The following is a 55048-nucleotide window of genomic DNA, read 5'->3' on the forward strand; positions in this document are numbered from 1 at the left end:
CTTTATCAATGGAAATCCCAAAAATTATTTGATCGCGTATCGTTGACGACTGGAGTGTGCTGAAGTTGCATGTCTGCACCTTCAATCGCAAGTCAATGAAGAAGCCATCAAATGCCTCTCCCGCGTTTTGGGTGCACGTCCAGAATATATAGCGCTCAAAGGTGTCATTTTTCTTTTCGGGGAGCAATGCCAATCAAATTAAGAACTTCATCAAAGCTTTTGCTGTAAGCCTCGTTTTCAAAAACAAAAGTGTTGAAAATTTCAATTGTTTGGGGACTTGCTACAAGTGTGCAACAACGCACTGTAAAACTCTCATTTTATTAACAAAATGAACACGTGGAAAGATAACTAACGAACTACAATACAAACTCTTGTAAAGCTGTGCCTGCAGAAATTACACTAAGTGTGGCCTTGGGGTGCATTACCCGCTGGGGCCTGAAATTGCAATAGAGTGCGGTAAAATAATGCCAGGAACTACCCTGCTAATCCTGCCCAGAACGGACTCGCGCCCATGGGCTCAGGTATCAAATGACAGTCTGCCACTGGGGATAAACTTGGTGCCGTTTTTAACAAACAAATGTCATCTTGCAGTCAACTTGAATCTTTCAGTGACCCTACTCAAATCCAAAAGAATTCCCCATTTACATTGTGAATGGTTTGAAAGATTTAACATGCAGAATACGGCTTTGAAATGCATTGTCCTTACTAATGCAAGGTTTCGTATAACTAGGGATACCTGCCGAAACAAAAGAAACCATGTCAAGGAATAATCTATTAAACCTCAAGATTAAGTTATCTGATTAAATATTCAACAATCAAACTGTTCCAACAAATAATTTTTCACAAAGTAGACCATACATCTTGTCAAATAATTCATCTGACACTAAACAGGGATTTGATTTTAGCAGAACAATATTCATCACAAGCCCCTTTTATGATAAGATTACCAAACATAGTCCTATGACTAGTTTGATAAAGGATGTTTGATTTTGTTAAATGAAATCGTAGTCCTTAAACAAAAGTCCCTCTGTGATAATGCTGGTAAGCTCAATCCCATGACTGCAACAACTACAAGAGTTTCACAAATTGATTTTATGCAACATTGTTTCTTTATAATAAACTATTCAAGAAGGATTACTATCAATGCAGACATCAAATATGCATTACTGAAAGCATCAGTGTTTGTGAGTTAGATCCTGCTATGGAGGTAGGTTGCATTAAGATCTGCACTGATTTTGATTGCTGTTCTTTTCTTTATACTAGCTGAGTGGTGTTATGTTCTGTGTTGTGGCCATGGCAAAGATGCACACAGAACATTTAGTTCTTTGACTAGTAAGGTAGTTTATTAACAAAATGAACACGTGGAAAGATAACTAACGAACTATAATACAAACGGTTACAAATACGTAAATTATCCTGTAGCTACTTCGAATGCGACTGTCCTCTAGTACGACTTACTACCAACTGCCGGTCTGTGGGGGTCACATGGTGGATTATTGTCCCCACCTGCTAGTCGGAGGTCGTACATTCACTGATATACATTGCCATGCATATGCATATCACCACATCCCCTTCCTTTGGAAATGTGAATGTTTAACAAGGTGAATTGTGCTTTATAAAACATGATATGCATAATAATTTCAAACATGTCATGTATACAAATCTAACTGTGCTTTACAAAACATGATATGCATAACAATTTCAAACGTGTCCCTTGTACACAATTCATTACACGGTCAGTCTTTCAGGTTAACAACATATTCTTGTTGGTCATGAATCTTGACCAAATACGTGATCTTGTTTTATCTTTCGAAAGACCGGTTTTCTGGCTGGTCTTTGATTCACCAACTCTTTCAGCCTTTTGAAGTGATGCTTCCTACTCTGTGTGTTTTCTTGTACATTGCCCGACGCTTGTGTCTTCACTGTCGCGGCTGCTACCCAGTCAATCAACTGTGTCCTCGACTATTCTCTTACCCTTCCTTCTCTGTTTTATAATCAGCTCTTGCCTTCTCCTTTTCTTCTTAGCTTTAGTGGCATCACCCAGTGAAGTTGGTGTGGTTCACACTCACATCTGCCTGCGCACCTAGAGCATCATTCTTGCTATTGATCGCGGCCAAGGGATTCGCTGCTTCTGGATCTTCTGCTGAAGTAACTGCTTTTGGACCATCTGCTGCAATAGCTGCTTCTGGATCTTCTGCTTGTAGTAGCTGTTTCTGGGCCTGCTGCCACAATAGCTGATTCTGGAGCCTTTGCTAGATTGAGGAGTTTTGGTTGATCTAATGGTGCTTGCGCTTGAACGCTGTGCTGCATGCCCACAAACTGGTGAGGCATCCAATGTCGGCATATTTTTGGACGCTTTCGAAGTTACAGCCAAGTTTGCGACTTCAGCCATTACTTCTTCACTTTGTGTTTTAGTCTCTATTAGTGGCTCATCCTCATCTGATATAACGATACAAGCTTTGTCTGTTGTTGTAGAACTGCACAAAAATGTATCCATCTGTTCTTGCTGCAAGTTTTTTGATGGACTGGCCTCGAGTACTTGGGAATCCACTGCAGGAACCATTCCGTGGGCAAAGGATAATTCATCGTACTTCTCTGGTGCCAATTTCTCCAAAATGGGGATTATTTCTTCAGTTATCAATTGGTTGTTTCCTGTTGATTTGCTCTCAGCTAATCAGTCTGCTGTTGCAATCTCACTTTCAGCCTCTGCACACTCCATCTTTGAACTTTCACACTCATTGTTGTCCCGCACAGATTGGATGCTACTTATTATCACCTTATCACTAATGCCAAATAAACTAAATAAACTTTCGTAGGCTTCCTCTTTTGGCTTGTTGCTAACTTTTGGTTGGCTCTTAAATCGTAATTTGCTCTGTTTGTTTAACCTTTGCTCTAGAGTCGCCAGGTATCTTTATGATACCGCCACGAGGTTCAAGGTCAAGTAATGATCAATATCTCAACACACCAATTAGTAAGATTCAAATCAAAACACATTTATTATACACAGTAAATCACTACTCATGCATAAACTCTACTTTCTAGACTATTCCTATCACTAACAGGCCTATACTTAGCTTCGGAACTGGCCCATCAGGTCAGGGGAACAAATGGCCTTTCGTTCAGGTCCTGAGTCTGCAGGATTCAAAAGCTGGTATGGACTGGTAGCTAGGAGCGTCTATCTCGTAGCGAGCGTTGACTGGAAACTTATTGGTTGATGCGGCAGCTTAGACAGGTCACTCTCACGGGTTGATTCAAGTTGCTGAGTGACCCTGCCAAAGAAGGACGATTTGAACTTGGGGGCTTTACTTTATAATCCCTTCAGGGCAGACCCCGTACCTGGTTCCAAATGATTGGACTGCGTTCCGATCATTTGGATCGATTTCTGCAATACTGGAGTTGTTCCCTGATCGCTGGGCGGTCCCTAAATGTCCGTTGGCTTTCCTTTGTCTTGGCTCCTGCTGGCACCGAGGATTCTGGCTAGGCTTTATTCACCTTAAGTGTTGCGATTGTGCCTTGGAATCGCTCATTACTATGCAGATGGCTGCTGGTTTCAGTGCTGTCTGGTTTTTGCAAGTTGCAATACACATGATTTCTGCACTTGCTCAATTTTGCCTGTGTTGGCTGAATTTCCCTTCAGTCTTTGCAGTTCTCCATTTTAAGTCGGGAAGTGGCCAACCCAGGTGGCTACATACCCTCCTTGTGATCCCTAACGCGAAGCGTGAAGGATCACATAACTGCATTGTCTTCATTCCCTGACCCAGCGAGCACTCTTCCATGGCCTCTACACTGACCATAACTATGCAATGAAAATTTTTAACTACCATTCTAAGTGGCACTATGTCAAAACAGGGACATGCATTACAACATATAAAAAAACGGTACCTCTAACTGTCCTCAATATACTACACTCACTAAACATTCAATCATACTAACTTCCTAACAATACAAAAATAAAAGCAGCATTCACATTTTTCTCAGGCTTGGCAGTCAAGCACAGAGGTGTACAATCTTTCCGTCATAAATGAAACACATTTTTTTTATTTATTTACAAAAGAACGCAAATGAATGTCCTTTATTATAGGTCGAGGGGTTCGGGGTCCTGGTGAAAACCGAAAATATGGGATCTCATTCTGCATACCGGGGTGCTAGCGCGGTAGGCTCTCCTTCACCATTTCCTCTTGCGGATAGTCTGCACGATGCTGCAGAGTATCACCAACATTAATAGGGATTCGACTAAGTAGGAAAGGGAGGACCATGTTATGAGCTTATCACACCATGATGGTGTGGTGTTGACTGTTACTGGGCTCTGGGTGCTATGGGGAAGTGAATCATTAACCGCCGGGGGGGTTGGGGTCAAGGGGTTCGCGTTCGGGCGCAACCGAATACAGATTATAATGGTGGTGATCAACACGGAGGATGTCCTCATTGTTCTTCTTTCTTGTCTCTTCTCTTCCTTTCCGTTTCGTCTCTTTTCCTGGAGCTTCTGGGGTTCTATGGATCAAGCATAGTTTCTGTTACTATCTTGGTTAATATCTCGTGCGTTAGTATGTCTGTCCTTTAGTGCCAATTCTCTCTTTACAATTTGTCACCATGTGTGACTCCCTCATGTTTTTTTTAATATTCAGGACAAGACACACTTAAAAATACTGAACCAGTGCGAGCCGTCTCGCAGGCATGTGCGATTTACCATCCAAATGTTTGAGGATGTAAATAGCATAGGGATGGTAACCTAAGGGTTGCCGGAAAACAAAACAAAACTTTTTGAACCAAAAGTGCCGAAATGAGGTGCGTATGGGCCGCGACGGGTAAGAATTGGATGGAATCCCCGGATAGGACAGCGAACGATGCCATGTGTGCTCTACCCGAGCGTAGCTGACCAGAGTGGGGGGGGGTCCTCAGGCAGGGCGGAGACCAATGCCGTTTCTCCACTGCCTGAGCAACCAGCAAGAACGGGCAAAAAATGGAGTCATCGTGGGGGTCGCCGTATTGGTTCCACCTTCGAACCAGACGAGCAGTTATGAACAGGGGCTGGCAAGCTCTCAGCGGTTTCTGCCGATGAGCGTGCTGGCAAGTTCTCATAGGTTTCTGCAGACAAATATGGCGTGGGGCCGTGAAAAACAAATTTGCGATCTTGCATACAACACATAACAATAACAGTAACAAACAACATTAAACAACATGCTGCAGGTTCCATCAGAAAGGACACCGTTTCTCCCAAGCAGTTCCTTTTTAAAACATCATCTGGACACCTCAGTTATCAGTTGCGAACAGGGTCGCAAAGGGGTTCTCGTTTTGGGAGTCAGACTCAAAGTCGTCATCTTCTCCCGGATGCCATACTTTCGAATGTATAAGGGCTGATAGGGCTGCATGGTGCGATTTGGGGTCCATCTCGTTCCGGACGAGCCTGAACGAATTATCGCGGTGCCAAAAGGTGGTGTCTAGTTCTGTGGGGACGGAATCGTCATCGTAGAGCGGTGGTGTTTGGTGGGGTTTGTTGAGGAATGTGATGAGGAAGGGATCACTCAAATTGTGTTCAGATTCGCTGGGTGTGGGTCCTGTTGCCTGGGGATAGTAGGGAGGCATGCTGTGGCTATTGCCTGAGTCACAGTCGCTGTCGCTGCTGCTGCTGTCTGTGGGCATTCCGGGGCGGAGTCTAGAGGTTGGGGGTGGAGTCGAGGGTGAGTCCGTGGATGTGGTGGGCGTGTTGGGGGAGGGTAGGGATACGTTGGCTGTGGGCGGGGTGTGGTCTGCTGCGTCGGGCATGACGTGATGTGCGTGGTTGGACTGTGGGCCATATGCCTTAAGCTGGTTAATATGGAACCACGCAGTCTTTCAGTTGGGGTACTTAATTTTATAGACGGTGGGGCTTACTTTGTCCGCAATGGAGTACGGACCCGAATACTTCGGCGACAGGAATGTGCTGGGGTTGTAAATTGAGAGCATGACCTGCTGTCCTACCTCAAACTCAGTCGTATGCACTGTCTTGTCAAAACAGGCCTTGCTCTGTTTCTTCCTTGCGCCTAATCTTACTGCGGCCGCTAGCTGAGCCGTTTTTACATTCTCCACAAACTGTTTGACTGCGTTCTCGTGTGTGAGGGCCGTCACTTCGGGGCTGGTCAAGTCCAATCCTAATAAAAATTCTGTGCCTTTCATGGGGCATCTGGTCATGAGAGTGTGTGGGGTGTAACCTGTGGAAGTTGAGACAGTATTTCTCAAAAACATCAGTGCAAAAGGGAGGACTGAATCCCAAGTGGTGTTGTTCTGTTGGACCATTTTTCTGAGGGTGGCTTTTAGGGTCCGATTCATTCGCTCCACGATACCACTTGACTGGGGGTGGTATGCGATGTGGAATTTTTGGGTAATGCCAAATAGCGTGAGGACGTTCTTCATGACACGTCCCGTAAAATGGGAACCTTGGTCGGATTCAATGCTGCGGGGGAGTCCCCATCTCGTAAAGATGTGGTGGGCTAAGATCTTGGCTGTGGTCTTTGCTGTGTTCGTTCTGGATGGGAATGCCTCTACCCATTTCATAAGTGTCCAAGACAACTAATACGTACTTGTAACCATTCCTGCAAGGGGGCAATGGTCCTATAAAATCGATCTGGAGGTTAGTCCAGGGGCCGTTAACGGGGCAGGTGTGGCTAAGTTGATCTTTCTTTGCGTATCTGTCCGGATTGTTCTGGGCACAGATAAGGCAATTCTCAACGTAGTGGGTTACATCTTCTTTTAAACTTGGCCACCAACAGATCTGCCTGAGGTGGGCTGTAGTGGGATCAATTCCCTGATGTCCATGCCTGTCATGGAACAAACAAATAAGTTGATTCCTGTCCTGTTCAGGACCCACATAAAGGGTGTCTTTTAACACCACACCGTCATGTGTGGTCAGTGCATTTTTAAACCTATCATAGGGTGTTGTAAATTGTCCTTTTAAAATCTCCCTGAGATTGTTATCCTGATTCTGGGCCTGCACTAAATCCTTGATATTAGTCTGCGAGATCTGAACTGCATTCACTGGGGCATTTCCCTGCGCGTCCTCGACATATATGCCGCATCTTGTAATGCGCTTCCCTTCTAATACTGTGGAAGGACCATCCACATAAATCTTTAAAGGTGCGCACGTGTCTGTGTGCTGGGGGCTCTGGGGTGAACTACCTATCTTTCTGGGGGGTGTTTTCGCAATACAGGGGCCTGTGTTGTGGTGCGGTGAGATGATTTCGCATTCATGGGGGGTGCCTGGGTACTGAAGGTTATCGGCTAAGAAAGTGTGGGTCTTGGTCCTTTTAACAGTAATGTCCCGTCCCTGCAAAAGAAGGGTCCATCTAGCTGCTCTAATTTGGCTAACTGTACCGTCCTTAAGTCGTCCGTCCAGTAAAAGTTGGGTGGGGGTGTGTTCTGTGAGGATTGTGATGGGGTTTAGTCCGGTAATGTAGGAAAAATACTGAACTGCCCAGAAAACTGCGAGCAGGTGCCTTTCACAGGCCAAAAATCCCTGCTCCACAGGTTCTAAAAGTCTGGATGCGTAAGCCACGGGTCTTAACTGGTCGTGCCGTTTCTGGAGGAGCACGGCCGAAAGGGTGCGGTCTGTGCTCGCTATCTCTATAGCATAGGGGGGAAAGCGGGTCTGGAACTTGTAGTGCGGGGGCTGCAATGAGGGCTCTTTTCAGAAGCCATTCCCAAGGGGCTCTTTTCTTTAGGAGTTCCGAGAGGGGTGCTGCCTTGCTGGCGAAACCGTCAATGTGGTTTCAGCAGTAGCCAACCAGTCCTAAATACGACCGGAGGGCTGAAACATTCTGGGGAAGGGGCAATTTGGCAATCGAGTCAATTCTTTTGTTCTCGATCTCGCGTTTACCGTGCGTGATAATCGTACCCAAATATATCACTTTGTTTTCCAAAATCTGGGCCTTTTTGGGGTTTACTTTGCAACCAATTTTTTGTAGGAGTTCCAGGTTTTCGGACAGAAGCTCGATGTGCTCTGCCTTGGTGTCTGTCTGCAGTAATAGGTCGTCCACATACTGGACCAGACATTCGGGGCCAGAAAATTTTGAGAATCCATTTGCCAGCTGTCGGTGGAAAATGGAGGGGGAGTTGTGGAATCCTTGTGGAAGGCATGTCCACGTGTACTGCTGATTTTTAAAAGTGAAGGCAAATTTGTATTGGCACGCTTTTGCCAGTGGAATGGACCAGAATCCATTACTGACGTCCAAAACTGTAAAGTATTGTGAGTTGAGTCCCTGTTTGAGCATGGTCTTGGAACTTGTGGCTACCGTGGGGGCTGCTGCGGGGTGACTTTGTTGAGTCCCCTGTAATCGATGGTCAGTCGCCATGATCCATCGGGCTTTCTCACTGGCCAAATCGGGGCATTATTAGTGGAGGCTACTGATCTGAGTACGCCCTGCTCTAATAAGCTGTCGATCACTTTTGCGATTTCTCCCTCTGCCTCTTGGGGAAATCCGTATTGCTTTTGGGGTCTAGGGTCAGGTCCTGTGATTTGAACGGAACCAGTCATCCAGCCACAGTCGTGTTTTTGGGTCGTGAATGCTGTCCTGTGCTTCTGCAGAACTGCCCTAACCTGCTTGTCTGTGCTAATCGTGGTCGGGTCAAACCAGAAATCGCCGACTGCGCTATTCCTGTTTGCGTATTCACCAATTATGAGCGTTGCGGGGGCTCTTGCGGATTTTGCCATTCTCCAAACACATTGGTTTACCGGCTCAAATGGAAGGTGGTGGGAGTTCATAAAGTCAATTCCCAAAATGTGTTCTGCTGTGTGGGGTTGATCGACTAAAACTATGGGGTGCTTTGGGTACAGGGGCTGTGGTGTCCCTGCTGTGAGTGGCCTGTGAAGCCGCTGAGGGTGATGGTGGCTGTAGTGGGCCACGTGTCTGTGGTGGTATGTATTAGGGGTAGTACGGTACCTGTGATGCCGAGAGGCTATTGGTAGACAGACACTGGGTCCTGGTTGGATCTGCCGCCTGCTGCCTCCACCCAGTAAGGCGGAGTATAAGAACCCGGGTTCTCCCAGCAGCCGCATTCTGTAACTGAGCTGCTGGGGAACAAGTCTTGCTTAATAAACCCTCGATTGACTTCATCACTTCTCGACTTGTGAGTAATTGATTGTGCTACAATTTATTAAGCAGACTTAAAAAGACTATGGAGCTCCGGATCGCCCCGGAGTGTCTGCGAATCAGCCCCCATGCAGCAAACTCGGCAGCCGTGTTTAAACACTGGCAAGCATGCTTCAAAGGTTACCTTCGAACGGCCCCCGGCCGGACCACGGAAGACCAGAAAATGCAGGTCCTGCATTCCAGGGTGAGCCCGGAGATCTACACGCTCATCGAAGACGCGGAGGATTTCCCGACGGCGCTCGCCATGCTGAAAGGGGTCTACATTCGGCCCATAAACCAAGTCTACGCACGCCACCAACTCGCGACGAGACGGCAAATCCCCGGAGAATCGCTGGACGAGTTCTACAGCGTGCTATTGAAGGAACTGCAACTGCCCGTCGGTGAGCGCAAACGAACATACGGGGCTCCTAATCAGGGATGCTTTTGTGGCAGGTATGACTTCTTCTCAAATTCGCCAGAGACTGCTAGAGAGAGACTCATTAGGACTCACAGAGGCACGGGCCCTTGCGGCCTCCCTCGACGTGGCCTCACAAAATGCCCGCGCCTATGGCCCCGACCGCGCAGCAGCCCCTTGGGCTCCGTGGACCCTTGTTGCGACCGACTCTCCGGCACCCCCCACCCCCCCGCAAGCCTGCGCGGCCAAAGCACCAGACCATCCAGATGGGCCCCGTTGGTATTTTTATGGGCAGGCGAAACACCCCCGGCAGCGCTGCCTGGCCCGCTCAGCCATCTGTAAAAGCTGCGGCACAAAGGGGCACTACTCAGCGGTGTGCCAGTCCCGGGGGGTCGCTGCTATCTCCGGGGGAGAACGGGGACAGCAGACTCAACCCCCCCCAACGATCCATGTGCGGCCAGCGGGCATCGCCATTTTGGGTCCCGGACACCACGCGGGGAGGATGGGCGCCGCCATCTTGTGACCCCCCGGCCACGTGCGATCCATGGACGCCGCCATCTTGGCTGATAGCCAAGGACCCCAGCATAGATGGCTCCACGGGGTCTGAAGAGAACGCCACGATGCAACAACCAAGACTGGCTTCGGTTACCCTGGACAGTCGAGGCCCCGGACGCTCCAAACAGTAACAACAACGGTGCTGGTCAACGGGTACGAGACGCCATGCCTGATCGACTCTGGGAGCATGGAAAGTTTTATCCACCTGGATACGGTAAGACGCTGTTTTCTTTCCGTTCGTCCGAGCACCCAAAACATTTTCCTGGCAGCGGTATCCCATTCCGTAGAGATCAAAGGGTTCTGCATCGCGAACCTAACGGTGCAAGGGAGGGAGTTTAAGAATTATCGGCTTTATGTCCTTCCCCAACTCTCCGCTCCCACTCTCTTAGGGTTAGATTTCCAATGTAACCTCCAGAGCCTAACGTTCCAATTCGGCGGCCCAATACCCCCACTCACTATCTGCAGCCTCGCGACCCTCAAGGTTGAACCGCCTTCCTTGTTTGCGAACCTCACCCCGGACTGCAAACCTGTCGCCACTAGGAGCAGACAATACATCGCCCAGGATCGAACGTTTATCCGGTCTGAAGTCCAGTGGCTGCTGAAGGAAGGCATAATCCAGGCCAGCAATAGTCCCTGGAGAGCCCAGTTGGTAGTTGTGAAGACCGGGGAGAAGCAGAGGATGGTCGTAGACTATAGTCAGACCATCAATAGGTACACGCAGCTCGATGCGTACCCTCTCCCCCGCATATCCGACATGGTCAATCGGATTGCACAGTACAAAGTCTTTTCCACCGTGGACCTCAAGTCTGCATACCACCAGCTCCCATCCGCCCGAGTGACCGCAAGTACACGGCCTTCGAGGCAGACGGGCGGCTCTACCATTTTTTAAGAGTCCCATTTGGCGTCACGAACGGAGTCTCGGTCTTTCAACGGGAGATGGACCGAATGGTTGACCAGCACGGCCTGCGAGCCACGTTCCCATACCTCGACAATGTAACCATCTGCGGCCATGACCAGCAGGACCACGACGCCAACCTCCGCAAATTCCTCCAGACCGCTAACGCCTTGAACCTCACCTATAACGAGGAAAAATGCATGTTTAGCACCAACCGTCTGGCCATCCTGGGATACGTAGTGCGTAATGGAGTGATAGGCCCCGACCCCGAACGCATGCACCCCCTTATGGAATTTCCCCTCCCCCACTGCTCCAAAGCCCTGAAACGCTGCCTGGGCTTCTTCTCATACTACGCCCAGTGGGTTCCCCAATACGCAGACAAGGCCCGCCCGTTAATCCAGTTCACTACCTTCCCCCTGCCGACAGAGGCCTTCAGCCACATCAAAGCGGATATCGCAAAGGCCACGATGCACGCAATCGACGAGTCCCTCCCCTTCCAAGTCAAGAGCGACGCATCCGATGTAGCTCTGGCAACCACTCTCAACCAAGCGGGCAGACCCGTGGCCTTTTTCTTCCAGACCCTCCACTCCTCAGAAATCCGCCTCTCCTCAGTGGAAAAGGAAGCCCAAGCCATAGTGGAAGCTGTGCGACATTGGAGGCATTACCTGGCCGGCAGGAGATTCACTCTCCTCACTGACCAACGGTCGGTAGCCTTTATGTTCGATAATGCACAGCGGGGCAAAATCAAGAATGACAAGATCTTGAGGTGGAAGATTGAGCTCTCCACCTATAACTATGAGATCTTGTATCGTCCCGGAAAGCTGAACGAGCCGTCCGATGCCCTGTCCCGCGGCACATGTGCCAACGCACAAGTAGACCGCCTCCAAGCCCTCCACGAGGACCTCTGCCACCCAGGGGTCACTCGATTCTACCATTTTGTGAAGTCTTGCAACCTCCCCTACTCTGTTGAGGAGGTCCGAACAGCCACCAGGAACTGCCAAATCTGCGCAGAGTGCAAACCGCATTTTTTCAGGCCAGATAGAGCGCACCTGATAAAGGCTTCCCGTCCCTGTGAACGCCTCAGTTTGAATTTCAAAGGCCCCCTCCTCTCCACCGACCGCAACGCGTACTTCTTAAACGTGGTGGACGAATACTCCCATTTCCCTTTCGCCATCCCCTGCCCTGACATGGCCACGGCCACAGTTATTAAAGCTCTCGGCACCATCTTTACACTGTTCGGTTTCCCCGCGTACATCCATAGCGACAGGGGGCCCTCCTTCATGAGCGACGAACTGCGTCAGTTCCTGCTCAGCAAGGTCATTGCCTCGAGCAGGACGACCAGTTACAACCCCCGGGGGAACGCTCAGGTAGAGAGGGAGAACGGTACGGTCTGGAAGACCGTCCTACTGGCCTTACGGTCCAGAAATCTCCCAGTTTCCCGTTGGCAGGAAGTCCTCCCGGATGCCCTCCACTCCATCCGGTCGCTGCTGTGTACCACCACTAATCAAACGCCTCACGAGCGCCTCCTTGTCTTCCCTAGGAAGTCCTCCTCCGGAACGTCGCTGCTGACCTGGCTGGCAGCCCCTGGACCCATCTTGTTCCGAAAGCATATGCGGACGCACAAATCGGACCCGTTGGTCGAGAGGGTTCACCTTCTCCACGCAAACCCTCAATACACCTAGGTGGCGTACCCCAACGGCCGACAGGACACAGTCTCCCTGCGGGATCTGGCGCCCGCCGGAACCACACAGACCCCCCCCAACACCAATCACCCCCTCTCTCCCACCGGTGCACCCCACGGCCGCTCCCTTCCTGGGTGGATCGGTCCTCCTCCCGTACCCGCCCAGGAGTAAGGAAACAAGGTCAAACAGCGCAATGCTCCCAGAGACGACAGTGCCCGAGCCAGCACCACCACCGGGGCTGAAACGATCGACGAGGACGACCAGGGCACCCGCTCGACTTGTGGAATCCGCGTGACAAAACAAAAATCTGCAAATAATTCTGACAAAACCTGTAAATAGTTAACTGTTGAGATCAATGCATAGCCACTGTACGAAAATAATTCCAGGACCAGCTTTGTAAACCCCTACCACCATGCGACCCACCACCCCGCCGGGTTCCTTTTTAACAAGGGGTGAATGTGGTGGTATGTATTAGGGGTAGTACGGTACCTGTGATGCCGAGAGGCTATTGGTAGACAGACACTGGGTCCTGGTTGGATCTGCCGCCTGCTGGTTCCACCCAGTAAGGCGGAGTATAAGAGCCCGGGTTCTCCCAGCAGCTGCATTCTGTAACTGAGCTGCTGGGGAACAAGTCTTGCTTAATAAAGCCTCGATTGACTTCATCACTTCTCAACGCATGAGTAATTGATTGTGCTACAGTGTCTTTCTGGAATATGGTGGAGGAATTGAGTGTGGTGCGGGACCCTCCTGCGTCCCAGAGAAATTCGATGGGCTGTCCCCGTATCTTTGCTGCAACTACTGGTCAGCCGGACCTATCCCAAAGGGTGTGGCAGACCCAACTGGGGGAGCCCGAACACCATCAGTCCGTTCCGTTCAGGTCCGTCTGGTCTGAACGGGTGCTCACACTATGTATGGGCTTTGTCCTATTCTTATTCAGAGTGCCTGCCTGCTTGGATCTCTGTGGCTTTCGTGGGACATTGCATTCTCGTGCAAAGTGTCCTAACTGTCCACAGTTGTAACACTCCTGTGGCTTTTGTGGGGGGCTGTTCCTGCCTTCGTTCACCCATGCGAGGTTCTTGTGCGTTTTCACCGCTTGGATGTCTGCTTCTGCCTGCTGTTCCTCGGGTTTCCTAACTGCGGGTTTGTTTTGGACAGACTGCTCACAGGCACGGGACAATCTTTTTAAAACCCATTTCTCATTGTGGCCCTCCTCTGAGGGGTCATAATTCGTACAGGCTTTTTGTCCTGCCTCTGTGGCATGGGAGATAAGGGTGCGGGTCCATTTGGCCATACCGTCTTGGGACAAATGGGCGCGTTCTAAATTACCGAAAACTGCTGTGAAAAGAATCCACAGGCGTCCAGCAAACGCTGTGGGGTGTTCTGTCTTTTTCTGCCTGCACTTATTCAGGCCTTCTACGGGGTCACCTCTGTTGTAGCCGATCGCGTCTAGGATCGCTGCGTACATTTCTGCAAGGGTGCCTCCTCCTACATTCTGTGGGTCGGGAAGGGCTGCTACGACTGAAAGGTCTAAAATCAAAACTGTGAGCTTCACGTGCTCACGCTCATCCAGGCCGTACATGGTCGCCTGCTGCTTTACTCTAACAAAGAAGTGGTGGGGTCTGAGGTGGGGAGGAACGGTGTGATTTTCTCGCACGCATCCCGTAATTGGGTCACGGTTAAGGGGGTCATGTACAGGAATTCCGTGTCTCCTTCCGATGTGACTGTGCGGTGGGTGGTTACTGGATTTATTGGTTCCTGAACTATCTGCTCTGTGGGGGGTTGGGCCGCTTTTCTCTTCTGGGGCTTTCCTTGCGCACATGGTCCCTGAACATATTTATGCGCGGTCTCATTTAATTCTTCCCAATCTGGGCCGTCTTCTGTATCTAACTGGGATCCAAAGGTGCTGTGGAATTCATTCTGAACTGAAAGTAAAGACTGCAGTTCTGCAATCTGCTTCCGGCACTTTGCATAATCTAGTGAGCTTTGTCTGTGCTCTATGGTGGTAGCATGGAGTGCTCGTAATGCTGCTTTCAGGTCGCTACAATGCCTCTACCTGTTTCTCTGTTTCCTCTCTTACCAGGACTGCACGTTGCGTGTCCTAATAGGCCTTTCGTACTGTCTCTGGAAGCTGCTTAGGTGCGCCAGACAAGACTGGTGTGTCCTCTTGGCATCATCCACCTCTACGTCCTTTGCTGCTAACTTCCTTCATAATTCTAGGTTCTCTTTCTCAACTTCACTTACATCGACCTTACTCATTCGATGTACTCCTTCTATCTCTTTTTGGAGCGTCCGAACGACCTCCTCTGTGCCTCGCAATTGTGCCATCGGCTCCCAAGCTTTTCTTATGAATCGCTGACAGGTTCTCCCACCAAGTACGTCCTATACTCCCGGGTCCTGTTTCCTCATTGTCACAGAATTCACTCCAAAGGGGCCATCCTCCCCTTTGAGATATTTCCTGATTTCCTCTTCCCAAACGGGACACTGACCTACTCTGCTGCTGGTCGCCGCGACCACGAATTCTTCAGGGTTCATGAGGCGTTGCATTGCCATCTTTCCTCTCTAAATACTCTCTTAAAATTTGGAACAAGGGGTACTAAGGCGGTGCTGTAATTACGGGTACGGCTTTTGCTATTTTCCGGAATACAAACTCCCGACAGTTTTTCGCAACAAAAATCTATCATTATTACCTTATAGCCCTGTTAGTTACGCATGCATTAACACACTTCCGAATTATGAGGATTGATCAGAACTACTTGAACACTTGTGGTTTTTCTGTTCCCAATTGGATTTCTAATTCAAATTTTTGGGTTCACCCAGAGTGGTTAAGCCGGGTCCCGAGAGGATGTCGCCAGTAATATGTTGCTAACTTTTGGTTGGCTCTTAAATCGTAATTTGCTCTGTTTGTTTAACCTTTGCTCTAGAGTCGCCAGGTATCTTTATGATACCGTCACGAGGTTCAAGTTCAAGTAATGATCAATAACTCAACACACCAGTTAGTAAGATTCAAATCAAAACACATTTATTATACACAGTAAATCACTACTTGTGCATAAACTCTACTTTCTAGACTATTCCTATCACTAAAAGGACCCTGCCAAAGAAGGATGATTTGAACTTGGGGGCTTTACTTTATAGTCCCCAGGGGCTTCCCGCCCTTCGGGCAGACCCCGTACCTGGTTCCAAGTGATTGGACTGCGTTCCAATCATTTGAATCGAATTCTCCAATACCGGAGTTGTTCCCTGATCGCTGGGCGGTCCCTAAATGTCCGTTGGCCTTCCTTTGTCTTGGCTCCTGCTGGCGCCGAGGAGTCTGGCTTAGCTTTATTCACCTTAAGTGTTGTGATTGTGCCTTGGAATCGCTCATTACTATGCAGATGGCTGCTGGTTTCAGTGCTGTCTGGTTTTTGCAAGTTGCAATACACATGGGGCGTCATTCTCCGACCCCCCGCCGGGTCGGAGAATGGCCGTTGGCCGCCGTGAATCCCGCCCCCGCCCCCGCCGAAGTCTCCGAAGGGAGAAAAGTCGGCGGGGCGTTAATGGCGCCGCTGCCGCGGAGAATGTCACGGGTCTGCGCAAGGCAGCCGATTTTCGGCCTGCCGATATTCTCCCTTCCGGATGGGCCGAAGTCCCGTCGACGTGATGACCGTTCACGTCGACGTCAATCAAACCTCCTTTTCATCAGCGTGACCCGGTGCTCCAGGCTCACGCCGACCAGCGAGGAGGTGAGTGACGGCCTGGGGGGTTGGCTCTGGGCAGGAAATGGCGTGGCCGCAGACTGATTGCCTGAGGAGAGGTGTGTCTCGGCTTGTGTGTGTGTGCGGCGGGGGGGGGGGGGGGGTGTTTAGAGTAGGCTGGGCTCCGGGGGAGTGCCGGGAGGGGGTCCGTGCCGGGGTGGAGGTTGGGGGTTGGGGAGGGGGTCCGTGCCGGGGTGGAGGTTGGGGGTTGGGGAGGGGGTCCGTGCCGGGGTGGAGGTTGGGGGGGGGTCCGTGCCGGGGTGGAGGTTGGGGAGGGGGTCCGTGCCGGGGTGGAGGTTGGGGAGGGGGTCCGTGCCGGGGTGGAGGTTGGGGGTTGTGGAGGGGGTCCGTGCCGGGGTTGAGGTTGGGGGGGGGGTCCGTGCCGGGGTGGAGGTTGGGGGTTGGGGAGGGGTTCCGTGCCGGGGTGGAGGTTGGGGGGTGGTCCGTGCTGGGGTGGAGGTTGGGGGTTGGGGAGGGGGTCCGTGCCGGGGTGGAGGTTGGGGGTTGGGGAGGGGGTCCGTGCCGGGGTGGAGGTTGGGGGGGGGTCCGTGCCGGGGTGGAGGTTGGGGAGGGGGTCCGTGCCGGGGTGGATGTTGGGGGGGGGGGGGTCCGTGCCGGGGTGGAGGTTGGGGAGGGGGTCCGTGCCGGGGTGGAGGTTGGAGAGGGGGTCCGTGCCGGGGTGGAGGTTGGGGGTTGTGGAGGGGGTCCGTGCCGGGGTGGAGGTTGGGGGGGGTCCGTGCCGGGGTGGAGGTTGGGGAGGGGGTCCGTGCCGGGGTGGAGGTTGGGGGGGGGGGGGTCCGTGCTGGGGTGGAGGTTGGGGGTTGGGGAGGGGTTCCGTGCCGGGGTGGAGGTTGGGGGGGGGTCCGTGCTGGGGTGGAGGTTGGGGGTTGGGGAGGGGTTCCGTGCCGGGGTGGAGGTTGGGGGTTGGGGAGGGGGTCCGTGCCGGGGTGGATGTTGGGGGGGGGGGTCCGTGCCGGGGTGGAGGTTGGGGAGGGGGTCCGTGCCGGGGTGGAGGTTGGGGGGGGGGGTCCGTGCCGGGGTGGAGGTTGGGGAGGGGGTCCGTGCCGGGGTGGAGGTTGGGGAGGGGGTCCGTGCCGGGGTGGAGGTTGGGGGTTGTGGAGGGGGTCCGTGCAGGGGTGGAGGTTGGGGGGGGGTCCGTGCCGGGGTGGAGGTTGGGGAGGGGGTCCGTGCCGGGGTGGAGGTTGGGGGGGGGGGGTCCGTGCTGGGGTGGAGGTTGGGGGTTGGGGAGGGGTTCCGTGCCGGGGTGGAGGTTGGGGGGGGGTCCGTGCTGGGGTGGAGGTTGGGGGTTGGGGAGGGGTTCCGTGCCGGGGTGGAGGTTGGGGGTTGGGGAGGGGGTCCGTGCCGGGGTGGAGGTTGGGGGGGGGGTCCGTGCCGGGGTGGAGGTTGGGGAGGGGGTCCGTGCCGGGGTGGAGGTTGGGGGGGGGGTCCGTGCCGGGGTGGAGGTTGGGGAGGGGGTCCGTGCCGGGGTGGAGGTTGGGGAGGGGGTCCGTGCCGGGGTGGAGGTTGGGGGTTGGGGAGGGGTTCCGTGCCGGGGTGGAGGTTGGGGGGGGGTCCGTGCTGGGGTGGAGGTTGGGGGTTGGGGAGGGGGTCCGTGCCGGGGTGGAGGTTGGGGGGGGGGGGTCCGTGCTGGGGTGGAGGTTGGGGGTTGGGGAGGGGGTCCGTGCCGGGGTGGAGGTTGGGGGGGGGTCCGTGCTGGGGTGGAGGTTGGGGGTTGGGGAGGGGTTCCGTGCCGGGGTGGAGGTTGGGGGGGGGGTCCGTGCTGGGGTGGAGGTTGGGGGTTGGGGAGGGGGTCCGTGCCGGGGTGGAGGTTGGGGGGGGGGTCCGTGCCGGGGTGGAAGTTGGGGGGGGGGGTCCGTGCTGGGGTGGAGGTTGGGGGTTGGGGAGGGGTTCCGTGCCGGGGTGGAGGTTGGGGGGGGGTCCGTGCTGGGGTGGAGGTTGGGGGTTGGGGAGGGGTTCCGTGCCGGGGTGGAGGTTGGGGGTTGGGGAGGGGGTCCGTGCCGGGGTGGAGGTTGGGGGGGGGGTCCGAGCCGGGGTGGAGGTTGGGGAGGGGGTCCGTGCCGGGGTGGAGGTTGGGGGGGGGTCCGTGCCGGGGTGGAGGTTGGGGAGGGGGTCCGTGCCGGGGTGGAGGTTGGGGAGGGGGTCCGTGCCGGGGTGGAGGTTGGGGGTTGGGGAGGGGTTCCGTGCCGGGGTGGAGGTTGGGGGGGGGTCCGTGCTGGGGTGGAGGTTGGGGGTTGGGGAGGGGTTCCGTGCCGGGGTGGAGGTTGGGGGGGGGGGTCCGTGCTGGGGTGGAGGTTGGGGGTTGGGGAGGGGGTCCGTGCCGGGGTGGAGGTTGGGGGGGGGTCCGTGCTGGGGTGGAGGTTGGGGGTTGGGGAGGGGTTCCGTGCCGGGGTGGAGGTTGGGGGGGGGGTCCGTGCTGGGGTGGAGGTTGGGGGTTGGGGAGGGGGTCCGTGCCGGGGTGGAGGTTGGGGGGGGGGGTCCGTGCCGGGGTGGAAGTTGGGGGTTGGGGAGGGGGTCCGTGCCGGGGTGGGTGATGGGAGGGCAAATGAGTTGGTCCACCTGGCCAGGTGCCAGCCTCCAACAGTTGGACCCATGCGGTCCATGCCACCTGGCTGGGGGGAGGAGGGGATATGGGCAATGATGACATGTCGTCGTTCCCCTCCCCCCCACCAGGTCGTCATGTTTTCAGATCATCCAGCGATGTTGGCCGCCGTGGTGGCAGCCGCTCATGTCTATGTTGCCCTGGATGATGAGGAGGAGGAGGAGGAGGAGGAGGAGGAGCGTGCCAGAGAGGCGGCGCAGGCTGCCGCAGAGGGGCAGGCGGCAGCCGCCCAGGCTGGAGGGACACCTGACCGACAGGACGAGGAGGGGGAGGAGGACGTCGCGGCCCCACAGCAACGGAGGCACCCGAGGGCGCCCCGTGTGTACCGGCCCCGGCAGTCATACCAGGACCTCACGGACCGGGAATGCAGGAGGAGACTCCGGATGAGCCGGGAAACCGTGGCACACATCTGCCACCTGCTGGCACACCTGTCACCGCGTGGCACTGGCGGGGGACACCCTCTCCCCGTGTCCGTCAAGGTTACGGTGGCCCTGAACTTTTATGCAACGGGGTCATTCCAGGCACCGAGTGGGGACCTGTCCGGCATATCGCAGACATCGGTGCATCCGGGCAGTGACAGATGCCCTTTATGCCATGGTGCACCGCTACATCCGCTTCCCCGTGGACCGGGCCAGCCAAGATGCCCGGGCCGTGGGCTTCTCTGCCATTGCCGGGTTCCCCATGGTCCAGGGCGCGATCGATGGGATGCACGTCGCCGTGCGGCCACCTGCAGATAACAGGGCCGTGTTCACTAATAGGAAGGGGACCTATTCGATGAACGTACAGGTGGTCTGCGACCACCGCATGATGATCCTGCACGTCTGCGCCCGTTACCCAGGCAGTGTACACGACTCATTCGTGTTGTCGCGGTCATCCATCCCCGGCATGTACGAGGGACGCCATCCCCGGCTGAGGGGCTGGTTGCTGGGCGACAGGGGCTACCCATTGCGATCGTGGCTGATGACGCCTATACGGAGGCCACGCAATGAGGCGGAGAACCGCTACAATGATGCCCATGTAGCGACAAGGGGAGTGATCGAGAGGTGCTTTGGCGTGCTGAAGATGCGTTTCAGGTGCCTGGACCTCTCTGGGGGCGCCCTCCAGTATCGGTCAGATAGGGTCGGCCGCATCATTGTGGTGTGCTGCGTCCTGCACAACATAGCCCAGCAGAGGGGCGATGTGCCGCAGGCAGAGGAGGGCGGAGTGGAGGAGCAGCAGGAAGAGGCCCAGTCCTCCCCAGATGAGGGGGATGGGGGCAATGGTCAGGGCAGACGGGGTAGACACAGACGGGTGGCTGTCCACCGTTACCGGCTGGCCCAGCGGGCACGGGACAGACTGATAGACGCCCGCTTCACTGACTAGATGGGCGTGGGAATCGGGTAGTATGGCCACAGACCGCACACCATGACAACAGCCGACCACCCACACCCCCCACCCATCCATCCACCCAGCACCCTCACCCCCCTCCCCAACCCCACACACCCCACCCGCATGCACACCACCCCCCCACTCCCAATTGCCGATCCACCGGCGGCACAACGGGCCGGGCTCACCCAGTTGCGGGTGGACGCGTGTCTATCGCAGGCCATGGAGAATGATGACAACCCGCCTCCGATGAGCTCCTGGCTCTACATTGTTGGACTATGTCTGACCCATGGCCACAGTACCACCATCCACCCGGACCATCCCTGCATGCGGCTGTGACACTGCAGCGCACGGTCCCGTCCTCTGCCCGGGGGATGTTGATGGCGGCCCAGGGGGAAGGGGGCAGACTCACCTGGGGCTGAGGTAAGACCACCCCTCACACACACACTTGCGCTCAACGTACATGACACCCCCGCACACTTTGGACAGAGCACAAAGGCAGCTTCGGTAGGTGTAACATTGACTTTAATAACCAAAGGAGTTCATGCACGTGCCCTAGCGCCTAAAACTCATCTGTGCCCTGCACCCGTGCCAACTTACTCAGTGTCTAATTGTTTGGCCTTACGGGCCCTTTGACTACGTCTACGTGGTTCCCCAGACGGTACAGCAGAACTGGAGGTGGACTCCTGTGATTCCTGCCCTCTGACACTGGATCCCTTTGGCGGCCGTTTCCTGGGGCGTCCTGGCCTAGATGGGCCAGGCTGCGGCCCGGGCGACTGGGATGGCGAGCTGCCAGCCTGTCCTGCCCGTTGCCCACCCGATGCACCTGGGACGGAAGGGGGGGAGTCCGAGGTGTCGCGGTGTACCGGGACCTCCGCTACAGAGGGAGCCGGGACGGACCACACCACCTCCGCCTCCCTCGGGGTGCCCGATGGCCCCCAGGCCTCTACATGGGTGGGGGATGCGAACGGACTGGCCATCCGACGCGCCCCCGACATCTGGCGCTGCCAGTCCTGGAGGCCCGTGCTGGTATCGACAGGGGTCTGCAGGTTTGCAGCCATGGAGCCCAGGGGGTTGTCGAACCCTGTCTGCGACAGTGCGACGCCAGCTCGCACATGGCCACTGGCGCCGATGCCCTCAGCGATGGCCTGCTGAGACTGGGCCATGGCCTGCAGAGACTGGGCCATGGCCTGCAGAGACTGGGCTATGGCCTGCTGAGACTGGGCCATGGCCTGCTGAGACTGGGCTATGGCGTTGAGCGCCTCTGCCATCTGGCGCTGGCACTGGCTCATGGCCTCCTGTGAGAGGGCAGCCATTTCCTGGGCCACAGACGCCGCCTGCACGGAAGGCCCCAGGCCTCGCAAACCGTTCCCCATGTCTGACACCGTCGCACCCATTGCCTCCACCGCGGACGCCACCCGTGCGGTGTCAGCCTGGGTGGCACGCATGACCGGGACCACTCCCAGCTCCTGGACGCGGGTGGACTCCTCCACCTGCGACCGCAGCCGCCGCAAGCCACCCGTCACCCTATTCGCTCGTCTCCGTGTCGGTGGTTGCATCGGATCTATGTGTGGGTGTGGTAACTGCAGGAACCCGGGATCCATCTGGGCGGCAGATGTTCGCTTGGCCTGGGCTGCCATCCGACCGCCCGGTCCCTCTGCTGCTCCTACCTCCACCTGCTGTACCGGGACGGCTGTGTTGTGCGCACCAGTGAGTGTACCAGACGCCTCATCACTAAAGTGCCCAACCGTGGTGAGTGTTTCTGCGATGGTGGAGGGTGTTGGTGACAGCAGTGGCGTTGTGTCGTGCTCTTCGTCCCACTCTGAGTCCATGGCACTTTGGGGTGGGGGTTCGTCTCCACCCATCCACTCTGAGTCACTGTCCGGTATTTCGTCTTCCCGGGTAGGGGTGTCCCGGGTAGTGCTGTCCCGGGTAGTGCTGTCCCGGGTAGTGCTGTCCCGGGTAGGGGTGTCCTGGGTAGTGGTGTCCCGGGTAGGGGTGTCCTGGATAGTGGTGTCCTGGGTAGTGGTGTCCTGGCTCGGATGTGACGGGGGCCTGTGGCTGCCCCCCTCATCGCTGGGTGGTCGCTCCCGCACGTGACGGGGGTGTCGTCTCCCTGTTGCTCCAGGTCTCTCCGTCTCCTGTGGTCTCCGAGGGGCATCCTGCGGGCGTCGCATGCTGGAGGGTGCGGGTCTCTCCGTCTCCCATGGTCTCGGAGGGGCATCCTGTGGGCGTCGCATGCTGGAGGGTGCGGGTCTCTCCGTCTCCCGTGGTCTCCGAGGGGCATCCTGCGGGCGTCGCATGCTGGAGGGTGCGGGTCTCTCCGTCTCCCGTGGTCTCGGAGGGGCATCCTGCGGGCGTCGCATGCTGGAGGGTGCGGGTCTCTCCGTCTCCCGTGGTCTCCGAGGGGCATCCTGCGGGCGGTCTGCAACTGCGGGGATGGGTGCCTGGACGTTTGGTCCTGCGATACACAATGAAGCATGCATGGTTAGACATCAGGCAGTGATCAGGTGATACGGGAGAGGGGGATATAGGGGAGGGGGGATATGGGGACGGGCTGTTGGTGGCTCACTTGCTCGTGGGGCCCCGACCTCTGCATCAGCAACCTCCCGGTCCTCAGGTCCGCCAGCCAGTTCCAGGGCCCTTTCCTCGTGTACGGTCAGTGGCCTCTCATCAGCGGGCCCTCCTCCAGTCCTCACATGCTCCCTATTGTTGTGTGCGCGCTTCTCCTGGGGGGGGGTGGTGGCAGGGGTAAAAGGCAACAGTGTTAGGCAGGTATATGAATGCACGCCATCGGTTGCGCGTGCATTGCAGAGGTTAAGGTTAGGGCTGGATTCACTTGGGGATATGGGGGATATGGGGGAGGGGGGATATGGGGGATGGGGGATATGGGGGAGGGGGGATATGGGGGATATGGGGGAGGGGGGATATGGGGGATATGGGGGAGGGGGGAATATGGGGGATATGGTGGAGGGGGGATATGGGGGAGGGGGGATATGGGGAATATGGGGGAGGGGGGATATGGGGGATATGGGGGAGGGGGGATATGGGGGATATGGGGGAGGGGGGATATGGGGGATATGGGGGAGGGGGGATATGGGGAGGGGGGATATGGGGAATATGGGGGAGGGGGGATATGGGGATATGGGGGAGGGGGGGATATGGGGGATATGGGGGAGGGGGGATATGGGGGATATGGGGGAGGGGGATATTGGGGATATGGGGGAGGGGGGGATATGGGGGAGGGGGGATATGGGGGATATGGGGGAGGGGGGATATGGGGGAGGGGGGGATATGGGGGAGGGGGGGATATGGGGAGGGGGGATATGGGGGATATGGGGGATATGGGGAGGGGGGATATGGGGGAGGGGGGATATGGGGAGGGGGGATATGGGGGATATGGGGGAGGGGGGATATGGGGGAGGGGGGGATATGGGGGAGGGGGGGATATGGGGAGGGGGGATATGGGGGATATGGGGGAGGGGGGAATATGGGGGATATGGGGGAGGGGGATATGGGGGATATGGGGGAGGGGGGATATGGGGGAGGGGGATATGGGGGATATGGGGGAGGGGGGATATGGGGAGGGGGGGATATGGGGGAGGGGGGATATGGGGGATATGGGGGATATGGGGGAGGGGGGAATATGGGGGATATGGGGGAGGGGGGATATGGGGGATATGGGGGAGGGGGGGATATGGGGGAGGGGGGATATGGGGGAGGGGGGATATGGGGAGGGGGGGATATGGGGGAGGGGGGATATGGGGGAGGGGGGATATGGGGGATATGGGGGAGGGGGGGATATGGGGGAGGGGGGATATGGGGGAGGGGGGATATGGGGGATATGGGGGACGCTCACCCTGCCTGCTCTGACGAGGTCGTTCACCTTCTTGTGGCACTGGGTGCCTGTCCGTGGTGTTAGGGCCACAGCGGTGACGGCCTCTGCCACCTCCCTCCACAGACGCCGGCTGTGGCGTGGGGCAACTCTGCGGCCGTGTCCGGGATACAGGGCGTCCCTCCTCTGCTCCACCGCATCCAGGAGCGCCTCCACATCGCGTGACTCGAACCTCGGGGCTGAGCGACGGCCAGCCATCAAGTCGGGTGTTGCGGTCGGCTGTTCCGGTCGGGTGGGGGGGAGCTGCGCGGCCTTATGAGCCGTCACGCCGTGCAGCGCGTATGACGCTGCACGGCGTGAACCACTGCGCAAGCGCGGATCCCGTTACGTCGCTGCTAGCCCATTTCGGGCCGCAGACTATCGGCCCATTTTTATGACGTGACGCAAGTGGGATTCGCGCCGTTTTTTGCGCCGATCGGCGGAGTTTCCGCCGATAACGGAGAATTTCGCCCATGATTTCTGCACTTGCTCAATTTTGCCTGTGTTGGCTGAATTTCCCTTCAGTCTTTGCGGTTCTCCATTTTAAGTCAGGAAGTGGCCAACCCAGGTGGCTACAGGCTCATCATCTGATTCTTCACTTTCCTCATTGTAATCATCATCATCGTAATCATCGTCATTGTAGTCATCATCATCGTACTCAATAGCTTCCCCTGTGAAGTATAACACTGCTTGCAGAATTATGTGTTCAAGCAAGAAGTGACCAATTTCAAAGTCAGCAGCAAGTCTTGCGGCAGAACCTTCATCCAGTTCCCCATCCTCTGGAACTGCAGGTTGACTAAAACAATTGAAGAAAGAGTCATTTGGTCCAGTTTTAATAATCTCCAGCAGAGGGCAGTAGAGCAGAGCTGCTGATTGGCTGTTGTGGGGGAAATTTGCATACATCCGTGTGCTCACCCTAACTTGAAGGTGTACCTGAGCAAGAGACCCTAGCTGGTCAAGTGAAGACAAGCATCCAGCAGAGGGCAATAGAGCAGAGCGGCTGATTGGCTGTTGCTCACCCTAACGTGAAAGTGGTTTGTGGAGGAGCTGTTGTCAAGTGACACTTAAACCCGAAACACTTCTTCAGTGTTTCCCTCCCTACCCCCCTCCTCTAACCAAAGAAAAACAACCGCTGCAAAGATCAAGAGGAAGGCTCGAGGGCAGGTAGAAGTAAAAAGAAGTTGAACCATGATGTCATAGCCTGCAGGTAAGGGATTGGCTGTTGACTGGTAAGTAGTTTTTCTTTTATTTTCCTTCAGGTGTTATCGTGCGGGGCGCAGAGGTTGCTGAGTGAGTGCTTGCTGAGAAGGGGAGTGAATAACAGGTAAGCTCTTTCTTTTCCTTTTTTTATCGAGAGGGGATGGCAGGGAAGCTAGTGCAATGTTCCTCATGCAGAATGTTTGAGGTGAGGGACGCCGTCAGCGTCCCTGCAGATTTCATCTGTGGGAAGTGCACCCATCTCCAGCTCCTCAGAAACCGCGTTTGGGAACTGGAGCTGGAGCTGGGAGGCAGAGGTGGTTATAGGTAGAAGCTTTAGGGATGTAGTTACTCTGAAGAATAAAGATAGATGGGTGACGGTGAGAGGGACTGGGAGGAAGCAGTCAGTACAGGGATCCCCTGGCGTCGTTCCCCTTAGTAACAAGTATACCGCTTTGGATACTGTTGGGGGGAGGGACTTACCAGGGGTAAGCCATGGGGTACAGGTCTCTGGCACAGAGTCTATCCCTGTTGCTCAGAAGGGAAGGGGGGAGAGGAGTAGAGCATTAGTCATTGGAGACCCCATAGTTAGGGGGATAGATAGATTCTGTGGGAACTAGAGAGACTCGCGGTTGGTGTGTTGCCTCCCAGGTGCCAGGGTCCATGTTGTCTCGGATCGTGTTTTCGGGATCCTTAAGGGGGAGGGGGAGCATCCCCAAGTCGTGGTCCACATAGGTACCAACGACATAGGTTGGAAAAGGGATAGGGATCTAAGGCAGGAATTCAGGGAGCTAGGGTGGAAACTTAGATCTAGGACAAACAGAGTTATTATCTCTGGGTTGTTCCCCGTGCCACGTGATAGCGAGACGAGGAATAGGGAGAGAGGAGTTGAACACGTGGCTACTGGGATGGTGCAGGAGGGAGGGTTTCAGATTTCGGGATAATTGGGGTTCATTCTGGGGTCGGTGGGATCTCTACAAATGGGATGGTCTACACCTGGACCAGAGGGGTACCAATATCCTGGGGGGGAAATTTTCTAATGCTCTTCGGGAGGGTTTAAACTAGTTCAGCAGGGGCTTGGGAACCTGAATTGTAACTCCAGTATACAGGAGGTTGAGAGTGGTGAGGTCATGAGTAAGGTTTCAAAGTTGCAGGAGTGTACCGGCAGGCAGGAAGGTGGTTTAAAGTGTGTCTTCTTCAATGCCAGGAGCATCCGGAATAAGGTGGGTGAACTTGCGGCATGGGTTGGTACCTGGAACTTCGATGTTGTGGCCATTTCGGAGACATGGATAGAGCAGGGACAGGAATGGTTGTTGCAGGTGCCAGGGTTTAGATATTTCAGTAAGCTCAGGGAAGGTGGTAAAAGAGGGGGAGGGGTGGCATTGTTAGTCAAGGACAGATTTACGGTGGCAGAAAGGACGTTTGATGAGGACTCGTCTACTGAGGTAGTATGGGCTGAGGTTGGAAACAGGAAAGGAGAGGTCATCCTGTTAGGGGTTTTTTATAGGCCTCCGAAAAGTTCCAGAGATGTAGAGGAAAGGATTGCAAAGATGATTCTGGATAGGAGCGAAAGCAACAGGGCAGTTGTTATGGGGGACTTTAACTTTCCAAATATTGACTGGAAATGCTATAGTTTGAGTACTTTAGATGGGTCCGTTTTTTGTCCAATGTGTGCAGGAGGGTTTCCTGACACAGTATGTAGATAGGCCAACGAGAGGCAAGGCCATATTGGATTTGGTACTGGGTAATGAACCAGGACAGGTGTTAGATTTGGAGGTAGGTGACCACTTTGGTCATAGTGACCACAATTCGATGACGTTTACTTTTGTGATGGAAAGCGATAGGTATATACCGTAGGGCAAGAGTTATATCTGGGGGAAAGGCAATTGTGATGTGATGAGGCAAGACTTGGGATGCATCGGATGGAGAGAAAAACTGCAGGGGATGGGCACAGCTACTGCGTGTCCTTGATAAGTATGTACCTGTCAGGCTGGGAGGAAGTGGTCGAGCAAGGGAACCGTGGTTTACTAAAGCAGTCGAAACACTTGTCAAGAGGAAGAAGGAGGCTTATGTAAAGATGAGACGTGAAGGTTCAGTTAGGGCGCTCGAGAGTTACAAGTTAGCTGGGAAGGACCTAAAGAGAGAGGTAAGAAGAGCCAGGAGGGGACATGAGAAGTCTTTGGCAGGTAGGATCAAGGATTACATTAAAGCTTTCTATAGATATGTCAGAAATAAAAGAATGACTAGGGTAAGAGTAGGGCCAGTCAAGGACAGTAGTGGGAAGTTGTGCTTGGAGTCCGAGGAGATAGGAGAGGTGCTCGATGAATATTTTTCATCAGTATTCACACAGGAAAAGGACAATGTTGTCGAGGAGAATACTGAGATACAGGCTACTAGATTAGAAGGGCTTGAGGTTCATAAGTAGGAGGTGTTAGCAATTCTGGAAAGTGTGAAAATAGATAAGTCCCCTGGGCCGGATGGGATTTATCCTAGGATTCTCTGGGAAGCTAGGGAGGAGATTGCTGAGCCTTTGGCTTTGATCTTTAAGTCATCTTTGTCTACAAGAATAGTGCCAGAAGACTGGAGAATAGCAAATGTTGTCCTCTTGTTCAAGAAGGGGAGTAGAGACAACCCCGGTAACTATAGACCAGTGAGCCTTATTTCTGTTGTGGGCAAAATCTTGGAAAGGTTTATAAGAGATAGGATATATAATCATCTGGAAAGGAATAATTTGATTAGAGATAGTCAACACGGTTTTGTGAAGGGTAGGTCGTGCCTCACAAACCTTATTGAGTTAGAACATAGAACATAGAACAATACAGCGCAGTACAGGCCCTTCGGCCCACAATGTTGCACCGAGTTCTTTGAGAAGGTGACCAAACAGGTGGATGAGGGTAAAGCAGTTGATGTGGTGTATATGGATTTCAGTAAAGCATTTGATAAGGTTCCCCACGGTAGGCTATTGCAGAAAATACGGAGGCATGGGATTCAGGTAATTTAGCAGTTTGGATCAGAAACTGGCTAGCTGGAAGAAGACAAAGGATGGTGGTTGATGGGAAATGTTCAGATTGAACATAGAACATAGAACATAGAAAATACAGCACAGAACAGGCCCTTCGGCCCACGATGTTGTGCCGAACCTTTGTCCTAGATTAATCATAGATTATCATTGAATTTACAGTGCAGAAGGAGGCCATTCGGCCCTTTGAGTCTGCACCGGCTCTTGGAAAGAGCACCCTACCCAAACTCAACACCTTCACCCAACACCAAGGTCAATTTGGACATTAAGGGCAATTTATCATTGGCCAATTCACCTAACCTGCACATCTTTGGATTGTGGGAGGAAACCGGAGCACCCGGAGGAAACCCACGCAGACACGGGGAGGACGTGCAGACTCCGCACAGTCAGTGACCCAAGCCGGAATCGAACCTGGGACCCTGGAGCTGTGAAGCAATTGTGCTATCCACAATGCTACCGTGCTGCCCTTGAGAACAAATAAATCTACACTATATCATTTAACCGTAATCCATGTACCTATCCAATAGCTGCTTGAAGGTCCCTAATGTTTCCGACTCAACTACTTCCACAGGCAGTGCCACAGATTGGAGTCCAGTTACTAGTGGTATACCACAAGGATCTGTTTTGGGGCCACTGCTGTTTGTCATTTTTATAAATGACCTGGAGGAGGGCGTAGAAGGATGGGTGAGTAAATTTGCAGATGACACTAAAGTCGGTGGAGTTGTGGACAGTGCGGAAGGATGTTACAAGTTACAGAGGGACATAGATAAGCTGGGCTGAAAGGTGGCAAATGGAGTTTAATGCAGAAAAGTGTGGGGTGATTCATTTTGGAAGGAATAACAGGCAGGAAGACAGAGTACTGGACTAATGGTAAGATTCTTGGCAGTGTGGATGAGCAGAGAGATCTCGGTGTCCATGTACATAGATCCCTGAAAGTTGCCACCCAGGTTGAGAGGGTTGTTAAGAAGGCGTACGGTGTGTTAGCTTTTATTGGTAGAGGGATTGAGTTTCGTAGCCATGAGGTCATGTTGCAGCTGTACAAAACTCTGGTGTGGCCGCATTTGGAGTATTGCGTGCAATTCTGTCGCCGCATTATCGGAAGGATGTGGAAGCATTGGAAAGGGTGCAGAGGAGATTTACCAGAATGTTGCCTGGTATGGAAGGAAGATCTTATGAGGAAAGGCTGAGGGACTTGAGGCTGTTTTCGTTAGAGAGAAGGTTAAGAGGTGACTTAATTGAGGCATACAAGATGGTGAGGGAATTGGATAGGGTGGACAGTGAGAGCCTTTTTCCTTGGATGGTGATGTCTAGCACGAGGGGACATAGCTTTAAATTGAGGGGAGATAGATATAAGACAGATGTCAGAGGTAGGTTCTTTACTCAGAGAGTAGTAAGGGCGCGGAATGCCCTGCCTGCAACAGTAGTGGACTCGCCAACACTAAGGGCATTCAAATGGTCATTGGATAGACATATGGACGATAAGGGACTAGTGTAGATGGGCTTTAGAGTGGTTTCACAGGTCGGCGCAACATCGAGGGCCAAAGGGCCTGTACTGCACTGTAATGTTCTATGTTCTATGTTCTACCAGTGTGCCGACCTTTTTGCATATACTATATTTTAATAGTCTTCATTGTGATGTTTTTTCCTTTCTTTCAGTCGATCTGGCATCCTGTGCATCCTATAATTTCTGGTTCATCAAAGGAGAAAATGTCTGACTCATCAGGCTCCGACTACATTTGATATGTTTTTGTCATTGCTTCATTTATGAAATACTCATTTGGCTCAAACTTAAACTCCAGAGTAAAACTCATTGGCTGTCCAGGATGTGAAAATCTCACCTCTTAATATTGTAAATGCTTCAAGATAGGCTGTATCATGTCACTGAGCAAATCCATATTTTTGAAGACTGTCAACCAGAATTTCGGAATTTCTTTTGGCTCCCCCTTTTCTTCATCCAGTTTATCTTCCTCCACTTTAACATTTGCTTTTATCTCATCGGATAACTGCTGCATTTCACCTTGTTGCCGTTTGCAATGAACCTCTGTCGCACCGCTGGCTGGAATGTACAGCCGCTCAGCTAGGTTCAGTGCCTCACACGCTTCCGCTCCTTTGATGGACTCCCGTCCCGTGTCCACAATGGAAAATGTTATGGTGTGACGCCTGTTGTGTACCCATGCTTCGAGCTCACAATCTCCTTCCCATTGTAGTCTCTCAGCAGTCTTGTTTGATTAATGACTGTCAGTTTGTTCAAATCTGACAGACTAAGAAGGTTGGCCTTCGCTCCCAGGTCGAGCTTGCATTTAATTAAAGTACCATTGGTCAGCAATGGAATCATCCATCTGTCTTCCATGATATCAGCATGACCATCATTATTGCCGCAACTGGTAAGTGAGACTTCTTTATTTTGCATAATCGGACTCATCGTGTCCTCACTCGAAAAACAGTTCTTCAATGGACGTCTCACATCAATCACGTTGACTAATCCTGTTTGATCCACTGTTGGACATGAAAAGCATTGCTTCGCAAAGTGATTTGTTCTGCCACATTTGGAACACACCTTCCCAAATAATGGACATTGTCATGACCCATGTCGATTGCCGCATCGCTGGCACAAAATGGCGGATCCGGTCGGCTGGTTAAAATGGCCGTCCACACTGGGACCACATTTCTTATTGGAATGCGCCATGAAGCTTAAAGCGCTGGCGTCTTCTTCCACATTGCCAACATTTTCAGCGTATTGATCTGCTGTGCAGCTAGCTCGCTTGCATGACAAAACTTGATCGTGTTTCTAATTTAAGTGCTTCTTCCCTGAGTAGCCTTTCATGTACCTTATCATTCGCTAACCTGAACATTATCTGATCGTGAATCATCCACGACTTTAAAGTACTAAAATTGCACAACTACACCGTCAACCGCAAGTCGGTTAAAAAGCGATTGAAAGATTTGCCCGCCTTCTGAGAACACGTGCGAAAGATATACTGCCTGAACATCTCATTTCTTTTCAGGGAACAATACTGATCAAAGTATTTTACTACCTCATTGAAGCTCTTGCTTTGTGCTTCGCTGTCAAACGTGAAGGTATTATAAATTTTGATGGCTTGAGGATCTGCTATCATGAGCAGCAATGCAATACGCCTCTCATCAAGGCTGTGCCTGCAGGCCAAGGGCTGCAACATAGAGTTTGAATTGCTGCTTAAAAACATGCCAATTCTCATCTACATTACCGGTGACCTGAGCTGGTGGGTGCCTTCAGACCTCCCATCTCAAACTTTCAGTCTTTCCATGCGTTGAGTTCCAGATGCCCATAGTTTACCAGGTAGGTGGAAGAGTTTTCTTTTTTCTTTCTTCGGTCTGTTTTGTCTCATCTTCTCTGTAGTTATCTTCAATTGTTCTACACACTTGGTACCGTGTTATGTTCTGTGTTGTGGCTGTGGTAGAGATGCACACAGAATATCTAGTTCTTTGAGGAGAAAGATAGTTTATTAACAAAATGAACACGTGGAAAGATTAGGTTGTTTTCGTTGGAGAGAAGAAGGTTAAGAGGAGACTTAATAGAGGCATACAAAATGATCAGGGGGTTGGATAGGGTGGACAGTGAGAGCCTTCTCCCGCGGATGGATATGGCTGGCACGAGGGGACATAACTTTAAACTGAGGGGTAATAGATATAGGACAGAGGTCAGAGGTAGGTTCTTTACGCAAAGAGTAGTGAGGCCGTGGAATGCCCTACCTGCTACAGTGGTGAACTCGCCAACATTGAGGGCATTTAAAAGTTTATTGGATAAACATATGGATGATAATGGCATAGTGTAGGTTGGATGGCTTTTGTTTCGGTGCAACATCGTGGGCCGAAGGGCCTGTACTGCGCTGTATTGTTCTATGTTCTATGTTCTATGTTCTATGTTCTATAACTAACGAACTGTAATACAAACGGTTACAAATACGTGAATTCTCCTGGAGCTACTTCTAATGCGACTGTCCTCTAGTACGACTTACTACCAACTGCCGATCTGTGGAGTCACATTGTAGATCACCATCCCCACCTGCTGGTCGGAGATTGCACATCCACATATATACAGTGCTATGCATACGCATATCACCACAAGTTGCATACAATAAATTGATTGCGTGTGTGCTACTAAAGACTGGAGAATCAAGGGCGTCATTCTCCGACCCCCCGCCGGGTCGGAGAATGGCCGTTGGCCTCCGTGAATCCCGCCCCCGCCCCCGCCGAAATCTCCGGTACCGGAGATTGGGTGGGGGCGGGAATCGGGCCGCGCCGGTTGGCGGGACCCCCTGCTGGATTCTCCGGCCCGGATGGGCCGAAGTCCCGCCCAGAAATTGCCTGTGCCGCCAGCGTAAATCAAACCTGGTATTTACCGGCGGGACCAGGCGGCGTGGGCGGGCTCCGGGGTCCTGGGGGGGGCGCGGGGCGATCTGACCCCAGGGGGTGCCCCCACGGTGGCCTGGCCCGCGATTGGGACCCACCGATCCGCGGGCAGGCCTGTGCCATGGGGGCACTCTTTCCCTTCCACCTCCGCTACGGCCTCCACCATGGCGGAGGCGGAGGAGACTCTCCCCACTGCGCATGAGCGGGAAACTGACAGCGGCCACTGATGCTACCGCGCATGCGCCGGGAAACTGTCAGCGGCCGCTGACGCTCCCGCGCATGCGCCGCATTTCCGCGCCAGCTGGCGGGGCAACAAACGCCATTTCCGCCAGCTGGCGGGGCGGAAATCCCTCCGGCGTCGGCCTAGCCCCTCAATGTTGGGGCTAGGCCACCAAAGATACGGAGCATTCCGCACCTTTGGGCCGGCACGATGCCCGTCTGATTGGCGCCGGCTTTGGCGCCAGTCGGCGGACATCGCGCCGTTGGGGGAGAATTTCGCCCCATATGTCACTGAAGACTGGAGAATCATCTGTCCCCAGTCACTGAAGACAGATTTGCAGTTAAATGGAGGAACTCTTCCATAAAAACATAAAATCGATGCCTTTTGTGAGTAGAGGGGTTGGCTCATTTTTATGGCTCAAAGGTCAGAGGTATCGGGAGATTCGGAACTGTGCCATCACCAGTCTGATACACTGGTGCTTCAGGCTGCACACCAGAACAAAACACTCTGTTACACATTGGTGCTTTAAAGGACTGAACCATGGGACCATCATAAATCAGTTGGGATTTTGCAAGGGCCTCCTACAGATGGCACTGCCTAAGAGCTGCCCTAAGTCAAATTCCCTCAGGCTGTTAAAAACCTGAGGGGACTGCCTCAAGGGCAGTTGCTCCAAACAAGGTGGGAATTACCTTTGCGCTTGTGTCAGTCTAGCTGGATGCTCTTGATACTGTAACCCAGTCAGAACTTCACATTCTGAGCCTGTCTCACACAGTGTTTTCTGCTCATTTCTGCCTGAGCTCCCTCCACCAAGAGCGTACGACAGGATATGCCTTAATGAAACAATGTCAGAATTCTGTAAACTTCCTCCTGTACTCCTGCCCTTGGTCATAAATGCAATCCATGTGAAAGCCCATAAGAAACATTTTATTATCGACAGAGATAAAATACTTGTATTCTTATGGCAAAGGAAGTTCCAACCTTTTCCTACAGAGCAAAAAGGATTGTATTTTCAGTTGGGAATGGGTGGGTAAAAGCATTTATCACATCATTCAGAAGATCCCAAAACATTTCACATCTGACGGATTGCTTTGTAAGTGTGTTTACTGTTCTTCGGTAGGCAAACGTGCCAAGTCCTAAAACAGCAATGAGGTGAACACCCAATTATTGGGGTAAATTTCACCACATGGTCAGCAGTCTGGCAGAATAGGCTGCCCACTCATTCCCGAAACCATCTGATATTCTTTCCATTGAGAGAAAGTACGTCTCCCGATATAGTGCCTTTTACGACGGCACACATAGCTAATAAAGTTTTAACTTTTGAATTGTAGTCATTGTTGAAAAATGGATAAATGTAGCTGCCGATTTGTGTACAGCAAGACTCCAAAAAAGACTTCAATGATAAAAACACCAGAAAATCTATTGCAATGACATTTGCCATGTGGCAAATATTGTCTAGAATACGAAGAGAATGCCCTGTTCTTCTTCAAATAATGCCATGCAATCTTTAACCTCCTTCAAGGGGCACATGGGGATTCAGTTTAGTGTCTCATCAATAGCAGCATCTGCAACAATGTAACTTTTCCTCAGTACTACATTGGAGTGCCAACCTAAACTATTTGCTCAAACCTCTAGCATGGGGCATGAAGATACAACCATATGACTAAGAGGTAGCATTGTTACCGCTTAGCCAAAACTAGCAGTGGTAAATCATTGGAATGAAATTCAGCAATATTCTATAACCAGCAGGAAATCTGCTCCTCTGGATTACCGCCCATATAGTCAAGATGATCATTTGTTTTTGTTGATGTGTTTACATAATCTCAGAATATCAATGCGGTTTACGGGCAATTAAGTACTTTTAACTTAAAATCACTGCTATTATTGTCAGGTGGCACATTTAACAGCCGCTAAAGTAAGACTTCCCCATTGTTCAATTCACCACATATATGGCCCACATATGCCACATGTGCATGCCACAAAGCTTTACCAAGAAATCTTGTGCAGATTTAGTGTCCTGGGATTTGCAGGTTAGGTGGGGTTACGGGGATAGGGCGGGGAAGTGGGCCTAGGTCGGCTGCTCTTTCAGAGAGTTGGTGCAGACTCGATGGGCCGAATGGCCTCCTACTGCACTGCAGGGATTCTATGATTCTATCCCAATATCTCTGAGCAGAGACGGCAGATGCAGTTTCAGTTTGGCATCTACCTGAAGGGCAGCGCTGCCAACCAAGCAACACCAACAGTGTACCACACTGAAATATTAGCAGAGATTGTGTTCTCATGACCTGCAGTGGGATCTGAAGCCACAACCTTCTAAATTGCAGATACAAGTGGTCCCTTGAGGTAAACTACCACATGCTAACAGGTATTTAGATTTACCACAATATAGATTCTATCCTGGCTTCAATATTTTGGTAATTTTCCTGATCTGCCAAAGGTAACAAAACTGTGCATTTAAATGCCTAAAAAATAACAAAGAAAAAGAAACATTAAATAAATGAAAAGCCAATTTCTCCATAAGACTAAAGCTTCTTACCTACAGCTACATATTTTTCTCTCCACCAATACTGTGTGATCTGCCGAGTGTTTCCCACATTTTATGTTTTTATTTCAGTAAAGGAATGGTGATTGCCAAAGGCCATAGGTCTTCAAGCAACATCCACTAGACATAGGGGCCTTACATGGTATGAATATTGATACGGCAGGCGATGCAGATATAGTGTTCTTTAAATATCTTCCTGTTCTGAAGAAATCTTGGAATAAATTGCCAGGCAATGTTCTGTGATATTGTAAGTGATTGTTTAAAAGTAACGCCCATTCTCCAATTTTATTTTTGAAAATATTTTGATTCGGTATTTAACATTTTATACATAAAACAAAACAAAACACCAAGAATAACAAACCCACCCTCCACTCTATCAATGAACACCCCGATACTCAAAGAATAGTCCCCCTCTCTCTACCCCCCAACTCTCAGCGAAGGCTAAAACATCTGCCCCCGCTCCCGCCTGCAGCTCAATAAAGTCTGACACCCCAAACATGGCCCCCAGGGGACTGGGCTCCAAATCCAAGTGCAAGACCATGGTGCTGAAAAACAACCCCAACTAAAATTAACTGATGCGTGTCCAGACTTGGTATGGCTGCCAGCATCCTCTGCATAATTCCTACATCATCCTAATTCGGGGCATACACGCTAACCAATACCACCAACCTCCCCTCCAATGCACCGTTACTATAATGTATCTGCCCCCCAGACCTGCCACCATCTTCTCCATCTGAAACCTAACTCTCTTGCCCACTTATACCGCTACCCGGGCCCTGCTATCAAAGCCTGGGTAGAACACCTGACTCACCCAACCCTTCCAAAACCTCACCTGGTCCTCCTGCAACAGCACCACATCGGTTCTCAAGCTCTTCAAATGTGAGAAGACTCTTGCTTGCTTCAACGGTCCGCCCAACCCCTGCATGTTCCACTTTATCAATCGGGGGGGGGGGCTTCTCTCCCCCTTCTTTCAGCCATGACCATGGCCTCCGGCCCCACACCTACCCCTCCAGACTCCAGCCCTCCTACCCCTACCCCTAGTCACTGGCAGCCAGCTACCCCTCCCCCTTCCCTTCCCAGCAACCTCCAACCACTCCCTCTCGAAACCGCTCCTCTCTGCATACGCCTCATCCCCCCTCCATTCACACCGCCCAGGCCCACTGAAATCTGTCCACACAGGCTAGGCCAGCCACGGCCCCTCCCCCCACCTCACTCCCATTCACAGGCCAGCTTAAGTTTGCTAGCGAGGTGGCCCCCACCAGTGTCCCCTCCCCCCCCCCCACATACCTGGTACAAAAAACAAAAGAAACCCCCCACACCCCTACACCCCCCACACCCCTAAACCAACCAAGCATGATAAACGCCAACAAAAAGGAAAAGAGAAACCCCTCCCAACACATTTGTCCCACCATCCCAAACCAATCCTTCCCAACCACAACACACAAAAATAAAGTCCAAACTCAGTTTGTTCCAATCCTTCAGCCCTCACGAATGGCTCTGCCTCCCTCGCCGTCTCAAAGTAATAGCCCCTGGAGTTATACGTGACTCTCAACTTCGCCGGGTAGACCACTCCGAACCGCACATTACTCTTATAAAGGCCTGTAAAAGGCTGCCTGTCGTCTTGCCAGCTCCACCTTGACGTCCAGATATCCGAAGACAACTGTCTTCCCACTTCACTTCCTAATTCTGCTTGGCCCATCTCAAGACCTTCTCTTTCATCTGATAGCTGTGAAAATAGACCATCACAGCTTTTGGTGGCTCATAGACATAGAACAGAGAACATACAGTGCAGAAGGAGGCCATTCGGCCCATCAAGTCTGCACCCACCCACTTAAGCCCTCACTTCCACCCTATCCCCGTATCCCAATAACCCCTCCTAAACTTTTCTTTAGTCACTATGGGCAATTTAGCATGGCCAATCCACCTAACCTGCATGTCTTTGGACTGTGGGAGGAACCCAGCAGACCTGGAGGAAACCCACGCAGCCACGGGGAGAACGCGCAGACTCCGCACAGACAGTGACCAGCGGGGAATCGAACCTGGGACCCTGGCGCTGTGAAGCCACAGTGCTATCCACTTGTGCTACCGTGCTGCTGAAGCGACCGATGAGCCTTATTCATCTTAAAGAAGGAGGTGTTCTTCTCCACCCCGAAAAATTTGGCAAACATCCACAAAAAGTATTCCGACGGCCTTCAGCCCTCCCACCCCTCAGGCAGTCCCACGATCCAAAGATTCCGCCATTGTGACCTGTTCTCCAGGTCCTCCGGTTTGGCTCTCAGCCCTTTATTACTCTCCTCCATCTTCCGCAACTCCTCTCCCTTCGAGGCGAGGTGGTCGCTGTGCCGTGACAATGTCTCCTCCACCTCCTTCAACACCTCACTTTTCTCCTGCACCACCGTAAATGTCTTTCCCAGAATCTCCTTTATCGGTGCTAACGTATCATCCACCAACTGTTTGAGGGTTCCCATTGTCTCCTTTCCATGCCACTCAAAATGCTTGGCAAACTGCCACTCAAACTCCACCACAATCATCTCTGCCAGCGTGTCCACCGTAATGGGCCCAGCCCCACCTGTCGAACTTGCCCCGCCATCTTTCCTCCCACAGCACTTCTCACCAAACCCAAGCTCTCAGGTAGACTAGCGCTTGTACCTTTTCGTCCTGTATTCTTCCCTCGGGTTATCGACATCATCTGATTCCCACAACTTTACCGCAGACCATTCACATAGGACTTCCCCCAAAACTGGGGGACAAAAACAAAAACCTTTGCGGGAGCCACCCAACGTGCGACCTCCACCTACATGTCACCACCGGAAGTCCCATTCTCCAATTTTTATGATGTAAGGTTCCCACTTCAAATGTATAGTCTACAATCCACATTGCGCGAGTGTGACAATAAGCCCATGTGAAGTAAGCTGTATTTGCCATGGGAACTAGGTCAAACACCTCGTCATACAAAATCCATTTGTGACAGTGATACTGTGGAGCAAAGAGTTCCTCAAACTGACTCTTAACATACGTCTCATTAAGTCTTACTCGAAAATCATTTCCAAATTTGGGTTGGTAGGTGACTTGAATATTTACTGAGAATCAGGGGCGAAATTCTCCGTTATCGGCGCAAAGTCCGCCAATCGGCGCAAAAAACGGTGCAAATCCGACCTGCGTCACGCCGCAAAAATCATCGCGAAGTCTCCGGCCCGAAATGGGTTAGCAGCGACGTGACGGGATCCGCGCTTGCTCACGTGGTTCACGCCGTGCAGCATCATTCACGCCGCACGGCGTGACGGCTCATAAGGACGCACTGCTCCCCCCCCACCCGACCGGAACACCCGACCGGAACACCCGACTGGATGGCTGGCCGCCGCTCAGCCCCGAGGTTCCAGTCACGGGATGTGGAGGCGCTCCTGGATGCAGTGGAGCAGAGGAGGGAGGCCCTGTATCCCGGGCATGGCCGCAGAGTTGCCCCACGCCACAGCCGGCGTCTGTGGAGGGAGGTGGCAGAGGCCATCACCGCTGCAGCCCTGACACCACGGACAGGCACCCAGTGCCACAAAAAGGTGAACGACCTCGTCAGAGCAGGCAGGGTGAGCCTCCCCCCCCCCCGCCCGATATCCATATCCCCCATCCCCCATATCCCCCATATCCCCTCTCCCCCATATCCCCCCCTCCCCCCATATCCCCCCTCCTCCATATCCCCCATATCTCCCCTCCCCCATAACCACCCCTCCCCCATATCCCCCCTCCCCCCTATCCCCCCTCCCCCCTATCCCCCCTCCCCCATATCCCCCATATCCCCCCTCCCCATATCCCTCCTCCCCATATCCCCCTCCACATATCCCCCATATCCCCCTCCCCCATATCCCCGAGTGAATCTAGCCCTAACCTTAACCTCTGCAATACACGCGCAACCGATGGCGTGCATTCATATACCTGTCTAACACTGTTGCCTTTTACCCCTGCCACCATCCCCCATATCCCCCCTCCCCCATATCCCCCCATATCCCCCCCATATCCCCCATATCCCCCCACCCCCATATCCCCCCTCCCCATATCCCCCTCCCCATATCCCCATCCCATATCCCCCATCTACCCCCTCCCCCATATCCCCCTCCCCATATCCCCCCTCCCCATATCCCCCTCCCCCATATCCGCCATATCCCCCCTCCCCTATATCCCCCATATCCCCCCTCCCCCATACCCCCCTCCCCCATATCCTCCCTCCCCCATATCCCACCTCCCCCATACCCCCCATATCCCCCCTCCCCCATATCCCCCCTCCCCCATATCCCCCTCCCCATATCCTCCATATCCCCCCTCCCCATATCCCCCCTCCCCATATCCCCCTCCCCATATCCCCCTCCCCCATATACCCCCACCCCCATATCCCCCCGCCCCCATATCCCCCATCTCCCCAAGTGAATCCAGCCCTAACCTTAACCTCTGCAATACACGCGCAACCGATGGCGTGCATTCATATACCTGTCTAACACTGTTGCCTTTTACCCCTGCCACCATCCCCGCACCCCCCCTCCCCCCCACCACAGGAGAAATGCGCACACAACACCAGGGAGCATGTGAGGACTGGAGGAGGCCCCGCTGATGAGAGGCCACTGACCGAACACGAGGAAAGGGCCCTGGAACTGGCTGGCGGACCTGAGGACCGGGAGGTTGCTGATGCAGAGGTCGGGGGCGTATTTGCAAGTGAGCCACCGACAGCCCGTCCCCATATCCCCCCTCCCCTATATCCCCCTCCCCCATATCACCTGATCACTGCCTGCGTGTCTAACCATGCATGCTTCATTGTGTATCGCAGGAGCAAACGTCCAGGCACCCATCCCCGCAGGTGCAGACCGCCCGCAGGATGCCCCTCGGAGGCCACGGGAGACAGAGAGACCCGGACCCTCCGGCATGCGACGCCCGCAGGATGCCCCTCGCACACCACGGGAGACGGAGAGACCCGGACCCTCCGGCATGCGACGCCCGCAGGATGCCCCTCGCACAACACGGGAGACGGAGAGACCCGGACCCTCCAGCATGCGACGCCCGCAGGATGTCCCTTGGAGACCACGGGAGACGGAGAGACCTGGAGCAACGGGGAGACGACGCCCCCGTCACGTGCGGGTGCGACGACGCAGGCGTGGGCCACCCAGCGATGAGAGGGGCAGCCACAGGCTTCCGTCACAGCCAAGCCAGGACACCACTACCCAGGACACCCCTACCCAGGACACCCCTATCCGGGACACCCCTACCCGGGACAGCACTAACCAGGAAGACAAAATACCGGACAGTGACACAGAGTGGATGGGTGGAGACGAACCCCCACCCCAAAGTGCCATGGACTCAGAGTGGGACGAAGAGCACGACACAAAGCCACTGCTGTCACCAACACCCTCCACCATCGCAGAAACACTCACCTCGGTTGGGCACTTTAGTGATGAGGCGCATGCTACACTCACTGGTGCGCACAACACAGCCGTCCCGGTACAGCAGGTGGAGGTAGGAGCAGCAGAGGGGCCGGGCGGTCGGAGGGCAGCCCAGCCCAAGCGAACATCTGCTGCCCAGATGGATCCCGGGTTCCTGGAGTTACCACACCCACCCATAGATCCGATGCAACCACCGACCCGGAGACGAGCTAAGAGGGTGACGGCTGGCTTGCGGCGGCTGCAGTCGCAGGTGGAGGAGTCCACCCGCGTCCAGGAGCTGGGAGTGGTGCCGGTCATACGTGCCACCCAGGCCGACACCACACGGGTGGCGTCCGCGGTGGAGGCAATGGGTGCGACGGTGTCAGACATGGGGAACGGTTTGCGAGGCCTGGGGCTTTCCGTGCAGGCGGAGTCTGTGGCCCAGGACATGGCTGCCCTCTCACAGGAGGCCATGAGCCAGTGCCAGCGCCAGATGGCAGAGGCGCTCAACGCCATGGCCCAGTCTTTGCAGGCCATGGCCCAGTCTCAGCAGGCCATAGCCCAGTCTCTGCTGGCCATCGCTGAAGGCATCGGCGCCATTGGCCATGTGCGAGCCGGCATCGCACAGTCACAGACGGGGTTTGCCAATCCCCTGGGCTCCATGGCTGCAAACCTGCAGACCCCTGTCGATACCAGCACGGGCCTCCAGGACTGGCAGCGCCAGATGTCGGGGGGGGCGTCGGATGGCCAGTCCGTTCGCATCCCCCACCCATGTAGAGGCCTGGGGGCCATCAGGCACCCCGAGGGAGGAGGAGGTGGTGTGGTCCGTCCCGGGTCCCCCTGTAGGGGAGGTCCCGGAACAACGCGACACCTCGGACTCCCCCCCTTCCGTCCCAGGTGCATCGGGTGGGCAACGGGCAGGACAGGCTGGCAGCTCGCCATCCCAGTTGCCCGGTCCGCAGCCTGACCCATCTAGGCCAGGACGCCCCAGGAAACGGCCGCCAAAGGGATCCCGTGTCAGAGGGCAGGAATCACAGGAGTCCACCTCCAGTTCTGCTGTACCGTCTGGGGAACCACGTAGACGTAGTCAAAGGGCCCGTAAGGCCAAACAATTAGACACTGAGTAAGTTGGCACGGGTGCAGGGCACAGATGAGTTTTAGGGGCTAGGGCACGTGCATGAACTCCTTTGGTTATTAAAGTCAATGTTACACCTACAGAAGCTGCCTTTGTGCTCTGTCCAAAGCGTGCGGGGGTGTCATGTATGTTGAGCGCAAGTGTGTGTGTGTGAGGGGTGGTCTTACCTCAGCCCCAAGTGAGTCTGCCCCCTTCCCCCTGGGCCGCCATCAACATTCCCCCGGGCAGAGGACGGGACCGTGCGCTGCAGTGTCACAGCCGCAAGCAGGGATGGTCCGGGTGGATGGTGGTACTGTGGCCATGGGTCAGACATAGTCCGACGCTGTGGAGCCAGGAGCTCATCGCAGGGCGGGTTGTCATCATCCTCCATGGCCTGCAATAGACACACGTCTACCGGCAACTGTGTGAGCCCGGCCGTTGTGCCGCAGGTGGATCGGCAATGGGGGGGGTGGTGTGCATGCGGGTGGGGTGGGTGGGGTTGGGGAGGGGGGTGAGGGTGCTGGGTGGGTGGATGGGTGGGGGGTGTGGGTGGTCGGCTGTTGCCATGGTGTGCGGTCTGTGGCCATACTACCCGATTCCCACGCCCATCTAGTCAGTGAAGCAGGCGGCTATCAGCCTGTCCCGTGCCTGCTGGGCCAGCCGGTAACGGTGGACAGCCACCCGCCTGTGTCTAGCCCGTCTGCCCTGACCATTGCCCCCATCCCCCTCATCTGCGGAGGACTGCGCCTCTTCCTGCTGCTCCTCCACTCCACCCTCCTCTGCCTGCGGCACATCGCCCCTTTGCTGGGCTATGTTGTGCAGGACGCAGCACACCACAATGATGCGGCCGACCCTATCTGACCGATACTGGAGGGCGCCCCCAGAGAGGTCCAGGCACCTGAAACGCATTTTCAGCACGCCAAAGCACCTCTCTATCACTCCCCTTGTCGCTACATGGGCATCATTGTAGCGGTTCTCCGCCTCATTGCATGGCCTCCGTATAGGCGTCATCAGCCACGATCGCAATGGGTAGCCCCTGTCGCCCAGCAACCAGCCCCTCAGCCGGGGATGGCGTCCCTCGTACATGCCGGTGATGGATGACCGTGACAACACGTATGAGTCATGTACACTGCCCGGGTAACGGGCGCAGACGTGCAGGATCATCATGCGGTGGTCGCAGACCACCTGTATGTTCATCGAATAGGTCCCCTTCCTATTGGTGAACATGGCCCTGTTATCTGCAGGTGGCCACACGGCGATGTGCATCCCATCAATCGCGCCCTGGACCATGGGGAACCCGGCCACGGTAGAGAAGCCCGCGGCCCGGGCATCTTGGCTGGCCCGGTCCACAGGGAAACGGATGTAGCGGTGCGCCATGGCATATAGGGCGTCTGTCACTGCCCGGATGCACCGGTGCACCGATGTCTGCGATATGCCGGACAGGTCCCCACTCGGTGCCTGGAATGACCCCGTTGCATAAAAGTTCAGGGCCACCGTAACCTTGATGGACACGGGGAGAGGGTGTTGGCCCCCGCCAGTGCCACGCGGTGACAGATGTGCCAGCAGGTGGCAGATGTGTTCCACGGTTTCCTGCCTCATCCAGAGTCTCCTCCTGCATTCCCGGTCCGTGAGGTCCTGGTATGACTGCCGGGGCCGGTACACACGGGGCGCCCTCGGGTGCCTCTGTTGCCGTGGGGCCGCGAGGTCCTCCTCCCCCTCCTCGTCCTGTCGGTCAGGTGTCCCTCCAGCCTGGGCGGCTGCCGCCTGCCCCTCTGCGGCAGCCTGCGCCGCCTCACTGGTACGCTCCTCCTCCTCCTCCTCATCCAGGGCAACATAGACATGAGCGGCTGCCGCCACGGCGGCCAACGTCGCTGGATGATCAGAAAACATGACGGCCTGGTTGGGGGGGGGAAACGATGACATGTCATCATTGCCCATACCCCCTCCTCCCCCCAGCCAGGTGGCAAGGACCGCATGGGTCCAACTGTTGGAGGCTGGCACCTGGCCAGGTGGACCAACTCACTTGCCCTCGCACCCCCCCTACCCGGCACGGGCCCCCATCCTCCTCCCCGGCACGGACCCCCCAATCCTCCTCCCCGGCACGGGCCCCCCATCCTCCTCCCCGGCACGGACCCCATCCTCCTCCCCGGCACGGCCCCCCCCCCCCATCCCCCTCCCCGGCACGGACACCATCCTCCTCCCCGGCACGGCCCCCCCCATCCTCCTCCCCGGCACAGACCCATCCTCCTCCCCGGCACGGACAACCCCCCCCATCCTCCTCCCCGGCACGGGCCCCCCCATCCTCCTCCCCGCCACGGACCCCCCATCCTCCTCCCCGGCACGGGCCCCCCATCCTCCTCCCCGGCACGGGCCCCCCATCCTCCTCCCCGGCACGGGCCACCCCATCCTCCTCCCCGGCACGGACCCCATCCTCCTCCCTGGCACGGGCCCCCCATCCTCCTCCCCGGCACGCCCCCCCCCCCCACATCCCCCTCCCCGGCACGGCCCCCCCATCCCCCTCCCTGGCACGGGCCCCCATCCCCCTCCCCGGCACGGGCCCCCCATCCTCCTCCCCGGCACGGGCCCCCCATCCTCCTCCACGGCACGGGCCCCCCATCCTCCTCCCCGGCACGGGCCCCCCATCCTCCTCCCCGGCACGGACCCCATCCTCCTCCCCGGCACGGGCCCCCCATCCTCCTCCCCGGCAAGGACCCCATCCTCCCGCCCGGCACGGCCCCCCCCCCATCCCCCTCCCCGGCACGTGCCCCCCTCATCCTCCTCCCCGGCACCGACCCCCTCCACCCATCCTCCTCCCGGGCACGGGCCCCCCATCCTCCTCCGCGGCAGGGGCCCCCCATCCTCCTCCCCGGCACGGGCCCCCCATCCCCCTCCCCGGCACAGACCCCCCCATCCTCCTCCCCAGTACAGACCCCCCATCCTCCTCCCCGGCACGGACCCCCCATCCCCCTCCCCGGCACGGACCCCCCCCATCCCCCTCCCCAGCCCTCCCCGCCACGGACCCCCCCATCCCCCTCCCCGGCACGGACCCCATCCTCCTCCCCGGCACGGACCCCCCATCCTCCTCCCCGGCACGGACGCCCCCATCCTCCTCCCCGGCACGGGCCCCCCATCCTCGTCCGTGGCACGGGCCCCCATCCTCCTCCCCGGCACAGGCCCCCCATCCTCCTCCCCGGTACGGACCCCCCGCCCCCATCCTCCTCCCCGGCACGGACCCCCCATCCCCCTCCCTGGCACGGGCCCCCATCCCCCTCCCCGGCACGGGCCCCCCATCCTCCTCCCCGGCACGGGCCCCCCATCCTCCTCCACGGCACGGGCCCCCCATCCTCCTCCCCGGCACGGGCCCCCCATCCTCCTCCCCGGCACGGACCCCATCCTCCTCCCCGGCACGGGCCCCCCATCCTCCTCCCCGGCAAGGACCCCATCCTCCCGCCCGGCACGGCCCCCCCCCCATCCCCCTCCCCGGCACGTGCCCCCCTCATCCTCCTCCCCGGCACCGACCCCCTCCACCCATCCTCCTCCCGGGCACGGGCCCCCCATCCTCCTCCGCGGCAGGGGCCCCCCATCCTCCTCCCCGGCACGGGCCCCCCATCCCCCTCCCCGGCACAGACCCCCCCATCCTCCTCCCCGGTACAGACCCCCCATCCTCCTCCCCGGCACGGACCCCCCATCCCCCTCCCCGGCACGGACCCCCCCCATCCCCCTCCCCAGCCCTCCCCGCCACGGACCCCCCCATCCCCCTCCCCGGCACGGACCCCATCCTCCTCCCCGGCACGGACCCCCCATCCTCCTCCCCGGCACGGACGCCCCCATCCTCCTCCCCGGCACGGGCCCCCCATCCTCGTCCGTGGCACGGGCCCCCATCCTCCTCCCCGGCACAGGCCCCCCATCCTCCTCCCCGGTACGGACCCCCCGCCCCCATCCTCCTCCCCGGCACGGGCCCCCCATCCTCCTCCCCGTCACGGGCCCCCCCATTCTCCTCCCCGGTACGGACCCCCCCCATCCTCCTCCCTGGCACGGGCCCCCCATCCTCCTCCCCGGCACAGACCCCCCATCCCCCTCCCCAGCACTGACCCCCCTCCCGACACTCCCCCGGAGCCCAGCCCACTCTAACCACCTCCCCACCCCCGCCGCACACACACACACACACAACCCTAGACACACCTCTCCCCACACATTCAGACTGCGTCACGCCATCGCCTGCCCAGCGGCCAACCCCCCAGGCCGTCACTCACCTCCACACTGGTCGGCGTGAACCTGGAGCACAGGTTGACGCCGATTAAAAGGAGGTTTGATTCACGTCGACGTGACCGGTCATCACGTCGACGAGACTTCGGCCCATCCGGACGGGAGAATATCGGCAGGCCCAAAATCGGCTGCCTTGCGCCCACCCGTGCCATTCTCCGACGTCTGCGGCGCCATTAACGCCCCGCCGACTTTTCTCCCTTCGGAGACTTCGGCAACCGGCGGGGGCGGGATTCACGGCGGCCAACGGCCATTCTCCGACCCGCTGGGGGGTCGGAGAATGACGCCCCAGATTTTAGAATTTGTTAACCTTCAACTATTTGTGCTTTTTGAGGGTAAATGTCCCTATTTCAACATTGGGCATAGCACAAAAAGAAAAAGAAAAGTTGCATGGGGATGAATTCACAGTCAGAAAAGAACATGCCTGATTTTCATTTCCCAATAATCACAATTAGCAGAAAATTGGGCTGGTTCCTTTTCCAATGTGCGCTGCTTTAATTCTCCTCTGTCCCAGGCAAATCAATACACTCAAAAGCAGGAACAAGAATATCTAATCCTTCCCGACTATTAGAGTTTATACCACAAACATTTCAATCGATAAAGTCAGACACCGCAATCCAAGTTTCTGACCATTGATTATAGAGAGAACCTATACCCTAGATTGATAGAATATGATAGAAACAGAAAATGCAGCAAATACTCAGCAGGTTGGGCAGCACCCACGTGGTGAGAGACAGAGTTAATGGGTTGGATTTTCCACGCCTCCCGCTGCATGTTTCGTGCGGCAGAGGCAGCCCGCCAATGGCCAGCGCTGGGTTATCCTGGTCCTGCCGCCGTCAACAGGGTTTCCCGTTTTATGCACACACCTCCCCTCCCTCCACCCCCCCCCCCCCCCCCCGCCCCCGCCACGGGAAACCCGTAGTGGAGGTGTCGCCATCGCCGGGTCCAGAAGATCCAGCCAGAGAGAGGGGCTGGAAAATTGAGGCCAATGTTTCAGCCTGATGACCCTTCAACAGAACTGGAAAATGATTGAAATGTAACAGGTCTTAAGCATGTAAAAGTGTGGAATATGCAAAATAGAATAAAAATAATTGCGATAGGGTGGACGTCAGGAGAATATTAAATGACAAAGAGTCGGTGGTACAGAGACAAAGGAGTGGTAATGAGCAATTAAAAAAAAAAGTGTTTTTTAGAGGAGGTGTGAATGGCAGAATGATGAGCAGCTGCTCTCCGAAAATAAAAACAAAAGAAAAATTAACCTAGAACTACAAACTGCAATGGAAAAGGAGGCAGAGATTTCAGTCTTATGTTACTGAACGCAAGCTGAGACCAGAAGGTTGTAAAGCACCTGATCAAAAGATGAGGTGCTGATCCTTGAGCTCTCATTAAGTTTCATTGAAACAACGCAGGAAGACAAGGACAAGGTAGACCAGCATGAGTTCAAGGTAGAGAATTAAAATGACAGGCGACTGGAAGCTCAGGCTTATTCGTGCAGACTGAATGGAGGTGTTCCACAAATAGGCCCCAAGGACCATAGTCTGCTCTCGCGTTTTGAGAGAGAGCCGACTGGTGTTGATTCAATCTGAGGGTCGCCCCACCTCAGGTGAGAGGCAAGGTTGAGAAGATTCGTCATGGACAACCTCAGCCGATTCAGCAATTGAACCCTCGCTGTTGGAATCACAAATCATCTGTCCAGCCAACTGAGCTAACCAACCCCCACAGTAAACTGAGTGCGCCAAATTGAAACAAGTATGCGTAAACCACTGTTTCACCTGGAAACAGTGTTTGGAGCCTTGGACAGAACCAGGGGCTGGTTTAGCACAGTGGGCTAAACAGCTGGCTTGTAATGCAGAACAATGCCAGCAGCACGGGTTCAATTCCCGTACCGGCCTCCCCGAACAGGCACCGGAATGTGGCGACTAGGGGCTTTTCACAATAACTTCATTGAAGCCTACTTGTGACAATAAGCGATTATTATTAAAGGAGAGAGGAGGTAGAAGGGTGGTGTTATATCTCCTTACTTGCATGAAAACGTGCCATGGAAATGGGGGAGTATGTAAGGGGTGAGGTAGCGTGTCGCAGAAGGAATGGTCCCATAAAATGAAAAATTTTTGGAGCTGCCAATGAAACTCATAAAATTAAAAATTCCTGATGATCTTTATCAATAGAGGGTGCACATCAAATTGCAATTGGGTTACTGTGGGTAAAGCTTTGAGTGTCTATGGACCACATAACTCACAAGCACTGAAAGTCAGAGCCTGGCCCTGATATACAGGCCAGGATTCTTCAGCCAGTCGCTGGCGGTGGGGTTCTCGGGTCCCGTCGGCAGTACGCCCCGACCACAGGATTCCCGGCGGTGTGGGGTGGCATCAATGGGAATTCCCATTGACAGCCACGGGAGCAGAGAATCCTGCCGTCAGCGAACGGTGCGCAGCCTCCACCATCCGAGAATCACGCAGCTGGGACACTGGAACATCCCTCCCATAATGTCTTTTTCCAGCAGCAAATTATATTAATTTAAATATAAAAGTAATAGATTTTTTAAATGATTTCTGCATTAACAGTTGGGTGCTTGACATTTTAATTCCTGCCTCTGTTATAAGCTGGACAATTAGGCATCTTATTTCTTTAAACAATAACTTGAATTACAGATGTGAAAACTGACCAAAGAAATGACAGCAGCTTACTATATATCTATTTTTAGCATGATTAGGACGTGGACATTCCTGTTAGGGTCAGATTTTATTGCCTATTTCTAGTGCCCTGAAAAGGCAATTGTTTGTCTTTTACTCGAACTGCAGAAGCAGCTTATCTGGCTGATATATCAGTGAACCAGCTTTGTCAAAGAGATAGATTTTAATGTATAAAAACAGAAAATTCTAGAGAAGCCCAGCAGGTCTGGCAGCACCGGGACGGCACGGTGGCACTGCTGCCTCATAGCGCCAGGGACCCAGGTTCAATTCCAGCTTTAGGTGACTGACTGTGTGGAGTTTGCACGTTCTCCCTGTGTCTGTGTGGGTTTCCTCCAGCTGCTGCAGTTTCCTTCCACGGTCCAAAGATGTTCAGGTTAGGTGGATTGGCCATGCTAAATTATCCCTCAGTGTCTAGGGATGTGCAGGTTAGATTATGGGAATAGAGTGGGGGAGTGGACCTGGGTCAAGTGTACTTTCAGAGGCAACTCCCATTGTTGCCATCAAACTACTCCCCCCGCCTCCCCAGAATCCCCCCATCCACTTCCTTTCAACAACACCTTTCCCAGTCTCGATCCCCTCCCCCCACCTTTCACGCCTACCAGGCGCATCAAAACCTGTTCGACCAGGCTCCAATGACCGCGGCCCCACCCTCCCACACTCCCATTTATGAGCCAACGTAAGCTTGCTACTGTGGAGGCCCCTGCCCAGGCCCCCCTCCTCCTCTTCCCCTCCCCCATGCCCAGTCCCTAAAAAACAAAGCAATTCCCATCAGATAAACAAACACAGCGCAAACACACAAACCTCAGAAAAACCACCATCGCAAAAAATCCCATCTCCTACCCTTCCCAAACAGGCAACTTCACACACTTAAATCACAAATAACAACATGAAAAAGAACTACATACAAACTTCCACCACCCTAACCCTGGTCCAAGGCCAGACACCTGCCCCATTTCTCATTTCTGACCCAGTCCTTCTGCCTTCACAAATGCCTCCGCCTCCTCCACTGTCTCGAAGTAAAGGTCCTTTGAGTTGTAGGTCACCCTCAACTTCACTGATACACCGTGCCAAATCGTACGCCACTGATGTACTGTACCGTCTTCACTCGACCGAAGGCCGCCCACCTTCTCGCCAGCTCCACGGTTAAATCCTGGTGTATGCGTATACCAGTTCCAGCCCACTTCACCTCCCGCTTCTGTTTCACCCAACTCAGGACCTTCTCCTTCACATGGTATCTGTGAAAACAAATTATTACCGTCCTTGGCGGTTAATTTGTCTTCGGCTTAGGCCTCAACAACCAATAAGCCCGATCCAATTCATCCTGGAGGGGTCCTTCCCCTGCAGCTCTGCCAACATCTTGGCAAAGTTATCAGTCGGCCTTGAGCCCTCCACCCCTCTGGATAGATCCACGATTCTTAGGTTCTGCCACCTAGACCAATTTTCCAGGTCCTCCACCTTCACGCTCAGTCCTTTGTTGGCACTTGTGTGGCATGAATGTTACTTGCCACTTGTCAGCCCAAGACTGAATATTGTCCAGGTCTTGCTGGATTTGGGCATTTGGGGTGAAGGAAAGGTTTTAATTGAAAAAAAAGTTCTCTGAGGTTTGTGGGGCTGGAGGATGCAAGGACAGGTTTGAACACAGGGAAGAAAGTTCTAAACTTGAAATGTTATTGAACTGGGCCCGCAAGCACAGGGGTAATGGATGATCGGAACTTGATGTGAGTTAGGACGTGAGCAGAAGATATTTGGATGAGCTCAAGTTCACAGAGATATCGATGCCATTTAGTTGACATTAAGCAGTACACTAAGTTTGTACCAAAGAGATTTTATGCCGAAAACAGAGTGTCCAAAAGGTTAGGTGGGGTTACTGGGTTACGGGGATAGGGTGGAGGCGTGGGCTTAGGCATAGGTAGGGTGGGCTTTCCAAGGGCCGGTGAAGACCCATTGGGCCGAATGGCCTCCTTCTGCACTGTAAATTCTATGATTCTATGATTGAAGGAAGTATATGTAAAAAGCAGTATGATGGAGATTGCAGGAAATGAACTATGGACGTTCTTCTGGGTATATTGAGTTTCAGAGATTTTTAACTGAACAAGTTAGTTCAAACACCCCTGAGATTATACAACGCACAAGGAGATGAGGCAACTTTTGCAGATTTGAGTTTAAGTAGTGCATTGTTAAAAGTTTAACAAATTGTGTTTTGTTTGGCTTCTCAGTCAGTGGTGTGTTGTTGTATCCAACCTTACAAAAAATGACAGAGTAAAGTTGTGCACTGTTAGTGAGTGAAGGAGAAATTAACCTACGTAATGTATACCTTAATTGTTCTGAATATTTCATGACATTCAATACCATAACTGTGTTCTCAGACTTGAATCTACCCCTCATGAGCTATTATTCAGCACAGCGCATCTAACCTTTGGCCAACATTTTTATCAGTGCCTTTTAGATGGAACATTTATCGGTACAGTGGGTTTACCATTGAACCAAATGGATTTTAGGGACAGTTTCGTACAGGGGTGTAATGAACACCATTCTCCAAGTAGCATATTGAATGAATGCAAAATTCAAGGCAGCAATCTTTGTAAGTGTTTGTGTTTAGGTCTTTGAGGTAACACCTAGATATAGTTACACCTCAACCACAAAACAGTTCCTTTGAGTGATCTACAAATATGAAAGAGACCAATTACTGCAAAATTATTTATAATCTGCCACAGTGGTACAGGGATTAACAGATTAGGTTTTTCAAATACTTTTTCACGCGCACCTGTCTCCACCTCAGTACTACTGCAATTTCTAGCAATGACATTTCTAGCAATATCACAGGTCAGGACTCAAGTACCGCCACAGGATTTAAAAGTCTGTTGCCAGTTTAAAAGGATAGCCTTTGTGTGTTTTTACCATGAGCCTGCAAGCTTTTTGAGAGTTTTCAAACTGTTTAGAAGGAACCTTGCAATGTCGGAAGTGTTTTTTTTCTCTCAGACTAAGCTGTAGAAATTGCATTGTGTAAAAGGCTAATAGCTATCGTGCTACTAGCTAGAGTGCATCATTAGTGATGTCAGATGATGTCATATCACATGTAACTGGAACCCGAGGGGAGAAGCTTTAACTGGAGACCTGATGAAGTCCATCTCTGTAAATAGTGTAAATAATTTATAAATGTTCACTCGTTTGCAACAGCATGGCTTCCAGCTCTCTTCTATCAAAGACACCCACGGCCGGTCATGATAATAACATGCACTGAGGACAAACAGGATAAGTGATACAGAACTCCCACTCACCATTCCCAACAAAACTGGCATAAAATGGCCTCCAGAGTGAATATTGTGAGCCCCATACCATGCACCTGAACTAAAAAGATGCTCATTGACTCAATTAGACAGGTTGGAAGAACATCCCTGCTATCTTCCATTAATTCAATCTAATCATTGTTACACTAGACCGAAGTAGCCTTCGTGCCTATCATTCCCAGAACTCAAGGCTTGAATCACTCGAATCAGGTTTCCATCCCTGCCACAGTACCAAAATAACTTTTACCAAAGTATCAAGTGACATATTGTGTGGCTGTGACAAAGGTAAAGATTTGTCCTCACCCTTCTTGACTTCTCAATTTTCACCTCTGATCCTTATGAATGCTGACCTGCACTAGCCCTCAAGCATCACCTCAATTTTAAAATTCCTGTCCTTGTTTTCATGGCTCTCCACACCCTCACACCTCCCTATCTGTGCAACTTCCGCCACCTCCACAATACTCCGAGATACATGAGCTCCTCTAATTCTGCTCTCTTGAACATCCCTGACTTTAATCGATCCATCAGTGTTGGCTCTGTCTTCAGCTGCCAATTCCCGACACTCTGGAATTACCACCCTAAACCTCTTAGCCTCTCCACCTCTCTTCTGTCTTTTAAGAAGCTTCTTTAAACCTATCTCTTTGACAAAGCTTTGCCTATCTGCCATAATATCACCTGAAGTAATTCCCGTGAAACGCCTTTGGGTATTTTAGCACATTAAAGGTGAACTTGAAACCCTATCACATTCAAGGATATGGGACAAGTGCTGGTAAGTGGGATTTGCACGAGATTAAGGGTAGTTACTGCTGGTGCAGACTCGATGGGCCGAAGGGCCTTTTCTGCACTATACAACTCTGTGACTCTATTTAAATAGAAGTTGTTGTTGTATTGCATATCCATGGTGCTTATAATGAATTCTCCTTTGACTTGTGTGGTTGCTCTAACCCATCATTGCTTTGATTAGACATTGCCCTGATGGTACATTGCAATAACCGGATGCAGCAGCCTTATCAGAGTGTTATAATAGCCATGATTCACATCTGTGCCTCTTGGTTGCTCTGACTGGGGGCCAAGTGCCTAGAACTGATTTTCCTGACTCTGTGGGCCTGATTTGATTTTGATTGTTCATTGTTCTGACTGTGCATTGTTCTAACTGTGCAGTGTTCTGACTGTGCATTCTTCTAACTGTGTAGTGTTCTGACTACATTATTCTGACTGTGCATTGTTCTGACTGTGTATTGTTCTAATTGTGCATTGTTCTGACTGTGCATTGTTCTAATTGTGCATTGTTCTGACTGTGCATTGTTCTAATTGTGCATTATTCTGACTGTGCATTGTTCTAATTGTGCATTGTTCTGACTGTGCATTGTTCTAATTGTGCATTGTTCTGACTGTGCATTGTTCTGACTGGGCATTGTTCTAATTGTGCATTGTTCTGACTGTGCATTGTTCTAATTGTGCATTGTTCTGACTGTGCAGTATTCTGACTGTACAGTGTTCTGACTGTGCATTGTTCTAAATGTGCATTGTTCTAAATGTGCATTGTTCTAATTGTGCATTGTTGTAATTGTGCAGTGTTCTGACTGTGCAGTGTTCTGACTGTGCAGTGTTCTGACTGTGCATTGTTCTAATTGTGCAGTCTAATTGTCTGACTGCAGTATTGACTTGTTGTGACTTAAATGTAAGTTGCACTACACTATCAGCTTTTTTGATTTCCATTCTAGTGGTTAACATTCATCTATTAGTTTGAAAAGCAGCTTTGATTGGATTTGAGGTGCAGTTAAGATTAGTACTAAGATTTACTGTCAGATTTGAGATTAGGGACGAGATAGGGGCAGCACGGTAGCATAGTGGTTGGCACTGTGGCTTCACAGCGCCAGGGTCTCAGGTTCGATTCCCCGCTGGGTCACTGTTTGTGCGGAGTCTGCACGTTCTCCCCGTGTCTGCGTGGGTTACCTCCGGGTGCTCTGGTTTCCTCCCACAGTCCAAAGACATGCAGTTAGGTGGATTGGCCATGATAAATTGCCCTTAGTGACCAAAAAGGTTAGGAGGGGTTATTGGGTTAAGGGGATAGGGTGGAACTGAGGGCTTAAGTGGGTCAGTGCAGACTCGATGGGCCGAATGGCCTCCTTCTGCGCTGTATGTTCTATATCTATGTCTATGATATTCTCCGGTTCCCCAGCCGCATGTTTCTCGGCCACACATCGTTCGCTGGCGGCGGGATTCTATTTTCCCATCCCTTGTCAATGGGGTTTCCTATTGAAACCACCCCACACCACCACAAAACCTGTTGGCGGGGCTGCGTTATTGGCAGGAAAAGTGAATCTCTACGACCAGAGAATCCAGCCGAGGTTGTTACATTACACTCATGGAGAAATTTCACAATGCTTACAGTGTGGGTTACACTGTTTATGCTACCGACCCAATTAGCGCAAGTGATTTGGTGCAGTGTGACAGTCAGCAGCAAATCCTGTGGGCAACATCTTACCAAAAATTGGCAAAGCGACAGTTCTGGTGAGAAAACCGGTGCAAATCCCACCACCGACGGGAAATCGCATAGCATTTATACCCGTGTTCCTGCAGGTGTCCCTGCAGCAAGGTCACCACCCCCATCTGGGGGTTCATGGCAGCCTTAGTCAGTGCCAGCTCACTGTAGAATAGGACGGAGCAGTATTGCCACAACGTGA

General features: G+C 53.7%; 1 pseudogene; it reads right to left on the reverse strand.

Moving 5' to 3' along the window:
* Positions 1-24784: 24784 nt before the first annotated feature.
* Positions 24785-33955, reverse strand: LOC140418113 (uncharacterized; annotated as a pseudogene).
* Between the last annotated feature and the right edge of the window lie 21093 nt (positions 33956-55048).

Source organism: Scyliorhinus torazame, chromosome 5, assembly GCF_047496885.1.
Source record: "Scyliorhinus torazame isolate Kashiwa2021f chromosome 5, sScyTor2.1, whole genome shotgun sequence".
Lineage (NCBI taxonomy): Eukaryota > Metazoa > Chordata > Chondrichthyes > Carcharhiniformes > Scyliorhinidae > Scyliorhinus > Scyliorhinus torazame.